Raw genomic sequence first — 72089 nt, 5'->3', positions numbered from 1 at the left:
ACTTGAGGTTTTAAAAAGAACACCTTTTATATTTTAGGGAAGGTATTCCTTGTATTTCAAATTAAATATGAGTGAAAGGAAAATGTTTTTTGATACTTATTGAATAGTTTTAACATTTGATCCATGGTGCCTCTGTGGACAATATTTGAAATGGACTTGGACTTGTACAAAATTGTTGAAGACTGCTCATGCCTTTGAATGTGGCCCAGAGTCAGAGGCTATTTTCTTTGAATAGGTGCTTAGTATCACACTGTGGGCTAACTTTATAATCAGCAGCAGAGGACTAGAGAATTGTACTGCCAAGTCCAAGTTGTTTTACGGAAACTTTAAAACATCTTTAAAAATCCATAAAATAATAATTTTAAATAATACATGATTCCCTAGATTTAAGAAAAATTGAATAAGAAGAACACGTGCATTAAGATTCTTAGATATAAACTGGTAAATTGCACAGACATGTGAAACTGTATATTTTGACACTGATGGTGATGGGAACTAGAGCTTGCACTGTACATTTTATCTGTGCTCAATGCACAACTACATTGATTTATATTGCTCTTTTTTTCTTAATACTTTTTACAATATTTTTGTGTGTGTTCCTAGCAATCACCTATGAATGCAGGCACCGGGAACACCTTATCAGCCACCCAAAATACAATAGCAACCATCTGGAACACATCAGCTAAAATATAAATTACCTTAGCCACTGCCTTGGCATTCCCCTGGGATGTCATAGTCACCACCAAGAAATACAGGTAAAATGTATAATACAGCCCACGTTTTAGAATGAACTTTCTTTTTGCTGGTAACCTGCTGTGTTTTTGGTGGCCACTCACCAAACACCAGACATCTTAGGAATGTTGTTTTTGGAGCCAAAGCTGGTCTGACATGGCATTCAAATAGCCCAACAAAGATGTCAAAATTTGATCCAGATTTGGCCCCAGACAGATATCTTTTTTCAGACGACTTACCACATTTTAACCAGTTTTAGATGTAAAGGGAACATCTTTTGTAGATTTCTTTTTTACCTTACATTTAAAACCAAATATAAATGTTGTTTAGACAGCTGGACAAATCATCTTTTCATTGTCTTTTCAATGGGTTTTTCTCATGTGGGCAGAACATGTAATGCAACGTAAGGTCCATTATACATAAATGTTGTTGCTGTCCAATTAAAAACCCGTATCTCCAAAAATAGTAACTTTACAGGAGAAGAAAATAACCTTATTAACATTTTTTAAATTGATGTCAATGTAAAAAGATTTTATTTCAGGTAATTTTGGAGCATTTCTATTGGTTCGTTCATCATAAAATGTTCACACAATGCAAATGAAAGCTGCTGCATTCCAATAATATAGTAAACACACACTTTTTCTGGACTCTAAATTCAGCATGTGTTAAAGTTAACAGAGTGCTGCAGTAAAGTGGTTGAATGGAAAAAAAAACTAAGGAGTGGTGACATGGTGGGGTAAAAACGGAACAAACCACTACTGGTTATCTGCTGGAGGCACCACCAAATTTTCTTTCTTTGACCCACTGAGACCTGGAAGCACAGTGAGTTGTTAATTTGGTCGCTATGCCTAGCTGACTCCGAGTGCCATGCTGATTTCCCTCCCATGTGTTTCGGAAGGTTATAAAAACAAATTCTTCAAATATTCCTTAAGCTATAATGTAAGAAAAAAAATAGACCATTCTTAAGATTTTTGAAGAATAAATATTTATCTTAATTTTTTATCTCATCTATAAAATTTAAAGAAAATTTATATTTTAAGACACTTTTGTAAATCTAGCTTTTGGCTCCAGTAAAATCCAAGTCTGTATTGAACTGAGTAGTGAAAGTTTCCTCACTTCATTGCTGCCATAGCAACAGCTGTCAATGCAAATAGATATTTGACTGATAGAATGCCCATTACTGTTAATATTAATACTACTACTACTAATAATTTATTTAAAAGACACCTTTCAAGACACCCAACCCTAACCTAAACCTTTCTTCATATCTCTATTGTACAATTGATTAAATGCTTTATATGAGATGCAATAGACTATTTTTGCAGTGATGAATAAAGAGGAAAGAGTGGTAGTGACTGATTCTTTTGCCCATGTAGTCTAATATATGTTTCTGTAGAACATTTGGAATGGTTACAAGCTGCAAGCTACAAGTTATATTCACTATGTCCTTCAACCTGCACTTAAAGGTGATGTTCAATACTTCAATCCAGTATCATTGGTTTGTATAAAATTCAGAGAATATTTCCTCATCATTTTCCAGCTCCTTGGTTTGCTTGTGCACTGGAAAAATGTCTGCTGTTTGTACTCAGCCTTGACTCGGTAAATGGGAACTGGCTTAGGAGCTCTCTCCCTCTGTTGCCTGCTAAGACACTGCAGAGAACTGGCATCTGAAGGTGTTTGGATGGTGGAGAGACCTCAGAACGTTAAAAAGCATAAAAACAGACTAGGATGTTGCTCTATTCCGGCACCACATTGACTCATTTTTGCTGCTAAAGGAGTAACTTTTAATGATTTACTGACCAAAAATACACACACAGAAACTGCTAAAAACACTACTAGGCCTTCTGTCTCTGCTCATGACAGAAAATGGCACTTTGGAGGTTTTTAGACAACAAAGAGACTTCCAAAAGTTGAAAAGCATGAACTTAGATGAAGATATTGCTCTATAAAAAGATTTGTGAAAAGAAGTGAAAATTAAAGTATCTGTGATTTGTTGATGCTTTTAAAACTTTGTGAAACTTGCAAATGTAAAAAGGAAAGATTAGTTAGATTTCATTTAACAACTTGATAGTATGTTGTAAATATACTATATAAATGTATATAAATGAATATAAATGTAATATTTGATGGCAGCAACACACACACAGACACAAAGTTGGGAGAGAGGCACGTTTACCCAGTTTGCTACTGTGTCAAATCACCTTAGGAGCTGATGATACAAGAAGTTGAAAGTTTGCACTTTTAACCCTTTCATTCTTTATACAAGACCTCAGTGGCTTAAAAACCTGTGGTGTTAGATATCTGATTCTTCATGATGCACCATCAGCAATAGATCTGAATTTGCAGACCGGTCACTCAAGCACATGCACACTTTGTCTACAAAACCAAACTTTGTTTTAGCAGAAGAAGAATGAGGCCTGTCATTTCCTTGCTGAAATAACCATGGACTTCCCAGGAAAATACATCACATTGATGATAGCATATTTGTTATGTGCATTGAGGAGGAGTTTTCAACAAAAAAAACACCAAAACTAACAGAAAATTAAATAACAGTCAAATCGAATTTGGGTCAAAAATGGCAGAAAAACATTAATAAAAAAGTGTTTTATTCAGATTCTTCTCGCTGCCAAAGTATTAAAGTCTTAGTAGCTATGAGTGAGCTGAGAGGATTTTTGCAAACATTGGTTTAAGAGTCGTATTGTAAATAGAGATGAGAATATGTAGGATTATAATAGTTGTATATAAATAGGAAATTTCAGGCAAACTTTTTTTTCCCCTTAGGTAATGTTTTGCTTAACAATGCTTTGCATGTTCATTGATGAGGGGTTCCCCTGCAATTTTAGCTCTTTCATGGAAACATCACATACTTGAAACATACTGAAACTTAAAAGTATATTTCATTTTCAGTACAACACAATGTGGAGCTACTGATAGATGGAAGCTGTAGACAGTTTTAAGTGTTTTATTAAAAACACTCACTTTGTTATTGGCACAGATGTATGTCTATGAAATATATAAGTACAGCTGGGACATAAACAATAAACAACAAGAAACAGTCTTTATCCTAGCACAGCTTCACTTATACAAGCTCTATTAATATGTTTCTGTTTTACTACAAGAGACATTTTATATATGTTATGTTTCTATATTGCTATGTGATTTAGAACTCATAACTATTTTGTAGAATACGTCAATGTTTAGCGCAACTGTTCATTTCTATATGCATTTAAGGCCAGACAGTAGCTAAAACACCTCATGTAGGTGTTTTCACAAGACTCTGTGCTGTCTTGCCTCTGTGATGTTTAGCCCTTTTGACAAGAGCACTTTAGTAATATCATCTCCTGCCTTGCTTCAGTAGAGCGAGATGCTTGGCTCACAGTCTGGCTGCCAAGGGCTAGCCCAGCTCCAACATGCACAATCCCTCTAGTGCTGTACCAGCAATTCAGCCACTGGCACCTGTCAGCTGATTGCGCCAGCCATGCCATGTATAGCAAACTAATAGGTCGTAACATATGACCTAGGGCCTGTGGAGCTACATGCCTTACATTAGTGTGAGGAACTACAGCTGCTATTGTATTAGCTACAAATATAAGGGAGAAATTATCTCTAAATTTTAGTAATTCTAGATATAGGTACTCTCATGCTTTATTACATACAATGCTTTATATGATCTGATAGGATTCACATTACATGGTTGTGCATGTTTTATTTTTCCTGGACTTCCTAAGTTGACAGTGTAATAAGTGTTGTTGTTGTTCTTGTTGTTGGTTAAAATAAATATCTGGGCCTTAATGTGATGTAATGCCCAGTATATTGACACAGTATTTAAACATGGCTGCCCCAAAAAGTGCACCCATTCTATGGAGCATAATATGGTTTATTTAGTGACTGACAATTCAGTTTAATCTGAGTTTGTTGCACTTTATCAAAAAAAAGCGCCTTTCAAGACACCCAACCCTAACCCTAACCTTTCTTTACATCTCTATTGTACAATTGATCAAATGCTTTATATGAGATGCAATAGACTATTTTTGCAGTGATGAATAAAGAGGAAAGAGTGGTAGTGACTGATTCTTTTGCCCTTGTATTCTAATATATGTTTCTGTAGAACATTTGGAATGGTTACAAGCTGCAGTACTACAGGTTATATTCACTATGTCCTTCAACCTGCACTTAAAGGTGATGTTCACTACTTCAATCCAATATCATTTGTTTGCGTAAAATTCAGAGAATATTTCCTCATCATTTTCCAGCTCCTTGGTTTGCTTGTGCACTGGAAAAATGTCTGCTGTTTGTACTCAGCCTTGACTCTGTAAATGGGAACTGGCTTAGGAGCTCTCTCCCTCTGTTGCCTGCTCAGACACTGCAGAGAACTGGCATCTGAAGGTGTTTGGATGGTGGAGAGACCTCAGAATGTTGAAAAGCATAAAAATAGACGAGGATGTTGCTCTATTCCGGCACCACATTGACTTGTTTTTGCTGCTACAATTGTACCACTTAAGAAGTAACTGTTAGTGATTTGGTGACCAAAAGTACAAAAACCCTTTTATAAATATTGTTTGGTGCTTTTGGTAGTAAAACATTGACTGATTCATAACAATTCAGTAGGGAAGTAAAACATATAATATTTTGGAGTTTATTTAAAGTTCTTTTCAAATGATTCACCTGAGAAGATTCTGGTGTCTCTGTTTTTAAATGAGCTGAATATAGAGTGGATTTTTTCCTATGTTGAGTTCATGGCTAACATTTCTACACCAACACCGTTTAATAAATACACTAAATACACTTTCTATTATTAATAAAGGAAATATAAAGGTAATATATTTAATTGTTCATATGTGATCGGAAACAAGGAGATTACATTTTTCCAACTTCCCGCTGGGAAATGCTCTAATAAGATCTAATGTTATATGGAACAGTAGTCCAACAGATAGTGCTTCTGTCACACAGTTCCAGTGTCAGATTCTGTGTGTGTTGCTCTCCTCAGATGTACATGGGTTACTTCCAGGTGCTCAGGTGTGTTCAACATTTTATTGAAATGTAGATTGACTGTTTGAAATTGTCCACAGATGTCTGTGTGATGTCTGTGTCCACAGAGGGCATGTGTGATGCCCTCTAAAGCTTAAGGTAAAAACTTCCTGCCTGACGCCCAGTGATTCTGGGTAGGTTCCGAACCCTGCGTGACTAAACTGGATAAGGGTTACAGACAATGGATGAATGAATGAAATTTAAGGAAAAAAAATACTACGTAGTTTTACTTTCAAGTTTTTGACATGTTACGGAGGCTGGCCAGTGCCACATTAGGAGATTTGGAATAGCGCAGCGCTGTGCTTAACCTGTCAGTCCATGTACATAGCATGAAGGTGAGGGTGATTTGTGTCAGACTATCAGCTAAATAGAACAAAATGTCCAAAAAATCCTTCACATGTGTTGTTTTCTGTCACAAGCAAAGAACAATGCTGGGATAGAAAAGCACAATAATATATTTGTTCAGCCAAACCCTTCTCTCTCAGTTCGAATTGGTGGAGTACACTGTGTGTGGGAGTCTTCTGAAGGACTGGAGGACTCTCATGCACAAATGGAGCTGCGGGCCAGCTAGAGGACTCTTTCAAAGTGAACAATCTGTCTCTCCACCAAAGGTCCCCCTTGCAGTAAACAGCGTGTGAGGCTGTAGTGAAGGACGGTCGTGAAGTGGCTAATCGGCTGGACGTAGAGAACCTCCCTGGCAGACAGAACAATGCAGGCAGGCTGCTTAAGAGCAGCAGGCTTGGGCAGGTCCTGAGGGGTGCCACTGAACTGTGACCTTGCTTCTAAAGACTGCTGCCTGCCACTACCTCTGTGGAGAAACTTATGATTCATATAGCCCTAGTACACAGGCACGCTCTATCCATTTCCCTCTATCCTTCCCTCTCAGATGCATTCTCTTCAGCATATTCTCTCTCTCTCTTTCTGTCTCTCTGTCTCTCTCTCTCTCTCTCTCACACACACACACACATACTCATTGCATGACCTTAACATCAGATTGCTGATGGTTAGGTTTTTTCCCCACTCCCTTTAAATGTCCTACATATCACAATAGCCTTGCCTTAAGTGGGAACAAAACTCTTTCTCTCTCTCTCTCTCTTTCTCTTTCTCTCTCTCTCTCTCTCTCCCACTCTCTCTCCCACACTCTCAAACCTGCTCACATTGTCTCCAACCTCTGGCACTGCCTTAATTAGAACACACTAAGGCTCCTCTTCCTGCTCTGTATTTCTTTTTACCAGCATAATTAGATTACTGTCTGAGACCTGGCGCAATCACTTCAAGGGAGGCTGAAGGAGTGAGAGCAAAGAAGGGAGACAGGTGGCCTCTCTCTCTTCCCTCTTTCTCTCTTTTCTGGCTCTTGGGTCCAACAATAAGTCATGATGAGACAAGGTGTGGTCCCCATTCTGCTTCCTTCAGCAGGTGTTCCTACAGTGCAGGTGTTTTGCCTTGGCAAATAAGTACATGGGGCTTTTGAGTGACCCTATTGACCAGACCAGTGTAAACTTAAGCCTGTCTCTACCTCAACACTCAGCACACGTGTCATGAGATAGGAGTGGAAGAAATGGTAAATAGTAGCCAAAAAATGTAACTCTCTGGGGTCTAAGGGCATTTTCTCATTTTTGCAAATCTTCAATCAAATTTTATGCACGTTTATGTGCATTTTTTTATACAATGCTTTAACTCAATTAAATCTTTTGGGTCTAAGGATATTTTTTCACTTGTTTCAAATTTTCTGAAATTCACCTTTAAAGTACATGGATTATAATGATATTGCCCACATGTTTTATATCAAAATGTTCCAAACAATCTCAGCTCACTCAATAAGAGATGCCCGTGTGACCTAGAGCATTGTATGAAGAGATAATCTGTCTCTAACACTGAAAAACTTAAATCCTATTTTAGTGGAAACATCCCTTTACTCATGTGGTTTAATTGTTATGTGATTGAAATGGTTTTATCAGTGTCTTAGGGTCAAAAAACAGGGGATTGTATGAATTAAATACTGTAGAAATGTGTAATAAACATCTAAAATTAATTTTAGTAAAATCGTTTATTTAGTAAATGTGCCATCTATCTCTCTACAGCACAAAATGTTCATTCAAATTTGACAAAATGAAACACTTATGTTACTGTGTAAAACGTCATTGTCTGTCCCTAAATATATGCTTCACTGTATAAAAGCTATAACCAGCTATAACTTGTTTTCCCTTTCGTCATGTGCATAAAACCCCTCGGTTTCTAAAGCTCCGTTCTCCTCGTCACTGTTTTTCAAATGTGCCGCACCAACTTCACCGCATGTAAACTTTTTCAACCCATTTCTCCGACGTCGACTGAATAAAATATGGAGGATAATTGAAGGGATGGGTAAGTCCTTAGCGATTTCTTGATAGTCCATGGGTCAGTTTCAAACACAAACACTGATGGACGCACGAATTTATCACTTACAAGAGAGATGTAGATGACGGACAAGTGAATCCACCATTTAGACACGGCCAGAAGCAGAGGAGGTCTGCCTCAAGCTTTTTCACAGGCTCGTAGCTCAGGATGGAAGTCCTGTAGAGTCTCGTAAAGGTGGTGATTTCCATGTTAGCAATAGTGAACTTGCAATTTAAAACTTTTAAAGTTAATTTTTAAATGAAATGACATCTGTCAATTTTAATACTATGCAATAGTAATCATAAAGAATTGGCAATTATTTCATATATGATGTGAAGAACAGCTACTGTGTTTAAGTGATGTGGTAAACTAAAAACTGACAAAGATAGAGATATTTTTATTCATTCATTATCTGTAAGCATTTATCCAGTTCAGGGTCTCGGTAAGTCTGGAGAATCACTGGGTGTAAGGTGGGAACACACACCGGAGGGGGTGTCAGTCCTTCACAGAGCAACACACACTCACACATTCACTCACACCCTCACACCAATGGACACCTTTGAGTCACCAATCCACCTACCAACGTGTGTTTTTGGACTGTGGGAGGAAACTGGAGCACCTGGAGGAAACCCAGATGGACAGTAGGAGAACACACCAAACTCCTCCCAGACAGTCACCCAGAACATGACTTGAACTAGTGAACTTGGATGTACAGGTAAACTTGCATGTGACAAATATGAGCTGTTTACATATAATGTTTGTTATTGTTGTAGCAATTCCTATCTAAATGCTATGATGTACAATTTCATGTACATTTACAGTGTAATTTACATTTGATGTAAATTTCAAAAGTAGGCAAAAGCTACACATAGCATTTGTTAAAAAGAGGGGAAATGGGTTGCAGATTGTCTAAGCATGGCTTTACCTAGCTGGAGAATTGAACACCAGTCTGCCACATGTTGAGCAACAGGGTTATGTTTTAATATTCCAACCAAGAAATAGCATTCATAAGCAGGTGACTGAAACTGAGTGAGATTAATACAAGTAAAGGCGCAGCTTGCTTCTTAGAAAAAGCATTTGACCTCACCATTATCTGAACATGCACGCTTCTAATGTAGAGCCAGATCCTCTAATAATATGAAACAAGGTCTCCCATAGTTAATATAAAGACCAGGAGATTTTTCATGCTTTTAATCACTGAACTTGACCAAACAAAATTCATAAACAAGAATTTTTATTCTGTTATTTCATTTATTAGCTTTTTTAAAGCAGGTTGTTTTTTTTATGATGGTATGCACTGAAACTAAGTTGTCCTTGTTTTGTGAAAAAAGATCTAGAAAATCAGATGAGATGTTATGTTTATGGTCTCAAACATTAATTTCAGTCAAACTTTGAAGATTTTCTTTTCCCGTTAGTGAATTTAACCTTGTAGATCCAGTGGCAAAATTAAATGACTATAATAATGTTTAAGATTTACACTGTTAAAAAATAATACACTGCATTCTCTTTGACGCCTTGTCTTTTCCGGTCAACACTTTGCAGAGTTAGTTTCTGTGGTGCTTAACACAACACTATGAATCACAACTCTTCCAGGAAGAAATATCAGTAATAACAGTCCTTGGGCAAGATTCCTAACATTACATTCACCCATATTTTGACATCATTAGAACTGGTACTCAGGAATGAATGCCTAACAAATATAAACATTAATAAATATTATGTTTACACAAGCGCCCTGTCACGCCTACATCCCAGGACTCCATTTCCCAGAACGCACCAAACAGTCACATGACTATCCACCGGTCTCACTCACCAGAATTCTAATCATGCACGCCTGTTTGTATCCCTATATATACTCCAATCCCTGTATTGTTCACTACTGAGTATTGCCGTGGTTTGTCCCAGCGTACAAAGCGGTCTCTTGAAACTAGTCTAACGATATCCTGTTGCCTACTCCTTGTATGTTATTTCGGTTTATGTCTCTTGCCTCGTCCCTATTGGTATTGTTTGCATTCATCAGTATTTGGACTCTGCCTGATTTTTGACTACGCCTATCGCTTCTTCCCTGAGGTACTGTTTGCTCCGTGTTTGAACTTTGTTTGTTTTTCGACTACTATTCAGGATAAACGTTAATGAACTGTTTACTGTGATCCGCAAGTGTCAGCTCTCTGTCTGGTCCTGACAGAATACTCGGCCACCATGCAGACAGCGGACACAGATGCCGTTAGAACGGCTATAACGGGTCAGGGCCAGATGCTAGGTCAACACCAGCAAATGTTAGCTAGTGTGACCCAATCGGTCGACTCTCGCTCAACAACAACAGAGCCAACAGCTTCAACCTAAACAAGTGTTGGAGAATAGTCTCAATCCAGAGATACTTACAGAACTGGCCTGTCGAGATGACGGATTATCCCTGGATCAGCTAATATCTTTATCAATCCGACTAGACCAACTCCTTCAGAAACGGCCCCGGACTCCGGGTCAGGGACAAAACATTGTGAAGCGTTAATCCGTTCCTGGTTTTTCTTTCCGCCCGGTACAAGGTTTCAGTCAAACTCCCTGTCCTAGTCTTCCTCCGGAGCCTATGCAGTGCGACACTATGCGGCTTTCACAAGAGGAACGCCTGCGTCGTCTCCTCGGTGGATTATGTCTATACTGCGGAGGATCTGATCATATTCATGTTAGCAAACTCCCTGTCAGTGTTTCAGTCATTTATGAATGACATATTCAGGGATATGTTGGGAAGTTTTGTAATAGCATATATTGATGATATCTTGATTTACTCCCCAGATGTCAATACACACAACTCAAGTCAGTCAGGTACTTCAACGTCTTAAAGAGAACAATATTTGTCAAGGGAGAAAAATGTGAATTTCACCAGCAAACCATTTCATTTCTAGGGTATGTCATCAGTGTCTGGTATAGTTATGGATGACCAGAAAGTGGAAGCGGTTGTGAACTGGCCCGTCCTGAAAAACGTTAAAGATCTTCAATGCTTTTTAGGATTTGCAAATTTTTATAGGAGATTTATTAGGAACTTTAGTTCTATTGCAGCACCACTTACTGCATTACTGAACGGTAGTCCCCAATGGTTGTGTTGGTCCTCTCAGGCACAGGATGCATTTGATCGTCTCAAGAGTGCTTTCACTACTGCTCCCATTTTAAAGCATCCAGATCCCGAACTTCCCTTCATTGTTGAGGTCGATGCATCGGAGACAGGTATAGGGGCAGTACTATCCCAGCGTAGTGGAGAATTTCCAAAGTTACACCCTATTGCTTTTTTTTTTCACACAAATTATCACCTGTGGAACGAACCTATGGCATAGGAGATAGAGAACTTCTAGCAGTAAAATTAGCTCTGGAGGGATGGAGGCACTGGCTAGAGGGTTCTTTACATCCCTTCACAGTTCTAACAGACCACAAGAATGTAGAATATCTCCGTACAGCAAAACGAATGAATTCTCGTCAAGCCAGGTGGTCACTGTTTTTCTCTAGGTTTCGGTTCTTCATTACGTTCCGTCCAGGTAGTCGTAACATTAAGGCGGATGTGCTCTCTCGTATAAATCAGAATGAACCAAGGGAGAGCGTTGAACAATCCACAGATTTTATTTTACCTCCTTCTGTCTGTGTCTGCCATTAGATGGGAACTAGATGAACAAATTGAACAAGAAAATAGGTCTAAAGGGGTGCCTGAAGAATGTCCTGAAGGCAAAACGTATGTACCACCTGAACTTAGAGACAGGTTGATTACCTGGGCCCATTCGTCCCTGTCATCTGGTCACCCAGGAGAGAGATGCAATACACAGCTTATGCTTGCATGTTATTGGTGGGAGACATTAAGTTTATTGCGTCGTGTTCAGTTTGTGCCCAGTCAGACACCTAAAACTCTTCCTGCGGGTAAATGAATGCCTCTACTGGTTCTGGAACGTCCCTGGTCACACCTAGCCCTTGACTTTGTCACAGATTTACCTCTATCTGAAGGTAGTACTACAGTACTCACTGTTATTGATCGGTTCTCTAGGGGGGTTATTTTCATACTGTTTCCACCACTACCCACTGCCCTAGATACAGCTACAAGTCTATTTACACACTTTTTTTGTCATTATGGAATTCCTGAAGATATCTGATCGAGGTCCTCAGTTTACATCACGTGTCTGGAAGGCATTCTTTGAACACTTAGGAGTGAATGTTAGTCTTACCTCTGGGTATCATCCCCAGAGCAATGGCCAGTGAGCTGGCCAGTCAAGAACTGGGAAAAATTTTACGTATGTATTGCCATCAGAATCCTCAGGACTGGTCTCAGTACTTGGTGTGGGCTGAAATAGCTCAAAACTCCCTGGTGAATTCAACTACAGGACTCACCCCATTTCAGTGTATTTTAGGTTATCGACCTCCGTTGGCACCCTGGACTGCAGTAATCTCTGGAATTCCATCAGTGGACAAGTGTGGGAAGAAACCAACCAACACATATCAGAGGCCCTTTCCCGATATAAGGAACAGGCTGATTAACACAGATCTAGTTCCATCATTCCATATTGGGGAACGGGTGTGGTTGGCTACTAAGGATATCAGGTTTGAGGGGAGGTGCAGGAAGCTCCTGCCCAAGTATATTGGTCCTTTTCGTGTTTCTGGTAAAATCAATGAAGTTACCTATAAGTTGGAGCTTCCTGCTCAATATCGTATTGCTAATTCTTTATGTCTTTCCTCAATCTTGTGGTTCCAGGTCCTTTGAATGAGGTGCTGCCCGACGATGTTCCGCCCATGGCTGTTGATATTGGGGACTTTTCAATATAGGCTGTGCGTGAGGTGCTGGATTCACGTAGACTTGGGGGGGGGGGGGGTGTTCTTCAGTATCTTATTGATTGGGAGGGGTATGGTCCAGAGGAGCGTTCATGGGTACCTGCAAAGGACGTCTATGACCCGGGTCTCGTGTTGGCATTCCACTCCCGCTGTGTTTGAACCTTTTGTTTTTTGACTACTCTTCTGGATAAACGTTAATAAACTGTTTACTGTGATCCGCAAGTGTCAGCTCTGTCTGGTCCTGACACGCACCCTCCATCCCTGCCTTGTGCCCAATTATTCCAGGTAGGCTCTGGGCCCACCGGGACCCTGAACTGGATAAGTGGTTACAAATGAATGAATGAATGAATGTTTACACAAGTGTAACATCAGAACACTGAGTGGATAACTAGCAAAATGTTTTAGAGGTATGAATTTGTGATCTCTGAATGATTGGGATTTTTCATTCTATTCATTCAGATTGTTCTTGTACACACTAGAATTGATGATGCTATTTCATCTACAAATCTCACCTGAACATCGATGGTCCCATTATAACAAACTAAATTGATTAATATGTTAAGTGTACAAATGTTTTAAAGCATTTTTGTTTGTAAAGTTTCATTGTAATAAAAAATGAAAACCTTTTTTGAACATTTAGCCTTTTTTTTTTTTTTTTTGATAAATTTTGCGTTGTCATGTTATTCAACGAAACAATAGCATAAAAATGAAATAATTTGAAAGTGGCAAATGTATTAATCACTGCATTTGTTATTAGTTCCATCAAAGGAAAGTGCTACACAAGCATGTGCATTGATTTGTTTTGTTCTTTGGGCTAATGTTGTGTTCAAAAGTATTTGTGAGTTTTGGTTTAGACGATTTAAATATTTTAATGTTAGTGATAGTAAATGTAATGTATTAACAGCCCGATTCCACGAAGCTAGAACACTGTGTAAAATGTAAATGTGAAAAAAAAGAAAGCAATAATTTTCAAATCTCATTGAGCCATATTTTGTACACAAGAACATAGAAAACATATCAGATGTTAAAAGTGAGATATTTTGCCATTTTAAAAAATATTAACTCATTTAGATTTTGAGGCTGGAAAAACATCTCAAAAACTTTGGACCGGGGAAACAAAAATCTAGAAAAAATAAGTGGTATTAATAAGAGCAGTGAAATGTATTAGAGACTCACAATAACAGTTTTCCATTAGATCCTATGACAAAAAATGCTAATATGGCTAGCAGATTTTAATAGTCATTTTCTTGTGATCTCTTGCCATGACACAGAGAGAAGGTGGGCTTCTGTGTGTTATAAAACTCTTTCCAGCACAGGGACAAGAGCCGTGTATGAGATAATTCTCCTCATTTGTTTACATTAGTACTGTCCCAAAAAAACATTAGGTCACTGCAACCCATGAATACATTTTAAAAAATAAAGCCAACAAACAAAAATGATATAAAATTATATGTACCTGATATAAAGTCTGTAATATGTCATTGAAATCTGAGATGCTTATACAAATCTCATTTTGCCTCCAGTTTACACTACTTATAATGAGATAGAACAGAGATAAGTACCCTCAATTTTCTAAAGGGTAGTGCTCTGTTGTTGATGATGGCTTTGACTGAAGAAATTCTTCATTAAGTCATACAGTCAGTTACAGTATACAATTCAAGTTTCTAATATATTGAATAGGCTATGGAAAAAATAAACCAATTTGCACATTTTCTTTTTACAAGCAATATTGTACTCATATAATTAGCAGATAAACCACTGAGCCTGAAGAATAGTAAAATAATCTTAGCAGATATTGTTACATGCATATACATTAGCGATGGCTTCCTTTCAACGTTTGCTAACACATAAACTGTTTAAACTAGTAAGTTGAATAAGAGTAATATAAGAGGAAATAACCAATGTTTAACTGAACATGTGTTGGAACTTGAGTATTTATAATCAGAAAAATTCACATAGACACGCTGTAGCCGACTGATCAGTGTATTCTAATAGTGTCATTGCGTATATCAATATAGAGTATTGCAAATAATATATGGTAGAAGTATAATTATATCTTACAAATCCTATGTATTAATGTTTCACATATATGAAAATGAACTTATAAATAATACACACAGCATGTAGTAGACAATGTAATTAGTTGTTCTTAGCTTGTGTCCAAAAAGTACAAGAGGAATTATCTTGAAAGGAGCCTAGTTTATATTTAGGATGTTAACAGACTTATCTGAGGTATGCAAAAGTGATGTAATAGCTGGACACAGGTGCTTCGAATACTATCATGAAACAAGTCCATATGGCTACGGCATGCTGGCAGCCTTTTAGCTGCTCATTAAGCAGCCCTTCCAAGCTAAATGCACAACTGATTTATAACCCTTCAACACTAATTTTGACCACTAATATTAACAATCTCTTAGAGACGATCATGACTTTTATTTTCAGGTTTGTTTGGCAACTAATTTGTAAAACTTTGAAATAATTTGCATCGTTACTTAATCTCAGCCTCAGTATCAGATAACAACTCCGAAATATGTGCCCCTATTCCTCTCTCTACTGTGATAAACACATCACTTTTTAAAGGCTTATGCTTGTCCTGCACTCGTCCAAATAGGCTCCTGGATAAAGCCAAGATATCAGCAATTGGGAATAATTTTTCCCCCCCTTTCCCTCCCTTTCTCCACCACCCTCAGTGTAGCGCACCGGGTTTGACTTTGAGGCACAGTCCTTGGTTCCAGCGCCATTATATCACATCTTCTTCTGTTGCCCGAGCCTGAGGCGCCTCAGGCGTCTAATGCCTTTTAAGAGCCATCACTGAAAAATGCAGGATCCATTGGTGTCCTTTGAGGCTAGCTGTTTTGGCATGGAGGTAGGGTGGTAACAGCTTGCTGGACTAAGGTGACATTTCTGGGTATGCAAAGTAATGGGAAGAGAAGGGAGGGTGAACGAGGGAATCCTTGCGGGAGATGGGGGTAGCTCCTCAAAGCCCTGCACCTTTTGACTTTGCTTGGAGTAAAACAGATGCTAACAGCCTTAGTTATGGTGTAGATGGCAGGGCACACTCCAAAACAGGCCTAATGAAGGGGATAGTGGGTAAAGAATGGGGCGGGGGGTGGGGGTGGGGGTGTTGGAGATAAAAAGGTGTTGTTTGGAAGGTGTGGTGTCCTTACTGAATGCTGTCAGGACAGGTTATTTTTAATGGCAGTTGACGTGGGGGGCAGGATCATGAGTGATGGCTAGACAGCTCTTGTTTGTGCCACTGAGGCAATGAGGAGGACCACTGAGGTGCAGATTAGTTTGTCAGGGAAAGAGGTGGAGGGAGAGAGCAGGCGAAGGAGACCTGGAAAGTTGCCCTGGGGAGTCTGGGCACAACTCAAGGTGAGACTAGAATAGTTAGGATAGATGGTGGGTTTTGTTTTTGCTTTGAGTAAGTCAAATTTGATTTTCCTCTCTAGTACAAACATACACGGGGATATGAGGAATAAAGGACAAACTAACAGTTCTGACCTGCCTGCATAGCAAAAGACAGAGTGATGCTAAATCCCTATGGAATGCTAAGAAGCAGGAAATCTGTACTTTCTTACCTGCTTGCTGTGGGTCTATAGATGTTACACAAATTTAATATATTTTTCCACTTGATTTCAGATACTTAATATATTATAACATATATTTTACAATGTATATTGTGATACTTCTTTGTAATAAGGAAAATAGCACTTCTATCCATGCTAATCTGGGCTCAGCACTGAAGGAATTGCACTATATAACTTTCGGTGGAGGGTAGAAAATGACCCCCTCTCTCTGCATTGATTCTAGGACAGTGCTACAAAAGTGAATTACACTCTGCAACTGTAGGAGCAGCCTTTGAGCCAAAATATGATATCTTAAAAGGAACCTAGGGTTTATTATTTCATTTATATAAATAATTTTATTTCAACAGCTGTCATCAAGTTTGAAAGTTAATATTTTAAAACTACAGCTTGGTTTCGTTAATTCTTCTCCATGAATCCATCTCCATGCAAGGCTTCTCTTTAAAACCAATGCCCAGGCATCTCAGCATGCAACCTAACATAAGGATTTGAGGTGCTTTATCTCCACATTCTGTGAAACCATTTCTCTGGCTGCAATGGCACAAAGCCTGTGCTTTCTTTTGTTTGTGTGTGTGGCAGATTAGAGTTCCTGTGAGGCTGGTTCCACTCTTCCACGCTCTGTTTTCAAGTGTACCCCCGAGAGAAACATGGTGAGTGCAGGTGGCAGAGGCCCCCTGGGGTCTCAAATGTTTCAGCCCACCATACCAAGCAGGTTAGGGCCCAGTGGAGCCGCCACCATGCTCTGGAATGGAGGACCCAAATCGAGAATGAGTCCAGGGGCACTGAGTGCTAAACATGCCAAAGGGAGGAGAGGCCTAAGAGCCATGGCATGCCAGAGGGCAATGGACACTGGAACATCTTTTTAGCAGCTTGGTCTAAAGCTTGGCTAACAATTAACTACACTATATGAAAAAAAAAAAAAAATCCTGGGACATAGCTTTTAATCATTGAATTCAAGCATTTCATTCAGGCCTAATGCCACATGTGAAAAAAATCCAGCATTTAGAGATGCAACCTGCCTTCACAAACATTTGTGAAAGATTGTGTCATTCTAAAGAGCTCACTGAATTTGAGAGTGGTAATAGGATGCCACAGTTGCAACAAAAAAAGCCTGTTAAATTTAATCTCTCTTAGGTAGTACATGAGCAACTGTGAATTGTATTATTGAAAAGTGAATTAGTGAAAAGTGCCTTTAGGAACCACAGCACCTCAGCCACAATAACTGCAGGGCTCCATACCTGCTGTTAAAGCTGCATAGAGTGGACAAACTCCATATTAATTCCTGTGGATTTATAAAGAGATGTCATAACAGCTCCTCTAGGTGTCATGTGCATGTGTCCCAATAGTTTTTTATTTATATAATATATAATACACAATGAAAAGGTTGTATACCTAATAAAAGTTGCTTCCTAGAATGTATGTCCAAGACAAGAAAAAAATGGACAATATTTATATTTTTCATGAATACTCAGACACATTCATGCCCTTCATCTCCAGTCGGTATGTGTGTGCATGTGTGTGTATGTGTGATATCTGTATAAGGGTTCTGACACCACCCTCCCCACTCTCTCTCCCTCTCTCACTCCCCTTGCTTTCTCCTCTGTTTGCAGTGTGTGGATGGCAACCCTGCACATTGAGATCACAGCCCCGGAGCTGGTGGGCCTGCGTCCCACTCCCGCTGTAAGAAAACCTGCTTCTGTGGCCCCTCACTACACTCGGCCGTGCTGAGGAAAAAAGGATCGGCTGAGGATAAACCAGAGCTGCTTAATTGGATTCCTGTCTGGGGACGGTCCAGTATGGAGGAGATGCCGTGGTTTAATCATGCTCTTTCGCAACACACAATCAGAAGCAGAGCTAATGTGTGACTGTGTGTGTGTTTGTGTATGTGTGTGTGTGTGTGTGTGTGTGTGTGTGTGTATTGGCTATCAGTATTTCCTTTCCAAGGCTACTTTTTTTTGGTAGTCCCTAACGCAGGGCTGAAACAAAAACACAAAGGTGCACAGCTTCTAGTCTGACCCAGAATCCAAAGCCAGCATGTTCAGTTTCTGCCTGTTGGTGTATCCTTACAGCCTCAAGATCAGGACAGACACCATCTTCTGAAGAGTTAAAAGATAAAACGTGAGTTTCTGTGATAATGCACGCTCATATACAAATAGCTACTGCAAATACAAAGAACAGAGGTGTTGATTTCCGCAATCTCCGTAACTTTGTGCTAGGGGTGAGAAATAACCCAGTCACTAATTCACAAGCTCATTGTATAAGCTATTGCTTGTTTTACACCTGAAGTTACTTCATGCAGAATGCCACCACAATACAGGATAATTACGAGATGCAATCAGGAGCACAGAGTGGGTTGTTTTTGACAAAGAGACAGAGAAATGTGGTGAAAATGCAGCAGATAAATTGTTGCTACTAAGACATTTCACCCCTCCATGTGCTTCCATTAGTGCTCCAGAAATTAACTGGGGCCAATAATTATACACAGCTTTTTCCTATCTAATTCTTTATTTAACCTCTTACCTAGCGCACATATTTTTTTGTGTTATTATATGGGTGCCAAAAGGATATCTTAAAAAATAAATAAATAATTTTTGAAAAAACATATTTTGGGAAAAAATGATAGGTTACTTTACATCCTAAGGCCTATGTCTGTTAATAAATAAAGTAGTTAGAGTTGGATCACAATATAATGTATAAGATGAGCGAATAGGATTTATTTTTGAGTTTGTTTATCATTTGCCAAGTTATTATTATGGTCAATATGACCAGTTCCCTTCAGGTTACATACAAAACTTGGAAACATATTTTTTTTGTTTTCTTATTTGCAACACTAGATCTATGAAATCTGTACCTACACTTCACACTCAATTGTAGAGCTGGTAGGTAATGGAAAACAGGACATAGCTGTCATTTTTTAATCATACAGATACAAGGACTGTTTGAAGCTTGTTCTGGATAGTGACCAAACATTACCACCAAACATGATCATCCCTTTAATCATTTCAGTCATGAGGTATTTCATTGAATTCCGTCACAGTATTTATACAGAGACAACTTAGACTTTAGTGTAATATAACTGCTGGTGCACTGTAGACCATCTCCTACAGCTTACATCTACCTTTTCTGTCCAGCACTTTTATACAGAAAATTCGAGCTCTGTAATTTCACTGTGGGTAAAGAATTATTTTTGATGCTCTTTTTAAAAAATCCACTACAATGTCGATAGAAAAGAAATAAATACATTAATAAATTAAATGAAATAAGAAAAAATTAAATTCAGTATTAATACTCTATATTCACAATCACTAACATTAAAATCACAGTCTTTTACTCATCTAAGCCAAAACTCATAACCAAAAGCAGAACACACTAATGCCTTGCTTTTGCAGTGCTTTTTCACTTGCAGTTTTCAATTCAATTAATTCAAATTCAATTTTGGGGTTTATTTTTGTGAATACAATGACACTTTTTATACTATGCAACACACCATACAATGACAAAAGAGCAGGAGAGTGTTTGAATTTTAAATTAAAATGAAAGGTTTCACAGAAATAATTGTTTTTTTTGTACACCTTGTTGTACACCTAACATATTTTTTTTTTTTTGTCACAGTCATTGATTGTTTCCTTGGAACTCCTTGGAAACTAGCATTTGATGTTTTGTGCCAAGACTTTTTTCAGGCAAAACTCTTTTCAACTTAAAACTCTTTTCAAACCTAAAATCTACACTGCCCACTTTTGCCAGCAGACAAAAGATCAGCTTGAAATCCTTGTAGATGTTTTTGCTTGGCAGGGGTTGACAGTGCAGTAGCGTCTCATTACCATGGTAATATGGGGTTTGAAGTAATTACCCAGTGCAGAAGAATAGTTGACATATCGAAGCACACTTTGCTGTGGCCTCTCCCTGACAAGGTGGAACACTCGCCTTGCGTCCCTTTTGTGATCAGCAGCTAACTGGCTATGAACACCTTAATGTGTGGGTTAGTATGAATCCTGTTATTTAAGAGTGAGAGATCCATTCTTTCAATCTAGTCAATTATCCCTCTTCATGAGTCCCTGTTGAGGAGCGGTGAGTGAGGTCTCTGGTTAACTCCACTCCTCCACCATTTATACGCTTGTTTTTTTTTTTTTTTTTAAGTACAGAAGATAGTGAGAGAAAGCATGCTGCTGGAAAACATTGTTTATAGTTTATAGTCTTTCTTGTGCTGATGCTTTAATTTATAGCTGTCATACTTGGAGCTGAAAAAAGGCATATTGAAACTTGGTCTCCATGTCCTTCCTTTTATGTGATTAAGAGTAAAATACATGTAAGCTTTGACATCAGCATAAAAGATCTAAAAGACCATGAATAGATTAATTGAGAGATATAAGACATTGATATCAGTCTAATCAAAATGCTTAGATTGCTAATTACACTGGAACAGTTTATGCACAGGTATTTAATCCCACATTTTACCTTTTCAACACCAATTTCAGCTAAATATGGGGCTTTTTTTCCATTTTGTGTAATTACATATTTAAATGTCTTTAAAAACAATTTGCAACAATTACCAATGGTCGATTTGCTCTGAGGATTTCAGGAAAAGGTGGTAGAGAAAGGTGCTGTGGATAGACAAGATAGTGATAGTGAAGGTACTCTTACAGTTGGAGAAAATAGTTTCTAAAGATGTCCAGATAATGGGAGTTTAGTACCCACCTCCTCTATCATCCATGCTCTTATGTGTAGGCTTTGCTAACAGCATTCAATTGGATGCTAATGGTATTGTAGACCCCACACAGTACGCTGTAGCTACTAATACTAATACCTTTAGGGAAAAAAAGCACACCAAATTGCCTAAAAACACATAGATTTGTGTGGGGAGAAAGAACCTTATTACATGTCATTTGTGCCTGAAAGTTCCTTACACAGATAACCCCAATTTGTCTGGACTGACCTTCTTTCTCCGTGCTGTCATGTTTTAGTTCTCTCTCTCTCTCTCTCTTCTCTCTCTCTCTCTTTCTCTCTCTCTCTCTCTCTCTCTCTCTCTCTCTCTCTCTCTCTCTCTCTCTCTCTCTGTGCATAGCCTCACAATTGAACTATCCTGAGAATGTGTTGACAGCTTTAATGATGTCCCATTTTGGAGTCCTTCACATCCATTAGTGCCAATTACCTTACCTGAGTTTGCATTAGTGTTAATACCACATTCTTGCAGACAGGAATAATGAAAATAATACAACAGTTATGACCCAAAACGTTGGCTCATTTTTCCTCATCCTGAAGAAAATGGACATCTCGCATGTTCTACACATCACCTTCCTCAACCTCCTATTATAATGGCCTGGTGCCTGAAGATTGAAGAGATAAACAAATAAAAGATAGTATGTATTCTCTCCTACTTTCAGTGATGTAATTTTGGACTGAACAGTTCTTTTTACTTACCAGGGATTTTTTGACTATAAAAAAGTGGAATGGCAAATCTGTCACACAGATGCGTACACTACCTTGTTAAAAGAAAAAGTGCTTAATAATGGTGAGACTTTTTTTGTCTCTTGATGCATAATGAATCTATATGTATCATGCATCAAATGGTTTAAAATCTGTTCATGAAATGACTCTTCATTAGTTTGCAAACACCTTAAAAGTCATTAATAATCATATATTATTAACCATTAATACTAAGATGGTCAGATAACTTATTAATAATGACAAGGTAAAGAATATATTAAGACTGTAGAATGTAAATTTAGACATTTCATATGTTAAGGTACACTACATTATCATTAATTTACATTACATTTTCAAAGAACTTACAGACAAGTCCAACTTAACCACATACAAACAACAGTTGTTGTACTCCTCAAACAAACATTCCACCTTAAAAGACATGGAGCTTCTGCACATGAATGAACTAGAGAGAACTAGTTCATTCATGCAGTTCACCACCATCCAGTTCAGGGTAACGGTGGGTACAGAGCTTACCCGGAATCACTGGGCTCAAGACGGGATAACACCCTGGAAGGGGCACCAGTCCTTCACAGGGCAATACACATTCACACACTCACACATATGGACACTTGTGAGTCACCAATCCACCTACCAATGTGTGTTTTTTGGACCGTTGTGTGACTGTGACACTACCTGCTGCACCACTGTGCCACCCTCATTGTAAACATACAAAAATAAAATAAAACAAACAAAAATAAGGGGCGGCACAGTGGTGCAGCAGGTAGTGTCACAGTCACACAGCTCCAGGGACCTGGAGGTTATGGGTCTGAGTCCTGCTTCAGGTGACTGTCTGTGAGGAGTTGGCGTGTTCTCCCCTTGTCCGCGTGGGTTTCCTCCGGGTGCTCTGGTTTCCTCCCACAGTCTAAAAACACATGTTGATAGGTGGATTGGCGACTCAAAAAAGTGTCCGTAGGTATGAGTGAATGTGTGAGTGTGTGCTGCCCTGTGTGCATATTGATTGGTGCCCCCTCCAGGGTATATTCCCGCCTTGTGCCCAATGATTCCAGGTAGGCTCTGGGCCCACTGCGACCTTCCAGAAACTTTTCTCTTTCAAGTATTCAAATATTAAAATATGAATATAAGAAAAAATATAAGAATCAAATGTTTCATATATATATATATATATATATATATATATATATATATATATATATATATATATATATATATATTCAAAGGATTCTTGGCATTACCAAGTGTGCCAAAGATGCCAAAGACCATGATGACACCAACCTTAATTTACGTTAATATCAGAATAGTAAGTTTGTTATATTTCAAATTTTAAGTATTTAATTGACAACATACATTATCATCATACATTAGACCAATAATATCCGTGTATTTTAAAATTTAAACATTGAAAAACTTAAATTATAATTGACTGTCATCAAATTGGCCTAGCTTTGAACACAGAAACCTGACTAATTCCCTTATTTCAGTTATGATACAGATTATCTAGCCATTATTCACAGTGTATTTACCTGTTGTTGGCAAGGTATGATGCTGTTTGTTGAGACACAGAATTGAAAAAATGGGAATGTGGAGAATTGTCGATACTATGGGATGGCATCTATGAAATCTTCAGGTGTGTAGGTTCCCAGAGAACAATTTATTGCTCAAGTGTTGCTCTTCAATTGCTCAGGAGGCTCAATGGCGATTCTTTTTAAATTCCTTTGGAGAAATAACACAACACAGGAGAGACAACATAGAGATGAGGTTGTATTCATCTTGGCAAATATGACTTTATTGACTTTTCTAAAAGTCAAAATGAGTTGCATCTAATGTGTGGCCCACACTACATGATTTTAAAAGTCCTAATTAATGAGACACCCCACACATAATGACATTTTTCACTGATTTTTCTGGGCTTGATAATTGTTAGTCACCATACCAAATGATCTTCACAGAATGAAACATCACACATTTTCAGATTACGCACATTTGACCTTGGCTGCAGTCCTCAAAACCTCGCATGAATTTTTGCAAACTGCTTCATTCAGCAACTGAGAATTTCTTGTAAACTAGAGGTAAACAAACATGGTGGGTGACGGTGAAACAGTTGCTATACTAGTGGTGAGTCACAAATTTCATTTTGCTAGGCTCCCATTGGCTTTATATTTAAGATTCACAATCGGGACCACCCTGACTGCACTGAGAAAAGATCGGAAGAGTACAGAATGGATTATGGACTTCCCACACTACAGGTTTAATAAAAATTATAGTTCACATTCACTCTGAAATCAAAAGATGTTTTGCGATTGTTGGGAGAAGCAAATCAAAAGTGGTTATCATATATTGTCTACCAGGCACCTGTGTACCTCTGTGTTTTTCTGGCTCTGTTTTTTCAGAGAAATATCTGAGCAGCAGGATATTTAAACCTATCAAGTCTTGGAGAATACCGATAATATCCGATATTATTCAGCTAAACAACATTTAAGTTTAACAACGACTAGCTGTAAAATAGCATTATCGGTTACCATAATACCATTTTAAAATCCTAATGCTTGTGACGCAGTGGTTTAGGCCTCAGCCACCCATGACCAGTAGTCCAAAAGAGCACAATAGACCTTGCTCTTTCTGGGTGGAAAAGACGGCCCTCCCTCTACCCCATCACTCAGCACGATGCCAGCCGGCACAGACATCTGGTAGCTGGCATAATAAATGGGCAGTTAGTGTTCTCCTCCAGCCATGGTGTTCAACAAAAACAGTTTGACAAGAAAGCTGCGTAAAAAGGTCTCAAAACATGTACATGCTTGCCCTTAGCCTCTGAGGTAGGTGTCATTATGTGATTGTATTGGTCATAAATAACAGGAGGGATAGGCAATAATGGAAAGAATATTGGTAAAAACAATCCTAAAATCAATAAAAATAAGTCCTCAGCAGCAAATACGATAGTCACCATTAAACTCTGTATTTTTTTACTAAATGTATTTCACTACATACTGATATGTATTATACCATGTAATAAAAAGCCCTTTCTCTGTATTTCCTTTCTGGCAGTTTCCAGACCTCTGATCATCATCCCATCATCCCAGCATAGACAATGGCACAGCTTTTATTAAGACCTAACCGAGAACCTATTGCCTTCATCTAAAAACCATATCACTGTTGTGCTTCTGCATTGTGTATTTAGTATCCCTTCAACTAATTAACAAATGAATCATCTATACTGAGCTGAATTACACTGTGCAGTGTGTTAGTAGTACCGGACATGTTATAATGAATAATATTTTATTAAATATGGACTTATTTGAGGTAAAAAGTGAACATTACTATTGAATTTAGTATGATTTTTCAACTCTTTTATTTAAATATAGATGCTTTTTTAGAAATGTGCCATTTGTTATTGGTAACTGCTTCTACTCAAAGTTTGTGTCTTCCAACAGCAGACAGGATTCAGTAATTTAGGCTACATTTCATAAAAAGTATTCATACAATCTTTAACTTTAGAGCTTTAGAGCTTCTTTCTATTCTATTTTTTTCATTATTACTTTTTTTTAGAATTTGTTAAAAGAACCTGTTAGTCTCTTACTCCATTATCAGCATTTTAATTAGTTTAATTTCTCAGGTTCACTGTAATGTGGAACAAGGAAGCCAAGTTTATTTGGTGCAATTAGGATGGACAGTTTTTGCTCAGCCAAACCTTGATATTGCAATGTTCCTCATTGCATTAAAAGATTAGATAATGAAATGTGCCATTACTTTGTGACAGTACAAATTTCGGCAAATATCATAATTAATTTGGGTTTTAAATAAGGTAGTTATTTCTAATTTGTCAGCACATATTCAAATGCTAATATATGTGTCAATCTGTAGTCATCTCAGCCAATCCTGATATTCCTGGGGTATTATAAACTAAAATATGAAAGATATAAAAGAAACAACCCTTTGTTTATAACATAAAATATTTCTGTTAAAACAGAGGAGCACATTCATTGCTCTCTTTAGGACGTGACGCTGAGGATAACATAACCCACATGGACAAATGGGCACAGTGGAGCGAGAGTAATCAAATAAAGGACAATTCAAAGAGTGCAACAGAAACAGGACCTTTTCATGAGGAGATGAACAAGGAACAACATGCACGCAGGGATAGCTCTGCATGTCCTCAGAGAGAGCCGCATGCCACACTGTTGTTTTGAAGTCATAGAAAACATAGAAGAATCTACTGAACAGTTAATAACCTTGGTTTCCAAGAAAAAAAAAAAAAAAAAACGTGTCATGCAGTGGGCTGGATAATTCTCGTCTCTATCAAGTGTTCAGGTGTCCATGGAACATGTCGAGCGGCTAAACGCCATCAGTAAACAAATTAACTGGCTGAGGTGACTGCAGACCTGGCTCTTCTCTTTACACCCTCCTCTGAGCATCTGAAATTCAGCTTTGTCCACACAGAAAGAAGGTGCATGCTGTTGTCATCTAAAGAAAAAAACATGTATCTTCACAAAAGTAACTTTAGAAGAGAAGGAAAAATCCTTCTTAAAATTCAATGGAAGTCAATGTAAAAAGAGCATTTCTATTGGGCCATTCATCGTGAAATTTCCATACAGTGTGAGAGCAGTTGCTGTTCAAATGATGCAGTAAATTAAATACATGTTATTGTTTGGACACTGTTCATATCCTAAATTAATGGTTGGGAGTTGTCTGATATCTATTGGAATAATTATCATGTAAACATGTTTTATATTTTCAGAAAAATTACATTTTCTATCTTTATACTTATTTTAATTTTATTTTTTACTGATAAATAATAAGCTCAGAATTACATGTTTAATTTGTCAGAATAAATAATTCAATAATTTCAAACGAAACACTCTGTATGTGTCAGGTTTGTGCGGAGTGTATGTATGTGCTCCCTCTGCTGTTGCCTGCCACCACTTTTCCAGTTTAGATTCTCTCTCTCTCTGTCACACACACACACACACACACACACACACACACACACACACAAACACATATTGTTCTTTTTAGCTGTGCCTTTGTCATATTTTTTTTTTTTGCATTTACAAACCTTGCAGATATTGTTAGAATTAATATAATGTTTATAGGAATGTAATATCTTGGAAAACACAGAAACACAGCTGGATTTACAGATTCTTTATGCACTCCAGCCAATTCTATCCATTCCAATACCTGGATGCATTACTACATTCAATAAAGGGTTAATCAGTCAGACTTGTTATTGGATTGTTAATTTAAAAACTGGGCTTCCACAAGTATAGCTTTGGAAACTATTATTAAACACTGATAGATTTAAAATCAATATGTATTGATTACTGATGTTAATTCAAACTTCATATATATATATATATATTTAATGGTTTCCAGATAAATAGCATTTTTATAGCAGATGTGTTAAAAACAGAAAAAACACAGAAAAAAAACATATAACATAAAATTATCTTTCATTTACCAAAAAAAAGGGAAAAATAACTAAACAAAAGAAACGAAAAAGGTTTTAGAGGTCAGTGATAAATGAAATTAAATGAAATATAATTCAGTGCTTTTGTAAATTAACATGAAAACTGAATGTAACCTCATATAAGAAATTAGTGTATTGTTTCTATTTTTATTTATTTTGTATCACCACACACATTAAATAATCTCTACAATTATTCCAACGTTTTGTATTGAAGTAAATATTTGCCTTCATCAGTTACTTACTTTGATATACACAAATGTTCACCACATTAATCCCTACCCCTAGAATGTCTGACATTTGCCCAAACGCTGCTTTCTTTGCGTACGTTAGCATTTGATTATCTGTGAAGTAAGCTTATCAGATTCCAGGTGAAGAGTGCATGCCACACTTAAATGACAAAGGCCAAAGATCAGTGCACTGACTTATATTATGTGATCTCTTCCACCTTTATTCTACTGGCGGATCAAAACATCCGCCACCTGGCTGGAAAACGTAGACAGCTCAACACTCTAATTAGAACAGTATAGCAAAAAATGCATTTGTCCAAATTTGAATATATAATATATTTTAGAATAAGGAATACTTAAAATGCATATAACTAATATAATTATTAATCAAGATGACATCATATTTTTAAAAACAATAGTGGCATGTGCATGTGTTTAAATAACAACAGGGAGGTTACCTATGTGTTTGTCAACAAAAGCAAAACAAATATGATTTTTTTTAAAACTCACTCCCGCAGTCAAAGGCAATCGAATTTGTCTCCAATTAAAGAGAAACATAAAAATGCAACCGCAACAAAAGGCACTTCCACATAGAATCAATAAACACTTTTTCTCCCCTCCCTACATAAATTTTGAACAAGACAGATCTGAATCTTGCATGATGAAGACATTATGTGTCATAATAATTAGGAGCACAGACAAAAGAACAACTAATCAGCATGCAAATGTATGCAGACTCCAGTGTTTCAGATGAGACAGATTTTCTACCTTTTTTTCTTTTCTTCTTTTTTTTTTTTTCCTCAATTCATCTTCATTGCTAATCATTTGAGGGCTGCCAAATGTTCACTGACACTAATGTATTACAGGTCAAGAGAGGCAGGTCTTCACCTATTACCCCCAAAACAATGTGTTTCCATCCCGTTCCCACTTCAGGCTTCGCAGCAATTACTGCCAGATGCAATCACGAGCCTTGAATAGGAGCAACTGGGGCTTGTTTGTGGCTTGGATTCATTAAAAAGGAGGGCGAAGAAAGGAATAAATTACTTAATTGTACCAGGGAAAAAAATGCAAGCCAAGAGATGGGCAGTATATGGCCCAGTGCGTGAATAGGAGGCTAGTGCACTCCTGGAATGGAATAGTGGGATAACTAAGTATGGCCCATACACAAGATTTTGGGTGTCCTCCAAAACAGATGGCTCCACATACCATCCGCTCTCATCTTTGTTAGACGCCTGGCCGCTTTTGTTCATCAGGGCTTTGATGCAAAGTTCACAAAGGGGACTAGTGTGGAAACGAAGAGGGAAAAAAGAATTTAGCTACGTTTCTTTCTTCTGTTTAGATCCTTGAATATCTATGATTTTACTTTCATCTCCACATTATTGACCACTGCATGCAGAGAAATAGGATGCTGTTAATCTATCGTGTCTGACAGTCTAGTAAACCTGAGACTAAAACTGAACTGAGCTTTCCGGTTCTGCTCATATATGGGCGGAGCCAGGGTGGTTTCACAGGGCTCCATGTTATCCATTCATAAGCCATGAGATCACACATTGTCCCAAAGCCTGCAGGTCCAGACTTTGAAATGATGCATGGTGGACAATATCCATTGTGCTGAAAAGCAAGAGTAGTATAGAACAGTAGCAAATGAGCACTAAAACCTAAAATTAATTTTGACTGGATTAATTTTTTATTAATATTTGCTTAGTCAAATCTGCATAACATGCATTGATATTAGTAAAATATATGTACAAATATATGGAGTAAGAAAGCATGTAGAGCAAAACGTTTCACAAAGTCTTGCATCTTAAACAATTTGATATTCGTGATATTTCAGTTTTTTTTTGTCTAGTTTATCATAGGTGTTCATACAGGTTGGTAAAAAATCACCATTTTTTTTAAACCTATATGTCAATTATGGTAAAATAGTTGCTCATTTATGTGTTAAAAATGTCTTGGAATTGCAGATGTAGTCCCGAACCCGAACACCATGTGAGAGATAATCAATTCAATCTATTAAGATCTCTGTCTGAAAATGAAAGCGCATAAACAGCACTCGAGGCCCATAATGATGGGTGAGGATGTGAGAAAGCTCTTGGAAAGGGAATAATGGGTGTAACAACAGAGTCCTCCACACAAGAAAGGAAATGAGGGGTATTATAAAATCAACAGAGCGCAGCTCACTAAGATAGGCTGCCCTGTGTACACAAAGTACCTGCATATGTGAAGTATGCATGCATCTACAGTACTTGGGCACTCGTTGTTAGATTTTTTTTTTTACTCTCTCCCATTCTCCTTTTAGCATTTTCTCCACAAAATCTCCCTCCACCCTCCCAACATCCCTCCCGCCCCTCAGAGGCACTTGTCTGCCACTCCTGGTAAACAGAAGAAAGCACTCAGATAAGCAAATGACAGGGATGGAGCAGAATGGTTCAGTCTTAGGAGGAAGCTTTCAGAGGGGAATGATGGGGTGGGGTGTCTGCCTTGGGCTGGATGCCACTGTGAGGTTAGATGGGAGAAGGCCTGGAAGGTGGAAAGGAAAAAAAATGTAGAAAAGAAGGAGGGGTGGCCTCAGAGTAAAGGGAGGTGAAGAAAGGGACGGGCATGGAAAGATGCTCTTGGCTGAGCTTCTCGAGGATTCCTCCTTCAGCGGCTGCCTTTCAAGGGCCACGGATCACTAATTTACATATGTTTGCAGCATCACTTGCACCTCGGCCTTTTGTGCTGTGGCGATTTGCAAGTATGTCTGGGACCAACTCAACAAGCTTTCACAATCACTTTGTAGGCGACAATGCGTCTGAAGATTGAAGCTGAATGCATGAAGAATGCCAACATGAAGCTGTGGGCTGCTTGAGAAATCCACTATTGTCTATGTAAATACAGAAACCAATTTCTTTGTGACAGCTTTAAAAAAAAAAAGACTCAAGAAAAAGCCATCGAGTGAATAGCCTGAAGTTGTCAATAGTTTACTTCACATTGTCATGGTGCATCCCAGAGGGGATAATTAATAATATAACAATCTTGTCAGAGTGAATGAAAGCTTTCAAGAAATAATTGGATTGTATTAATGAGACGAAGGGAAAAATAAAAATCTTGGAGCCTCTTCCACTTGGCGGCCACCGCGCAACAAATCTGACAAAAGGAAAAGAAGAGATGGTCCAGAGGCACATATGCTTTGAATGCGACCACACTGTCCATCTGTCCCTATGCATTCTTTCTGTTTACACATACAATGCATGCCTTTCTTGGCACAGTGGCACACAGGCAGGGGTCAGTGCAGAGATGAACAGTGGTGAATCACACCTGATGGGCAGACACTACTATGCCCTCCGAGACCAATTATTTCCTAGCTCTAAGTAATTTCCAAGCAAAAGAGGTACTCTGTTGTTGCATGGATAAAGATGACGGCTTGTCTCTTCGATAAGCATGTATTTTGTGAGTGAGGTGAAGGGACAATGGGGATTTGACAGCCAGTTCCACAAGGTTGGGGAGGAAGTTCTTGAATCATGCAGAGTATATTAGCAAAGCTGTCACTCCTGGATGTGGCCGGCAGGAGAGGATTGCTGACCCACTGCTGTAGCATTTGGAGCTTGTGTGAAGCCTGAGGCAGGGGCTTGAATGCATAGTCTCAGCATCAAGATATTTAGTGCTTTTCTAGCAACTGAAATACCAAATTCAGCAGACATGCTGAATGCAAGGTGGTGTCACTGCCACACAGCTCCAGGTCCCTGGGCTCTTAGGTTCGATCCACACATTCTGTAGTGGTCAAGTTACCTCACACATTTTGACTATGTGAAATTGTCCAGAAGTGGGAGTGAATGGGTGAATGTATGATTGTTGAGTGTTGTGTTCCTATGTATCAAATGATTGCAGGTATTTTCTGAACTCACTGAATCCCTGATTAGGAAAAAGTGTTTGCAGAAGATGAATGAATGAATGACTATAGATGAATTCATGAGTTAGTGGATGCAACCCCCTTTAAAAATGTTCTCTAGTTCATTAATATGGTTGTAATCTACAGTTGTTTCATTTCCCAAAAGCATTTATAATATTTATATAGGATTTTTTTCCTATAAGCCGCAGTGTGGTTGATGCAGACAACCACAAACATTTTCTTCAGTTGAATCTGATGACAACCTGCTACCTTCTTGTTCAGTCTTCAAGGCTGACTGGAATATTTCAATTGGTATTCTATTATTCACTCATTCATTAATTAATTAATTCATTCATTCATTATCTGTAACCGCTTATCCAATTCAGGGGCCTGGTGGGTCCAGAGCCTACCTGGAATCATTGGGCGCAAGGTGGGAATACACCCTGGGGGGGGCGCCAGTCCTTCACAGGACAACACAGACACACACACATTCAGACCTACGGACACTTTTGAGTCGCCAATCCACCTGCAATGTGTGTTTTTGGAATGTGGGAGGAAACCGGAGCACCCGGAGGAAACCGGAGCACCCGGAGGAAACCCACGCAGACACGGGGAGAACACACCAACTCCTCACAGACAGTCACCTGGAACGGGAATCGAACCCACGAGCTGTGTGACTTTGACATTACCTGCTGCGCCACCGTGCCGTCCCAGTATTCCATTATGTTGTCAACTAATAGTTTTACATATGTGCTACAAATATTGTATTAGTAAGAGAACAAGAGAACCACAAAGTCCTTTAAAAGTGGAGGATCGCTCTTTGTGCGTCATGCCTTTGTGAAAGAAGTAAGAATTCAGTTGTTGTGGAGGGCTCTAGTGCTCTTTAGTGCTTTACGAAGAACTTGCAATACTTGATTTGAGAGGCTGTATGCAGTACTTACTAAAATGTTCCTAGATGCTCCTGGTTAATGGTGGCATATTTAGAAATTGCTTTGCTTAAATCCTGGATTTTAATAATTAGAAGACATTTTTGTTGCATTAAAAGGAAGAACGCACTATGCCTTTTCTGCCACAAGTCACAAGGACACCACTTTTTAATTTGAGTCATTTTTCCCCCCCAGTATTTGTCTTTTTTTTTTTTTTTTTTTTTTTTTTTTAACTACCCTAGAATCTCCACCAATTACAGTAGCTTTGCAATTTCCAGTTGAATGGAAGGAGAAACAACAGACAAGGCAGAGCTTTAGCTGGGGCTGCACTTATGATGGAAGGAGCTTTTGTGAAGGCCATCTTTTGAATGCGCTGTCGAGGTCATTCATTAATTCAGAGTCTGGCATTTAATAAGTACATCACAAGAAACTGAAAGAATGCAAATAATAACATTTCATAATGCAGGTGCACAAAAGATGCAGAGTAACTTCATTAATTAAGCAAGCCCCCTTGTAAATATGGCTCATAATTATACATTGCTGCCCCTTAATTATCCCGCCTCTTGCGGATTTCATTGCATGTAAATGTAAATGACAATAAATGCAATGGCCATTAAGAGCTTGTAACGAAATGATAAAATCGACATAATGAGACCAATATGTAATTATTAGAACAATAAGGTAGCTCTGTTTTTCTTGGTCTGATGTACCACTGATTTATATTATCGACACACTGCTTTTCTGCCTTGCAAGAAACCTTGAGGCAGAAACAGACTTCTAATTGCAGTCTTAATACAGTCTTTTGTAATCTTTCTAAAAACAGTCTTGAGTTGAATGCCAGATCTGCAGGCCTAAAACCTTATTATATCGCAAATATTTGGATGATTACTTATTATTCTATACTGTAAGTGAATTAAGTACACTACAGAGGGATACACGTATACACTAATACTCATGTACAACATTTTAACTTGAAAATGTACATAGATTACTTTATATATTGCCTATATAGCACATTTATTTAGATTTTATTTTTTCAATATGTTATAATATACACAGTTTAAATTCTTCTAAATATATATATATATATATATATATATATATATATATATATATATATAGGAGCAATTGGTATTTCTACAATTACAGACTCTAGTCCATCTGTTAGTCGGCAAACATTGTTTACCCCATTTCACTCTGTTCTTCAATGGTCACAACCCTACAGGGCCACCGCAGAGCAGGTATGATTTATTTGTTGGCTCATTCTCAGCTTTGAGGTGACATTGATGTGGCAGTGGAGGTGTGTTACTGTGTGTTGTGCTCGTACTACTGGATCAGACACAGCAGTGCTGCTCGAGTTTTTAAACACTGTGTGCACTCGCTGTCCACTATGTTAGACACACTGACCTCGTTGGTCCACCTTGTAGATGTAAAGTTGGAGACAGTAGCTCATCTGTCGCTGCACAGTGTGTGTTGGTCATCCTCTAGTCTTTCATCAGTGGACATAGGGTGTTGTCGTCTGAATATTTTTCAGTTGGTGGGCTATTCTCGGTCTAGCAGTGACACTGAGGGGTCAGTGTCCACCACGTCAGTGTCACTGCAGCGTTGAGAATGATCCACCACCCACATCATACCTACTCTGTGGGTGTTTTGATCATTGAAGATCAGCGTGAAAGACTGCAATCTAAGTATGCAGAGCAACAAATGGAGTACAGTCTGTAATGTTTTGGACTACAGAGTGCTCCTGTACAGTCAGAAGAGCTGAGAGAATGGACAGTGAGTGCAGAAGTATGGATGTGGTCATAATGTTATAGTTGATAATGTATATTTATTTCTTTGACCTATTTACATTAAATAAATTAATAAAATAAAATAAATATTTCTTGCTGGAAGAAACCACCAAGGCATTTATTTCCCTTAAAGTATTGATAGATTTTCACAAAACCGCTACAATCCTCAACTGGGTTTAATGGCATGGGCAACACAGGCTTGTACACGAGTTAAGACTCGTTGGTCAAGCGTGCCGTCACAGCCAACTGTTAAATTCTCTGGTAGTCATTAACAGTCAGAGGCGGTGCAATTGCCTGCAGCAAGCTTTACAAGGTGAGGCAGGGATGAAGGTCGCTAGAAGCCCCCCACAGCCACTCGCACCAACCCGCCCACTACAGGAGGAGCAATGGAGAGTGGAGAGGCCCAACAAAATACATACTCTTACTATCACTCAATCAGTCTGATGAAGCGTTGATTTCACTCCCATAATTAACTACAAAATGAATGTAATGCAGTTATGTTATAACATATGTCAGTACACAGTGATGTATACTGATGCATGCACTGCTTTTACATACTGACTAATTCTTCATCTTGTTTTTTGATGACTGTTTTATATGGCAAATGATCACTGGATTAGGCACACTTTACTTGTATCTATACTTATATACTTATACTTATAACTTTACCAGTTAACCTTTTAGTTCTACAATTGCAGACTGCATACATACACACACACACACACACACACACACATATATATATATATATATATATATATATATATATATATATATATATATATATATATATATATATGAAAACACACATAATATAGTTGTAATATTAGCTGCATTTTACTCTTATGAAAAACAAAGTAATATAAATAATAAAGAATATAGTATATAGAATTATAATATAGCATTAGACTGAATCAGTTATTTTAACTAATATTACAAATTATTAAAACAATTTAAAATGTATATTAAGAAATAAATGTGTCCTTCCCTTGCAGACTATTTGAAACAAGCTGTGTTTGTGTGTATGTGTGTGTGTGTTCCATTCTAATACTAGAATCAATTATAACAAACCAGACCCTTACAAGAAGTGGAGAAGATGTTTAGTTCACAGACATGGAGTGTCCTTGTGTTTACATTACTATTTTGCCAAAGGGAGAAGGGCAACATGTTTATTGATTTTCTACCTGTAGCTAATGCCCAGTTCCAGTGTGAATAGGTTGACCTCAAGTTGTTTTGTGAATGAAAGGACCATAAACAGCAGTCCTATTGAATTTAACACAGGAGTGGCCGTTTGTATAAGAACGTGTACGAGAACTTGCAGTGTCAATTAATGAAGTCACTTCTGAATAAATTACCTTATGTTATATTCTGTGAGCCATTGAAATAAAAAATAAAACATTTAAATACTGTTTTTCAAGTTTGAGTATCCTAGTACTAAATAAATACAAAAATCTTTGTATCACTCTTCCATTATGTATGTTTCTTCCCAGGAAAGTCACTTCTTTTTTAGCACTTCACCCTTATCTCCCTGATGGCGAACACAATGAGATGCTTATCAAAGCCGTACAACATATTAATGAAATTATAAAACATGGCCACAGAACACAAAACCAAGTTCTTGGTTTTTTATGAGGATCTATCATATCTGTAACACAGCCTTTGTGTTTCATAATAACAGTCCCTTTTTTCCCCCCAACAGGCAAGAATATGTCCTTTTTGCCATCTCACCACTGGAGATGACATGAATAATTGTTCTTTAGGTGCCACTCGATGTTCTGGAATAAAACACACATATGTTTCCAAGTGTGAATGTTGACATTTGGATGGCGAGGAGCCACTCAGGGTCATTGTTTAGTAACAATATTCGAGTGCACCCTCAGGGTTTTTTTCTCTCTCTCTTTTGTGGCGAACAATTTTCCACGAAGGCCATTCGGCCACATAATGACACCTTCAATGCACTTTCTACCTCTAATAACTTTTTTTATGCACTTGAAGTCTCAGCTACACCCCCTTTTTGCATGTGAGAGCCAGATAATTTATGGAGAGAAAATGTGAGTGATGTTCAGTGATGATAGGACCACTGCTGCACACTGTCTGAGCCATTACTGATGCAAGGCTAATTTTAATGCTTCTGATAAATAAAAAAGTAGATATTGAGGGTACAAAGAGCACATGTATACTAGATAATCAGTTATTTGCCAGAAAAATGTATGTATTATCTACAAGTATTCGTAATATTGCATTTAACAATGTCATTTACTATGTGCATGGAATGCAGCAGGGTAAAAACCCAAGGTTTGTGCTTTATTAGTAGAATGTCTTACTTTCTAATCTTGTGACTTGTAATCCTACATGCACAGAACAACCATTTATATCTATCTGCTATGACAGGTGGTAGAAGGCCTTGACCACACACTGCAATGTCCACACAATGACTGGGCTATTTCGCTAATAGCTGGTGAGAGCCCTCTCTGCTCTGCAGATCCAGATGTCACTGGAGCTGTGTCTATGTGAAGCATGCTCAGTTGCCTAATATAATTGTGCTACATGCTATCATTGCCAGAACATGGAGTAGTTTTAATCATGATGGTTTAAAAAAAAAGTATATTCTTCATGTTTTTATGCATCCATCACCGCAGTCTCAAATGACCTTAGATTTTCATTCAAATATTCCAGGTTTACAAGACATCAGATTGCCATAGAAATATAAAACACACATCACCTCAACTAGTGCGGTGTTGTTCTTCTAATGCTGGCACGAAGGATAACATAGTGAGATTTGTAAACGTGCTGTTAGGATTCAGTTGCTGGTGAAAAATAAATAAATAAGTAAATAAATAATTTAAAAAAAAATGTCCGTATTCATGTGTTGTTTTGGAAAAGCTGTCAGGGAGCATCAACAGGAGGGGCATTGTGGAGAGAAGTGCAAATAGTCAAGCAAAGTGAACAATGGCAGCAATGAGGGCTCTTCAGAAATATGGCGAGAAAGAGTTGGCTGCACTGGCGAGTGTGAGTGGACAGATGTGCTCTAATGTGTTTTGGCTGCTGCTCAACACCACGGCAACACCCAGAGAGGAGCTCAAACAAAGATAAAGATGTGGTAATTCTTTTGCAAGCATCATTCTGTGACTCTAATAACTCCGGCTGCAAAAGAATGACTTGAGTACGTTATGATCTTTTGGACGACACAGTTAGCATGGAGTACACAGTTAGCATAGATGTTTTTGTTAGGTCAGTGTATAAGGGCACTAGCCCTGTGTATGATTCCTTTTATGTTCACGTAAGTGCATATACCTTTGTGCATTTGTGTTCACTCAGTTATTTGTGTCTTTTTGTGAGATAAATAGATGAAATTTCTTGTTTAGATTTCATATTTCCAAGTGCACATCTTTCACCTCCATCTATTCCTGAACTCCTAGTCAAAAAAGCAGAGAACTCTTTAGGCTTCCGAAAACAACAACAGCACTCGCCCCACAAAAGGAACACAATTATTTACAATTATAGTGTCTTTCTCATTAGCTTCAGTGTATTCCATTCCGTGTAATTGATGTTGTAGGCTGACACATCGGACATGAATATCCTCCACAGTCTCTTTTGCCCCTTTTGTTAGGGAGCGGGGCATGATTTGCATTCTGTACGCTTTTTGGGTGATGACGACTTCACTCTTTTAGTCCATTAGAATAAAGAGAGAGGGAGAGCGGGAGTGAGTGATTGAGACAGAGAGAACGAGAAAGTGAGAGAGAGAGAAAGAGAGAGAGAGAGAGAGAGAGAGAGAGAGAGAGAGAGAGAGAGAGAGAGAGAGAGAGAGAAAGGAGCACTACAATCTACAACTCAGAGCTTGTTTGAGACTCTGACCCCCTCAGAAATGCCACTTTGCTTCACACATTAGCTGCTTACAAAGAAAGAAAGCTAATGTATCATCTAATTGGGTGAGCCACTGCATCTGATTCCTCTCAATCAGACTATTAGTTCGGTAATTACCCATCTGCCTCGGGTGGAAAATGGCAAGGCGAACACCAAGCTAATAACATTCTCAAGGGCTCTCCAGAGCCGACAAGATGAGGCTGATGTTGGGCGATGCAGTCTCAAACTATTTCAGCACCAGGGTGAAAACATTAACCAGACCCCGTTTGCCAACTTTCCCCAAATTGAGTTTATTCAATTATTTACTTAAACACAGATTGTTCTATTTTTCCACTCATTCTTTTTTCCTTTTTGTCTTTTTTTCTCTGCCATAAAACACATGTCTGCGATAACAAGCACATTACATAGAAAAGAATGTGCTTTTGGGAAAGAGGACATGGCTCTTTAGAGTTTTGAGACTCTCTTTGCTGTTGCCAAAAGGAATTTTCTGATACAGATGCTAGAACAACGTAAAGAAAAGCATTTTATATCGTTGTGCTAAGAAAAAGAAAGTATCTCCAAACTAGTGAAAAGGAAAAAAACCTTAAATTTAAATGGAATTCAGTGTAAAAAGATTTTATGCTGGTCCATTCATCATGAAATTTTCAAACAATGTGAAGGATACATGCTGTGTTCAAATGATGTAGTAATCTAAAACTCAACAAAATTGAGGATACTTTTTTTTTTGACAGTGGTGATGTATTTAACAGCAAACTGTCCTCAATTAATATTCATTGTTGCACAATTGCAAATTATGCATACTGATATCTAACTTATAAATGTTTATATATAACAAACTTAAACATGTATTTAATTTTTTTCAATGAAAATAACTGTTCATTAACAGATAATCTGGTATTTCCTACATTGTATTATTATTATTACTTACTTACTTACTTGGATATGTTAAGAAAATGTATGGATGGTATATATATATATATATATATTATATAAAATTATAAATATAAATTTACATATATTATTAGTCATATTTAATTTACACTTATCAAAATAATCATAAATTGCAGCTCTAATGTGCTAAGATTATTTAAATCAATACAATTCAGAAATTGTTCAGATTAAATTACTGGATTATACGGTATCTACAGTATATTCAAACAAAATTGATCTGTGTGTGTGTGTCTGGACCAGCGGGACCGAGGTCTTTGACCTGTTGCTTCCTTACCAAAGTTCTCCTCTGACTTTGGTTTTGGAGAAGAGAGTGATTTTACTGAATTTAAAGGCTGCTGGAGTCCTGTGCCCTAAGAAATCACCAGTAAGGGTCAGGTGTCCTTAATTCAGAGCTAACTGACTCTGCTTGGGGTGACAGATGAAACAACTCTGAGCTATCAGATTTGAAGATGCTGATTGGCTAAATTTATGCTGCTATGTGCATATTTTTTCCTCATCAATGGTTTCTGATTGGCTATGCTTCTGCAATCAGCGGGCACTAGAATGGTTGCCCAGTGCAACAAAGCAGCCAATAGAAACATTGGCTAGTAGGAATATGAATGAAAAATAAACTCACATTGTCAATTCATTTTTATATAGTACATATTATTTTACGTTTATAACATATTTGTGTCTCAAATAAGTACCTAACGATGATATGATTTTTTTTTTTATAAAGAAATGAATCATCGCTGTCCAATTAGCAGTGCTGAGCCCTGAGTAGAAAAGTTGAATTTGTGTATGAATTACACCTAAAATAAATTTCAGTGGCATTTGGAAGCATAAAACAGCACAAACATTTTAGATTACCACAGTTCTCTATATCTATAAAAAAGAAACATTGAGAGGAATCAAGACTCAGATGGAGAACCCATCTTCCTCTGGTTGACAGTGGTGGAACAAATCAAACAGAGCTGTGTATAAACAAAAGAATTATATGGTTTTAAAATAAGTGTGCAGCTGTCTATACAACAATGTTTTGAGTGTTATACACTGCTGTGTTTATAAAGTCTTATCAGTTAGTTAGTAGCATGAAGGTACACAGTATGCTCTACAGGAGATGAGCAAGAGTCTGCAAATCTTGAAGAATGTTCTCAGGGAAGTGTAGGTCCTCTATCACGGTTGAAGCTGGCTGGACATCAGGCAGGTGGGGACAACCCAGTTCAGGCAATGTATCTCCAGTTTGATTTCAGGTGACTGAACATTATTATAATAATTAGTGTGAATTATAGCTTTGGCAGACCTCAGAAAAGCATCATTAAAATGTAGAATCAGAAAGGTAGCATAGACATGAGATATCAGTGCTCCTCTGCTCCACTGTCAACGAACTTTAATGATCACATGAGGGCTGTCAGGCTCACGGAGCAGACTGACGGAGGCGGACGCACTTGCTAAAACCCAGTTAAACTTTATTACAAAAAGGAATCACGAAACAGAGACTGGGACTGGGGCAAAAACCAAAACGAGGGAAAGCAGAAACAGACAGACTTGAGACTAAATGACGACAGGGAAACAAAACAATGACAGGAAATGAAGCGAGGCACGGACGAGACAAAACGAGAAACAGACAAACTGACGGGAGCGATACTACTTATGAAACAACTCGACACGAAACACAACAAAGGTGAAATGTTCGACAAACAGGAGAGACACAAGGGAACTTAAATACAAGACACAGACAAGATACACCTGGACAGATAACGAGGACAGTGGACAAATGAGACAAAGACGAGGAGGCGGAACAAAGGCGGGACTAGGGTAACAACAAACAGAGCCATGTGCTGAGAGCGAGCACATGGCCGGGGAAAAAGACATGACAGGACGAGGGTGTGACAAGGGCACAGACATCTCAGATCACCACAATCCCCTCTGCCCATGAATCTTTTAACCTAACAGGAATCAAATTATACAATGCTTGACAAAATTAATAGGTTCTGAGCCTAGACTTAAAAACTCTTTGACTCTAAGTCAAAATGGCAACTTTTTTAAGCGTTTGATCGCGCGATGGTTGATAATAGAAATAATTTCACTCTAGTACTGAGGAGTAGGGGTTTGTATGTCAACATTTAGGTGTTTTTATGTCAACAGCAGAACTTTGTAATCCCTTATAAATTTGACTGGCAGCCAATATTGCTCTCAAAGTATCTAATATGATCAAATTTCCTATGGCTTGTAGGAACTCGGACCAAGTTTGCACGCTGGACCAACTTTAGAATATTTAGGCTTGTAATGGAACATCTAGAAAGTAGGGCATTGCAATAATCCAACCTACCTACCTTCCCCCAAAATTTACATAGTGTAAATTTACATAGTGCTGAGCCCAGTGTAGCGATGACAGAGGCTTTATTCTTCCTGTTACAGGTCAATGAAACAACACAATGATTTTGCAGCTGTAATTTTAAGGAAAATATATTACATAGTGTTCCTTTAAAATCACCAGAAGAAGAAAATAGCATCAAATAAAAAAGTGTTCAAAATAAGAACTAAGGAGGCCAAGGACAAGTGTAGGATTAAGCTAAATAACAATTTGGAGCAAAAGAATTTGGCACATGATCTTTGCAATGATCTAAAGGACATCACAGACTTTAGCCAACACAGCTCTTGAACAACAGTGTGGAGTTAAACCAGTTTTATACTGTTTGACAACGGCTCTCCTGCTGCCCCATTATCCCTCTACTCTGTTTCCAGCAAACTCCCATTTTAACACCACTGCATAACAACAGCCACCGTTCCCAGCTCCACTCTGAACATTCACACCTCCCCTGCTTTAAAAGGGAAGTTTACGATTGCAGGGATGGTCTCTCTTGTTTGTTTATGTTCAGAAGCTCTGCCTATTTTAAGGTGGAAGGGTATGTTTGAGGGGTAAAACTGACTGTTGTTTGTACATGGCGGAAATTAAAATATTCTGTAAGGTTTTATTCACTGTTTGAATTACCACAGAAACCCATTTGTAACTCCAGTTGTTTACTACTTTAGCTGTCCAAATTTGGAGAAATTCCACCTTAGGTAATTAGAAACAGGAAAAATAAGTCAGTATTACCCACATAAAGAGTAGGAATAGAGCAATAACCTTATCTCAGTTTGTGCTTTTTACCGTTTGGAGTCACCCTCTGAAGGACTCTGGGGTGTGTTCTCCATTTCTAAAAGTGAGTCTCTCCATTTTCTAAAAACCTCAGATGCCTTTGCTCTGCGGTGAGCAGTGAGAGAGAAAGCCTAGCATACTGGGATGATACAGTGTTTTTTTGTTTTTTTACCCATTTATAGAAACTGGAGCTTTGCAAACACATTAGACTAGTTTTGAGCCTGCAAACAGACTGCAGGGCTAGCAAATGGTAAGAAAACATCCTCAAAATTTAATAAAAAGTGTTTTTTTCTGTAATTAAAATAGGCAACCTCATCTTTCAATTATTCACTCCACCCTTCTCACCAAAGCAGGTCCAGTCCAGAAGAACTGCACCTGCATTCATTGATGATGTCAGTGTATACCTAAGCTTCAGCAAAGAAAAAGCCCCAGTGATGTGGAAAACTGATTCTGTAGTTCATGTCCTCAAGAAGAAGGATACATTGGCACTAATCATGACTTTTCACTGTACGGCACTTACTAGGCTCTGCTTTTTTGCTTTTCCACTAAGCAAAATAGATACCTGGTCTTTTTTAATCCCTGCTTGTGCCTAGTTCCAATGACACATTTCCACTGTATGGAACCTACACAACACTATTTAGCTTGGATATTTAACTATTCCACTGGCCAAATCTGGTACCTGCTGGCTTAAGGTTCCAACTGAGCAGGTACCAAATTGTGACATGTAAACCCTGCAAAGCCCTGATTGGCCAGAGAGACCTGTCAATCAAAACAAAATGCACCTCAACGCAATTAGGGTGTGGCAATCAACGCAAAAATAACTCAAGCACAGACTAGCTGCTTGTAAAATCTCTGAAGTTACATTTTTAATATTTCCTTTGACTTATAAAGGCAGTGTGGTAGTGAAAAAATACGAGTCGAGATGAGCCATGTCAAGTCGAGTCAAACCTATGCAGTGGAAAACACCTCAGGTGTGGTGAGTTGGGACTATGCATGATGTGTAACCATTACAAAGTGCTGACTGGCCACAGAGAATTGTGAATCATTTCAAAATTCAGATTCTCTGAAACTTTTAATGATGTACATCTTTAATTCTGAAAGACTCTCTGAGACTCTCTTTTTAAATTTCAGTTATGTCACTGACCTAGTGACAATTAAACTTATTTATGTTTTGTAGTATTACACAAGTTTATCAGTCTTTTGTCCCTAATTTGATGGAATGTGTTACTGACAGCTAATTGGCAAATATTTCCCAGTGTTTGATATAATCTTAGTAATGTTTTACAGTTAAATGTGTAATTCTCTAGTTTACACTTCTTAATGTGGAGGGTAAGATTTTCTTTAGACTGATAACATGGAGACTTGCTGCTTATTTGAAAGCAAACAAATAAAAGCAGTACAAAAGGCAGGGGCTTCTTGTTTTGCAGGACATTTGAAACATAACAGCATGATCTGGTATCAGATTCAGACAGCAAAGAAAGAGCATAGGGATTTACATGTTGTTTTCGTAATGCATGTTAATGAATTTGCATACTTTCAGGATATTCAGTTTTGCTTTAGTACAGGGGAAATTGTTACATCATGGCAGAGATTATATACCTGATTACCATCCGGGTATAATAATGATCATTTCACCATTAGCATTTACAATGGTAATGGAGGTAGTAATTAGGGCCTCTAAGTGGGTTGTAGGTGGGGAGAGGTTGCATACTTGGCTCCCTCAATTAGGGCTTACATGGAGGACATGATGACACTAACGACAACTGTGCCATGCCAATGGTGGTTGCTGGAGAAGTTAAATGGTAATCTAAGGTTGGCTAGGCTGAAAGTTAAACCAAGCAAGTCTAGAAGTCTGTGGATTGTCAAAGGAAAACTTGTGCAAAAAAATGTTTAATGGAAGGAGAAATGATCCCTACAGTACCAGAGAGACCAGTGAAGAGTTTAGTTAGATGGTATAGTGTAGCGCTAAACAATACTGAACAAGTTGTGGGACTTAAAGCTGAACTGGTGAAGGCTGTAAATAGCATTGGTAGATCGCGTTTGCCAGGGAAGTTAAAATTGTGGTGTCTGCAGTTTGGCTTACTGCCTCGTATTAGGTGGCCACTGACAGTTTATCATGTTTCTATCACAAAGTAGAGAGGATTTATGTAGTGTGGCATGTTATAGGAGAAGGATACTGGAGCTACCATTCAAGTTTACTTGAGGAACTTAAATGTGCAAAGGTGAGTCGTGAGATGATTTTGTCAGGATTGAAAGATGCAGTGGTAAAAGCAGCAGTGCTTGTCACAAAAGCAGGAAGGAAGTGGAATCTGACAGTGGCCATGCATGTAGCCAGGAGCTCAGTAGACCTAAGGGATGTGATTGGCCAAGCAAAATGCAGAAGAGCAGGACTTGAGTCAGGTGATTCGTGGAAAGCTTTTACTAAGGCCACGTCACCAAAGAGAAGGCAAATTATTTGCGAGCAGGAAGAGGAGGCACGGTGTGCAAAAGCAACATCACAGGTAAAACAAGGCCAGTGAATCTAGAGAAGTGGAAGATTTCCTGCCAAGTGTTATAGGCAATGGAGGCAAGTCGTATTACGTTTTTGCTGGGAGCAACTTATGACATTGTAAAGTTAGTTTGTCACAGGGTCAGTATACATGGAGAAACAATCAGGTGCTAAGGGTTTTAGCAGGTATGTTGGACAGCAAACGACTGGAGGTAAATGCATTGATGAATGCCTGTAGTAATAAAATTGTTAGGTTTGTGGAAGAGGGAGAATGTTTATGAGAATGTGTGCAGGCTACAAATATTGGTAGATGGGGTGGATGTAAGAAAAAAGCTGCAGGTCCCAGAGTGTATTGTGTTAACTACACTGAGACCAGACATGGTGCTCTACTCCGAAAATAAATGGATAATTTAGTTCATAGAGTGGACTTTGTGGATGAAGTGAAGGAACGCGAGTGGCATACACATGTAAGACCTGCGGAGACAAGTGTTAGGGAATTTGTAGCCAAATCAGCCACATCCCTGCTTGTGCAGTTTGGCATCAGGGGCTGGAAACAGGGCAGGAAAAAAGGGCAGCTGTGAAGGAGTTATTAGAAATAGCTGACAAGTCTAGTCAGTGGTTGTGGAGAGCACAGACTATTTGGGGATATGCATTGTAGAGATGCTATTGTGATTGTTGGTGATGTAGCACGTAAAGTTCAAATGAAACTGGTGGCTCGGAGCATGCATTAACGGTGCCAGTAGGACTAGGTACAGCCTTATAGCTGTAGAGTTACGGTTGTTGATGGTAAAGTGTAAGGTAGGACTTTACAGCTGGCTTGGAGGGGGTTGGGTCTCGGACAACAGACTTCACTGCTTTCTGGAGGTGTTGTGGGCTTAATTCAGTGAAACACCAATGAGAGTAGGTGCCTACCTGATGACCCCTGTGAAGAGCTAGTGATGCAGTGGGTGGTTTGTGTACTCATGGGTGGGGCTCAATGAGTAACCGTGGCTGTTAAAGATAGCTGGTTGCTGATCAGATCAGAAATGGTCACAGCAACCTTAGTGTTGAGGTGTAGGATTCAACAGGAATTCTGTGGCTCTAGGTAGGAAGAGAGTGTGGTGGGCCCTATGTGAAGCTCTTATGGATTGGCATAGGATATTTTATATCTTATCTTGTGTATTATTATAATTATATGCCATGAAATTATTGTACATTTCTACACTTCATCTTCATTATATTCTCTTAGCTCCACTGACTATACAAATGCACTTTGTTGTTCTAAAATTACCAAATTTATTCCACCGGTTGTGCTACATATATTTTTGCTTCTTTCACCCTATTCTTCAATGTTTTGGACTCACACAAGACCACCGCAGAGCAGGTATGATTTGGGTGTAGCTCATTCTCAATGCTGCAGTGGCACTGACACAATGATTGTGTGGTAGTGTGTGTTGCATTGGTACCACAGTGCCGCTGGAGATTTTAAAAACTGTGTCTACACACTGTGCATTCTGTTAGACACACACATTCGGTTGGTCCACCTTGTTGATGGAAAGTCAGAGACGGTACATCAGCTGTTGCTGTACAGTTTGTGTTGGTCTTCCTGTAGTTCTTCATCAGTGGCTCACTATTACTTCTTCATCTCGAATGATGTCACCACAGATTTTCTCAACAACCAGAAGGCCACTGAAATGTACCATGAACACGACTGAATCTTTAAAAAACACTGAAATGTTTTTTTAGTTTTTGTTGTACTTCATGATAGAACTTTAAAAGCAAAAAGAACAGAGTTCTCATTGGTTGGAGAACAGAGTAAACAGTACATGGGATAGGTGAAAAACAAGACAAATATAAATTTTAAGGATCGGATGGTTTGCTTTATATTAAATTGCTCATACAAGGACCAAAAACTGCATCTATTACCTTAAAGCATACCAGTGATGTTTTGTACTACTTGTCCATCATTAACAATTAGGAATCTCAAACGATTAGATCATTTTAGATGAAATCTCTTATCAGGGGACACACAATGTCATTTGCTTGTCATTGAAGATCTTATCTATTTTCCTTCCTTTTGAAAAAAAATATATAGATTTTCTTAAGAATGTGCCTGTGATTGTAAAGGTGAAGTTGAAATAAAGTCCCAGTGTTTGAGATTCCCCTAGATTTACTATATGTGTTGGATTAAAAATAGTGGAGGAATAATTTTCAAAAGGCAGTATTCAGATATGCTCAGTGCATTCTGATGGAAGTCTGGTAAAAATGTTTAAAGTGCTCTTTTATTGTAAACTGATTTTAATGGAAGGAAAATAATTTGGTACCAACAAAGAGTTGATCATATATATATATATAGAATGAACACTGATATATATAGAATGAATACTGATATATATAGAATGAACTTTGATATATAGAGAATGAACACTGATATATATAGAATGAACGCTGATATATATAGAATGAACGCTGATATATATAAAATGAATGCTGATATATATAGAATGAACTTTGATATATATAGAATGAACGCTGATATATATAGAATGAACACTGATATATATAGAATGAACTTTGATATATATAGAATGAACGCTGATATATATAGAATGAATGCTGATATATAGAGAATGAACGCTGATATATATAGAATGAATGCTGATATATATATAGAATGAACTTTGATATATATAGAATGAACGCTGATATATATAGAATGAATGCTGATATATATATAGAATGAACTTTGATATATATAGAATGAACGCTGATATATATATAGAATGAACTTTGATATATATAGAATGAACGCTGATATATATAGAATGAACGCTGATATATATATAGAATGAACTTTGATATATATAGAATGAACGCTGATATATATAGAATGAACGCTGATATATATAGAATGAATGCTGATATATAGAGAATGAACGCTGATATATATAGAATGAACGCTGATATATATAGAATGAACGCTGATATATAGAGAATGAACGCTGATATATATAGAATGAATGCTGATATATAAATAGAATGAACTTTGATATTTATAGAATGAACGCTGATATATATAGAATGAACGCTGATATATATAGAATGAATGCTGATATATAGAGAATGAACGCTGATATATATAGAATGAATGCTGATATATATAGAATGAACGCTGATATATATAGAATGAACACTGATATATATAGAATGAACGCTGATATATATAGAATGAATGCTGACATATATAGAATGAACGCTGATATATATAGAATGAACTTTGATATATATAGAATGAACACTGATATATATAGAATGAACTTTGATATATATAGAATGTATGCTGATATATATAGAATGAACGCTGATATATATAGAACGAACTTTGATATATATAGAATGAACGCTGATATATATAGAATAAATGCTGATATATATAGAATGAACTTTGATATATATAGAATGAACGCTGATATATATAGAATGAACGCTGATATATATAGAATTAACTTTGATATATATAGAATGAACGCTGATATATATAGAATGAACGCTGATATATATAGAATTAACTTTGATATATATAGAATGAACACTGATATATATAGAATGAACTTTGATATATATAGAATGAACGCTGATATATATAGAATGAACGCTGATATATATAGAATGAACTTTGATATATAGAGAATGAATGCTGATATATATAGAATGAACGCTGATATATATAAAATGAATGCTGATATATAGAGAATGAACTTTGATATATATAGAATGAACACTGATATATATAGAATGAACTTTGATATATATAGAATGAACGCTGATATATATAGAATGAATGCTGATATATATAGAATGAACGCTGATATATATAGAATGAATGCTGATATATATAGAATGAACGCTGATATATATAGAATGAACTTTGATATATATAGAATGAATGCTGATATATATAGAATGAACGCTGATATATATAAAATGAATGCTGATATATAGAGAATGAACTTTGATATATATAGAATGAACACTGATATATATAGAATGAACTTTGATATATATAGAATGAACGCTGATATATATAGAATGAATGCTGATATATAGAGAATGAACGCTGATATATATATAGAATGAACGCTGATATATATAGAATGAACGCTGATATATATAGAATGAACTTTGATATATATAGAATGAACGCTGATATATATAGAATGAATGCTGATATATATAGAATGAACGCTGATATATATAGAATGAACTTTGATATATATAGAATGAACGCTGATATATGTAGAATGAACGCTGATATATATAGAATGAATGCTGATATATAGAGAATGAACGCTGATATATATAGAATGAACGCTGATATATATAGAATGAATGCTGATATATATAGAATGAACGCTGATATATATAGAATGAACGCTGATACATATAAAATGAATGCTGATATATAGAGAATGAACTTTGATATATATAGAATGAACACTGATATATATAGAATGAACGCTGATATATATAGAATGAATGCTGATATATAGAGAATGAACGCTGATATATATAGAATGAACGCTGATACATATAAAATGAATGCTGATATATAGAGAATGAACTTTGATATATATAGAATGAACGCTGATATATATAGAATGAACACTGATATATATAGAATGAACGCTGATATATATATATATTTATATAAATATAGAATGAACACTGATATATATAGAATGAACGCTGATATATATAGAATAAACACTGATATATATAGAATGAATGCTGATATATGTAGAATGAACTTTGATATATATATATATAGAATAAACGCTGATATATATAGAATGAACGCTGATATATATAGAATGAACGCTGATATATATAGAATGAACTTTGATAACTATAGAATGAACTTTTATATATATATACAAACAAATAAATCAACAAACACATTTATTTAGTTTCTGTAAATGGTTTATTTTTTGCACATATAGTTTACAGTACAGTTCTGTATTGGTTTGGTTTTACTGAAATTTTTTTTTTCTTTTTTATGTGCAAGAGAAAAGCACTGTCAAGCTAAATTATAACTGCCAGTGCTTACAGAGTGTTACAAGCCAAAGTATATTGTAAAGTTAAATCTTTTTAGCATGAAAAATGACTGTTGTCATTTTGTTAAAATTAAATAAATAAAAATTAAGTATTAAATCGCACCCTGCAAAGGACTGGCACCCCTCCACAGTGTGTTCCCGCCTTGCACTCAGTGATTCCGGGTTGGCTCCGGATCCAACGTGAACATGAACTAGGCAAGCGGTTTCAGATAATGAATGAATATGTATTAAACCGCACCCTGCAAAGGACTGGCGCCTCCTCCAGGGTGTGTTCCCGCCTTGCGCTCAGTGATTCCAGGTAGGCTCAGGACCCACAACAACCCTGAATTGGATAAGCAGTTTCAGAAAATGAATGAATGAATGAATAAATATTAACTACAATCTTTAAATGGTCTAAACCAAAACTCACATGTATTTTAATACAATTTTATCTCCAAGAACAGAACAAATGTACATAATTTTGCAGTGCCTTTTCCTTTCGGAACTACTAACAAATTCAGTGAAAAATAAAATTGCTGTTGTCAAAGGTTCAAATGATGTTTGAATTTTGATTTACAAGTATACATTGCACAAAAATGCTTAAAAACGTACTTGTACATGTAATATTTAAATGCTTTTACGATCTTTTTTGGGAATTACCTTAAATCAAGCAGAACATAAACAATTGAGTTATAGAACAAATAGATTTTTTCTATTTCATCCGAGATATATAATTTTATATTCTGACATATTTTGAATTTACATTGTAAAAAGCATATTAATGACTTTGGTGTCCCTGTAATTCCTTTTCACTCAAGCTCTGCCGTATCCTTGAAAATGAAAAGAGGTCAAAAAGCCTTATATATCTTAGGCATCCATTCAAAATGGCTAATTGGCTTATTTGGGCCAGCAATGTCAAATGGAGTTTTAAGTATTATGGACACAAATCATCTCACCAATCATTTTTTTCAAAGAATAAATATTTGCATCAATATTTGCCCTAAATAATAATCTTTTTGTTTACCAGACTGACCTTTAGGTCAGCTAATATGTTTTATATATTACATATATGTTTGCCTCTTTTTACTAATATGTAGGCCATTGTGTAAAACATAGTATAGATGATAGCTGTTTATAGTGGCAGCATTAAAAGACGCAAGAACAATAACAAACGTTCCTTTAAATAGCCATCCTGCACTTTACTGGAAGTGGTATTGTTTTTTAGGCACTAAATAAAGAGTGCCATTGCACTGCTATGCGGAATCTACTGGACGGAAAATGTAAAAAAAAAAAAATCCTACTAATAATTATTTTAGCTTATGCATACCAACTAATGCTCATGAGGTGAAGACCTCAAAGCAATGAGCTCTGAAGGGCAAAAGAACAAGCCAAACTTGTAATTCCTACAAAGAGTGTGCTGAGAACAATTGAGGAATGAGAGAAGACTTATGAGATTACAGTTTGGATTAGTAAATGACACTTGATTCACATAAGGATCTTATTCAGTGGCCTCGAGCTAAGCTCTCTGTTGCTTAAGCCTTTCTAGTAACAAGCCCCTTCGAGATGGTAAATCATGAGACTTTTAATGTCATTAGGGAGATGCTAAGAACAGAAAATTACTTGCAGAAAGCATTTGAAGCATTTGAATGGTACAAAGCATCTTGCCCAGTAATGGGGACGGGATTCTCCTCTGTATGTCTTAGAGATGCTTACTCAAGTAGCTACTGTAATTAACTCAAATGGCCATCAGGGATATGTTACGCTGAAGAGAGAGAGAGAGAGAGAGAGAGAGAGAGAGAGAGAGAGAGAGAGAATCCAGAAAACAAAGTATTAAAAAATGGTCGGTTCCATTTTGTAACTGCTTAATTTTATATGATAAATACTGAATGATTTCCATTGATTCGTACTAAACAAAAATGCCTTGAATATATAAGGTTAACCATTCAATCCTTCCCAAAAAACCCATACAAAAATACCATTTACAGTAGTTCAAAGTTAACTTTTAGAGATGAAACAATAGCCTACTGTTTTACTGAAGGCCATAAAAGCTGTTTATGGAAACTTTGTATGATTAGGCTTGGACTGAGGTAACAGAGTGGCATATACGTGGCATTCTGTGATTATGCTTAGAAGGAAATGAGTTTGTTAATTTGTAAAGGACCAGAGTAATAAAGTCTGTAGCAATTGTTCAACTGGAGTTAACATGGGGGCTAAGGAAACGCACTTGTCACGCTTAATGCCCTCATAGTGCAGATCTGCGATGATAAAGCACAATGCTGGATGATTTCTAAGAATGTTTTTTAACTTAAAACACTTTAAACACACCTAATGTGTAAAGAGCATGGCCACAGTCACGCAATTTTGTTCAGCTCCCTCCATAGTATTACAGGACACGTTTAAAAGCAGGTTGCTACGAAATTCGTTTCTCGAGACATAGACCGTGGTTGGTAAAGTACAAAAACACAGACCGATAGTGCTACAAAAGTAAACATCTCAACTTAAAAATGAGTGTCTGTGGTAATTAAAACAATAAATAAAAACTTACAGACAAGTTAACCTTCAGCCATGTGCAAACAACAGTTATTTACCTCCTCAGTTATACTGTTCCAACTTAATAGATGCATTATAAAACAATCAGTCCCCCAAAATCGTAGACGTTGCCTGTAACAGAATGCCATTAATTAGTCTGACACTGATGTCCACACACAGCCATAACTAAGTGGCTGTGAAATAACATTTGGTGAACAAAAAAATAAAAATAAAAATAAAAATTGGGTACTACTAAAATCTGTCCTGGTGTGTGTGTGTGAGTGAATGAGTGTGTACATACACACATGAATGAATGTGTGCATGCCCCCATATGGACTGGCATTATATCCTGGGTAAATCCCTAGTGCCAGATGAAGTCTGCTGTTGTTAGCATTTGGCTGCAGCTTCTCACTAACATGTGTCTGTATTGATGTTGACTAGAATGTTGCTAAAAGCAGTGTAGATTGTAAAGCATCCTTTAGTATCTAGAAAGGTGCTCTCTCTCTCTCTCTATATATATATATATATATATATATATATTTTTTTTTTTTTTTTTCTGTGAGGACTGACCGTGAACTAGATAAGCGGTTAAAGATAATGAATGAATGAAAAAAAAAAAAAAAATCCACCCTAGTCCCACCTTAGTCCTGTCTCTGTATCGTTATTGTCTCCAGGTGTTCCTCAATTGTCTTGTCCTGATATATCCCTGTAGTTTGAGTGCTCCTTTGTCTGGTGTAGATGTGTGTTTTTGTGTTTATGCATTTACATGTATCTACCCCAGTTCACGGTTGTTTTCTTGTCTATCTTTGTTTAGTTCGGTTGAGTTTAATCCTGTCTATTACGTGTTTTCTAGCCATGTTTATTTTGAATCTGTCTTTGTTTAAATAAATTTCCTTGCATTACGCAAATGGTGAGGAAACATCCTCAGAATATTATAAACCTTACTTCATTACTGTCCACCACATATAGGTGAAACAATGTCATGTTTGATATCATAAAATGACATGAAAACTCTGAAAAATAAACCAGACGAGAGGTTGTCTTTGTAGCGGTTATTACAAATGTCTGGAAAATCATGGGCATGCACAAGTTAAATAAAAGGCACATCTGAAGTCAAGGTGCTTTTGTTTGGTGATGCAGATGCTAGCGTTGACTCCTATGGGGTCTCTGGCTCTTATGCCCCCCTAACAGTCATGGCCTTTGTAGAGTGGCATTCATCCTATCTTTTATTTACTTGTTGTTCTGTGAAGACCTCCTCCAGGCATTCACTACCCTCAGGCAAGCCGCAGGCTTCTAATCCAGGCTGGAGCCATATGATCACACCTTCGGACTGATACGCTGCTCTACCTTTCTTTACTCATTCAACATCAGTCACAGTTGAGGTCTCATGACAATAATACTTTTATCAAAACACACGTCATTGTCAATTATGATCACACATTCCAGGCATGTACCTCTGTGACAAATACAATCTCAACCAAGTGTTTTCTTACCCTGTTACATGATTCATCCCCAGGTCAGTGTCTTCCTACTGAACTAAATCAGTTATGATGTGAGGGATTGTTGATCTTGACTACTGTCTGTTTGTTCTGAGCTCGCCAGACATCTGGTTCAGTGTTCTTTGGTGAAGACTCTAATTCCTTTTTTTAACAGCTGCATCCTTTCTTAAGATATGGGTACTGTAGCATTTTGTGGAATATCTGGCCCCTAACAATGAGAAAAGTTGCCTGCTGCATTGAAAATGGAGATGTTACATTTTGGTTTACTGCCAACATATGGTTCCTGTCCAAGCGTTGAAAACTATTTCCCTGCAAAAGTCTAGCCATCAAAAGTAGCTGTTGCTTTGGATAAGTCAAAAAAATATTTCCTATTTCATATACTACTTGTACCACAGTAACCACTACTTTGCTGGGTCTGAAGCCTACCTGGAATCACTGGGCATAAGGCAGGAACATACCCTGGAGGGGGCACTATTCCATCAAAGGGTGACACACACTCACACAATCACTCTCACCTATGGACACTTCAGAAGCCAATCCACCTACCCATGTGTTTTTTTTGGACTGTTAGAGGAAATCAGATCACCTAAAGAAAATCCATGTGGACATGGGTAGCCCACACCAAACCCCTCAAAGACAGTCACCCAGAGCGGGCCTTGAACCCACAACCCCCTTGAGTTGTGTTAATTTTATTCTTATTACAATTATTTAACAAACACACAAACAAGCTACATGCAGAAAACAATGTGAAACAGATCATTGCTGTGCTATTTGTTTATAGATTGGATTACTATACATATAAAAATATATGTGATGTGAATGTGAACTGCTCTGTTGCACAAAATGACAGCTGTAGACTACATAAAAAATCCAAAAAATTCTGCTTTGGAATAAATGAATATTCACTTCATACTTACTCAGTGTTTCTTTTAAAATCTAAAACCGTTTTATAGGTCACCAATCACCTGTCCTTGAAGCCACTTCCACAGGATCCCCACAGAACCCCCTGCTCTGTTATAATCCAGACCATTAAAGAACAGGGTGAAAAAGTATGCAGCAACCGAGAGACTACATTTCTTAATCGTATAACTTCAATGCTTCTATTTGAGATATGGGGCTAATAAAATGGACAGTGAATATATAGAAACAAGTATACTCATTAATTTATTCATTGTCTGTAACCCTTATCCAGTTCAGGGTTGCTGTGGGTCCGGAGCCTACCCAGAATCACTGGGCGCAAGGCAGGAACACACTCTGGAGGGGGCGCTAGTCCTTCACAGGGTAACACACACTCACTCATTTACTCACACCCATGGACACTTTTGGGTTGCCAATCCTACTATCAATGTGTGTTTTTGGACCTGGGAGGAAACTGGAGCACCAAGACGAAACCCATGCAGAATCATGGGGAGAACACACAAAACTTCTCACAGACAGGTCCAGGAGATGTTCTTATTGGACAACTCACACTCTGGACTTAAGTTGCTAGTTCTGAAACCTTATGTTGTGCAGTAAACCTATTAAAAATTAACATGTTTTTAATGAATGCTACCATTTCTAAGCATTCCCACAGAAGACACAGAGGCAGGAAACAGATTTTCCATTGGAATGGCTTTTTAATGGTGTAACCAGCCTTACAGCACTGACAAGCTCTACGTTGGCATTGACCCAGAACTTGCTCCCAATTTCACACTAGAGGGGGAATCTAACACAACATGATATGGATTAATACAAAAGGAGGAACCAGGCATAAACACAACACACAACTAGTAGACGAGAATTACAACACAGTGTATCCAAACGACCATAAATAATTTTGAACACATTTAAAATCCCTGAATAACTGAGAGAATGAAAACACAGATGCATGAAAGGCAAAATGCCACTGGCAGCTCTCTCCTCTAATTATTTATTTATTTATTTATTTTTTGCAAACACAAACTTCTCAGAGTTTGCTACTTGACATCCATGGCGTGGGAGGCCACAATAGTGTTAGTAATATTCATTAATTTAATTAATCATATGTAAAAAGATGGGCGGCACGGTGGCGCAGCAGGTAGTGTCACACAGCTCCAGGGGCCTGGAGGTTGTGGGTTCTTTTCCCGCTCCGGGTGACTGTCTGTGAGGAGTTGGTGTGTTCTCCCCGTGGGTTTCCTCCCACAGTCCAAAAACACACGTTGCAGGTGGATTGGCGACTCGAAAGTGTCCGTAGGTGTGCGTGTGTGAGTGAATGTGTGTGTGTCTGTGTTGCCCTGTAAAGGACTGGCGTCCCCTCCAGGGTGTATTCCCGCCTTGCGCCCGATGATTCCAGGTAGGCTCTGGACCCCCTGCGACCCTAAAATTGGATAAGCGGTTACAGATAATGGATGGATGGATGTAAAAAGATGAGGAACAATTTTTGCATCCTTTTTTATATTTTACTCATAATTTTTATTATAATTCTTATAATTCTTCAAAATCAACTTGACCTCTCATTTTAGTGGATATACAAATAAGTTTTAACGTGTTTTGTGTAATGTATAATTGTAATTTTATATTCAAATATTTGCCCTTTTTTGTCATTGTATAGCAACTGTTGCATAGCATACATAGTTGTTGCATAGCATACAAATCTACAGTTGTTTTATTTTTAAAAAATGAATTAAGTATTAATACACTCCATTCATTAAAATTTATACACACAATTTTGTGTTCAATATTATTCTTTATAATAGTACAATTTGATATTTGTCTCTTTTTAGGTTTTATTGAATAAAATGGCAATTCATTCATTCATTCATTGTATGTAAATGCCAGTTCAGGGTCGCGGAGTCATTGGGCGCAAGGCAGGAATACACCCTGGAGGGGGCGCCAGTCCTTCACAGGACAACACACACACAAACATTCACTCATAAAATGGCATGGTCATTATTCATACTACACAAGAGTTACAATGACAATGACAAAAGAAAATATAAAATTAAAATTATACTTTACATACATTGAACACTTTAAATTGTATTTGTACTTCTAAGTGTCAAAAAATATAATAAATTATTTTGCTTAAAATCTACCTGAAATTGAGCTTCTGTATTTCAGTGAGTTGATCAAAGTAAGTTGAGGCTTGCTTAGCTCACTTCTCTTCTGAGTGAACCTCTAACCTTTCCCATCAAGAGGGATCCAGCTCAGCAAAATTAATCTGCCCTGAAGTCTTTTCATACCCCCACACTTTTCTTTAAAATAATGTTCTTTAACCCACACACAAGTGCAGAATGTAAATGGACAAATAAGTTCTCTCCATATCCCTGATTTTGTACATGCCCTGGCATAAAAATGATGGATGATCTCAGCAATAGATGTGACCTTGTCAAAGGCAACACCTAAAAATGTTGATGAATGGAAGGAGTAGGGGATAAGGTAAAGAATGCAGGTGATGTGAGGGTGACAGTGATGAAGCGGGCTCTTGCTCATGCCGCTGTCTGGGGTGACAGGTGTTGTGAGAGATCCCTTTGAAGCAGGTGCCAGCTTGGAGTGGAGCTACTGGAGTTATACACAGGGGAAGAAGTCACTGTCCAGACACCGGAGGAAAGGGAGGAAGAAAAGAAGGTTACTAACTCTCTGTCTTTTGAGGTTTGTACAGATTTTATCATTTTCAAATTAGATGGTGATAGCAGAAAACTGACTACTGGTCAATAGCAAGTTGAATTTTGCATAAACTCACTTTGAATTAAGTTCTCTTAATTCCAAGTTTATCTTTTTGTACTGAATGAAGGTATCATTGCTTAAACGCTGTAAGTGTTAGACTTGTGCAGTTTCTTTTGTAGCTGTTTATCTCGTAAAAAAAAAAAAAAAAAAAAAAACATAGTCTAGACTTGACATAAGACTTGGCATGCTCCCTCAGACCAAACTGCAGCCAAAGCAAGGACTCCAGGAATATCCGTCACACATAACGTGCAGTCTGGCATGCGACGGAAATAAATCACTTAGCTTGTATAAACTATCAGCAGGTCGGGAAGTTTATGAACTTTGAGTTACACTGGGCCATAAATCACAGCTATGGAGCTGTGAGACTTGAGAGGATATTCCACACCCCCACGCCGCTTTTTTTTCTTTCTCCTCCTCAGTCTTTTCAATGTTATACTTCCTGTGTCGCCTGGACAACTGATTTTAAAATATGATGTCAAAAGGTGGTAATTCAGAGAGGGAATGGGGTTGCAAACGATGAATTGACCAGATTTCTGCAGGTTGGGTGTCAGCCTATAGGCTATCTCTTCTTCTTTAGCCTTTCTCCTCTTGTAACTGAGTGGATTCAGGGTAAAAGGGTCAGTTTTCATAAATAAAAGACAATGACAAGCTGAGGAACCATAGTCCCAGTGTCTCTGGGCATGATTTAGTGCTGCCTCCCCCGGGGCAAGCCTGACAGCAGACCTATTTAGTTTGGTGCTGTGTGAATCAGGAAAATGGGATATGCGTAAATCTACCAAATGCTTTCATATACAATACATAGATACATAGTCATAATGGTTATAAGATGAAACATATTAAATGTAATTGATGGGATTTATTTGACGATTCAGTTTCTGACTGCATAACTGTAGCAATTCTTTAACGGAAATTTTATTCACATTGTACAATTTTTACACGTCTTTCTTGTTTGTTTGTTTGTATGTTTATTTGTTTTTGTGGCGTCACAGGTAGAGCCGCTGTCACCCAGTTCCCGAGGCCTGGGGTTGTGGGTTTGAGCCTTGCTCTGAATGACTGTGAGGAGCTTGGTGTGTTGTCCATGTGGGTTTCCTCCCAGAGTCCAAGAACACATGTTGGTAGGTGGACTGGCTACTCAAATGTGTCACCTTGCCTTAGCCAAAAACACTTGTATTTACCATTTGCAATTGGTCACAAAATTGACATCTTTATTTACATTATTTTAAGTTTTTAATGAAAATGAACCTGGAGTTGTGGGTTCAAGTCCCACTCCAGGTGACTTTCTGTGAGGAGCTTGATGTGTTCTCCCTGTGTCCGCGTGGTAGGTGGATTGGCGACCCAAGAATGTCCATAGGTATGAGCAAATGTGTGAGTGTGTGTCGTCCTGTGAAGGACTGGCACCCCCTCCAGAGTGTGTACCTGCCTTGCGCCCAGTGATTCTGGGTAGGTTCTGGACCCACCGTGACCCTGAACTAGATAAGTGCTTACAGACAATGAATGAATGAATGTACAGATATTTACATCTGTCAAACATACTTACATTTTAAATTTGTTTTAAGTTATTCAAACCTAATGCCTCATACTTAAATGACTACAAATTCAGTTAACCCTTATATTCATTCATTTATCTTCTGTAACCACTTTAGCCTATTCAAGTGCACAGTGGGTCTGGAGCATACCTGGAATAATTGGGTGCAAGGCCAATTGGCAGGGTGCCAGGCCATCACACATCTACCCAGTCACACACAAACACACACACTCACACGTTTGCACAACCAAACAACCTATTAACATGTCTTTTTGGATTGTTGGATGAAACTGTAGTGCCTGCAGGAAACCCCTGTAGACACAGGGAGAACACACAAAGCTCCTCAAGTGAGGAGTTGACCCCAAAACATCAGGGTCCTATGTGGCAGAAACATTTAACTGTAGCCCCACCATGCTGTTGATATGGCTTTTATATATGGTTATATGAAAAATGGGTTTTTATGGTGGTGTAACAGATAGAGTCGCTGTCATGGATTCAAACCCAGCCTTGAGTGACTGTCTGTGAAAAGTCTGGAGAGTTCTCTATGTGGCTGCATTAGTGTTTTCTTCAGGTCTTTTAGTGTCCATTTACAGTGCAAAACACAAGCTGGTTAGTGGACTGGCTATTCTAGAGAGTCTGTAGATGCAATGGACTGGTGCCCCATGCAGGCTGTTTCCCTGTCATGAGCCTGGTGGTTCTGGATAGGATCCGGACGCACTGTGGCCCTGGACAGGAGAAAGCAGTTACATTTGATTAATGGCAGCCTCACAACTGTTGAAAAATAGAAAAAAAATATCTAGCTATTTCTGAATGGCACTTTTGGGATTTTAACTCACAATTTCCTGATAACAGAGGCAGTCTAACAGAACTGAAACATTTGTATAACTGAACATCTGCGTAGATTTGTTGTTAAAGCTGGATGAGTTATTTTGTTTTTACAAACCAGCAAATATAAGGTAGTTTTGGAAATAAATCTCACTCCCTTACCCTCAGTCAGGGCCATCACTAGAGATTAATGATTAGGGGGGCTAAGCTTTATCCAAGGGGGTCTGAATTAATTTCCTCATAGCACCAAATTTCTTTGATGAGGTACAGATGAATTAAAGCCACAATTAGTGGCTGTCTTTACAAAATAAAAAATGTAAAATATCCATCTATAGGTAGAAAAACAAAACTGAGTTGTGAACAAATATTAACTCCTTATATACCAATATTTAATTTAAAATATACAGCCATAACGTCAGGAAAGAACATAAACATCATTGCAGCCTGTCCTAAATACTGCAGTGTTTAATGCATGAACATTTTAACTGTCTTTTTCAGCAGCTTACTTTACCTTAATCAGTAATCAGGTTTCCTCTGCTAGCATAATGCTATTTCAACTAGTGCATCAGTGGCTCTTCAATTTGGTTAATTAAAGATTGTAACAGGCATTCTTCAATCAATGTTTTTATTTATTTATTTTTCTTGAAATGACACCGATTGCCAGGAAACTCAATACACCTTCTTTCTGAAGTCAAAATAAGGAACACAGAGGCTGGAGGATGCACTTATAAAGGCTTTTTGACTGTAGTAAATCAGATGAAATATTTTTGTTGTCAGACTTTTATTAAACCAACTGTCATCAGAACTCTCAGTACCTGTCAGTAGCCTTTTTGAACAATGGCAAAGCATAATCTCTCCATGTCTTTTTTCAAATACTGTATTACCAGTTTAAAAATAACTATTATTTTAAATTGTTCATTAATTACAATAAAAAATTATTGGTCCAAGAGTCTAAAAGATAGTCTCCTCCTCATTACATTATCAGATATCCAGTCAAAATGTCATAGAATTAATTGTTTATTTGGGACTCATATTTGTCCTTAACTCTAAATAATGTTAATCTATATCAAAAGATCTAATGTAATTTTAATGTATGAAGAATTACTTTGATTCAAAAATGTATCTGTGGTGTGTAGTGGGAGAATTAAATGTAGTTTCTCCATAGACTTTCTATCTAAAACAGAGATGTAGTTCCCAGTTTTTGAGCACTGACCTGCTTCTCTTGGCCCGGCTGCAAACCAATCCCTTGCAGGCGGGACTGTGACTTCATTGGCTGCAGAACTGAATGATGGCTGATAACACTGGCTGCTGATTGGATAAGTAAAGGTCACGACCAATGAAAAGCGCATCCTCTGTTTAGGAGCAATGGAGAATCTGCCCCTCGCTCTGACTGAGTGAGAGCTGTATGTTTCACTACGTGTGTATATTCTGCCAAGAAAGCAAAACAGACCGATTGATAATGGCTATTTGGAGACTGAGAAATGTTGAAATAATCAGTGGGGGCAGGTCTAACGACATCCATGCCTTCAGTCATACTTTAAAACTAACCTTCCAACATTCATGAATGTGCCCTACCTGAATGTAGCTGGAGGAGTCACTGTTGGAGAGCTGTAGGGCACAGTGAACATATGTTCAGAGAATAACCGATTAAAGTAAAGAAAAGGCGGAGTTTATCTTTAGAAGCACAGCTTTTCGTTGGTGCTTTACACATGCTGCACTGCATGAAGGGTAATGTTGTTGTTGTTTTTTTAAATAAATTATACATTTACATGGTGCTAGTTTTTCAGAAAACTGTCTGGAAAAAAAAGGTGGCTTCTAAAACAACATCTGGTATGTGGCACAGTATTTGAAAATCTCAGCCCAATGCGTGCTAACCACTGACGTTCATGCATGTTGGCTAATAACCAGTTATATTCGTTCTTCCTTGGTACCTTACAAAACATTTTGAATTGTGATTTTCCAAGAGCTGCAGAAGGTGTGCATGTGATTGGCTTGTGAGGTAGGTAGGCCCCATTGAACCCTACTGAGAATGTTCAGGTTTCCCTTCGGCTTCTTCTACTTATATTTTCCGTCTAAACAGAAGAGACCATAACGGGAGATATATATATATATATATATATATATATATATATATATATATATATATATAGATATATATAGATATATATATATATATATATATATATATATATATATATATATATATATAGGTAAACCTAACCCTAACAGTTACTAAAGACATACACTATATGGATAAATGTATTGGGGCAGACCACCTAATCACTGCATTCAGATGTCTCATTAAGTCCTTTTACCAGAGCACATATTTATGCAGTATGCCTTTCATTTTTAAAAGAAATAGCCATCCCAAAGACCTTACTGAATTCAAATGTGTTACTGTAAGAGGATGACATCACTGCAACAAGTTAGTTTGTGAAATTTCTTCTCTTTTAAATAGTCCAAGATCAACTGTGAGTATTGTTATTGAAATAGGAACCACAGCAACTCAGCCAGAAAGTGGCAGACCATGTAAAGTTACTTAACAGGTGTCACAGAATGTTGAGGTGCACAATGCAGTGTGTAAAAATCACATATGCTCTGCTGACCCAATAACTAAAGTTTCAAACATGCTGTTATAGCTGCAAAGGAGGAACTAGCTCCATATGAATGCATGTGGATTGAGAACAGGATGTCAAAAAAGCTTCTGTAGATGTCCCAGTACTTTTGTCCATGTAGTGCAATAAATGCAAAAATGAAAATGTATATTAATACGTATACAAGCATTTCTTGCACACAGTATCATGTTTTCCTTTCATTGTGTGTTGATTTTTTTTCACCAATGAAGAGTAAAATAGAGAAGAGCTACACACATACAAAACACCATCATACATTGGGGAGAAAGGGAAAGCTTTAATTAAATATGCTCCATAGTCAGAGTTCAAAGAACCTTGGCTCCTTGGTGAAGGCGGTCCATCTGTCCAGCAATCTCTCCAATTCCCACTCACTAACTTTAATTAGCCGAGGATGCCCGCGCCCCTCGTAGCTGATCTCCCACATGCGTAAAGAAAAGTGAGACAGTGAAAGAATCCATCTGTCTCCTGCCTATGGTGAAGGATTGCAGATTAACACACTTCTATCCGTTGAATGCAGGGAATTCTTGTCCTCTATGTGGATCTGCAGCTGTTTCAGCTATTAATAAATAAGTGTGTGTGTGTGGGCAGTGTGACAGTTACTATGTGGTGTGGGATGGAGGATCTAAGCAGGAGTCACACACTGATGTCAGTGACTTAAGAAATTGACCAGAGAAGACAAGAGTGTAAACTGCTCTGAGAGCTATAATCCTTCCTCTTGGCTCAGCCTGTGATCTCTCATAATTACTCCTTCTGTTCACTTTCTATATCCACCCTCACCCAGCCCATGAACTTGATCACGATGCTCCAAATCTCCATAAGAAATGAGCGTGTGTTTGCAAGTGTTTGCACTCACAGCCTTCCCTACACTCAGATTTGGCATACTGTTCTTATAGAAATTTCCCATTCAGAAATGCACGAAAATTGCAGCAGTATGTGGAAATTATATAAAAATAAAAAGGACACATTTATACAAGTATAAATGGTCTATATGTAGACATGTTCACTTAAGAAAGAAAGGGACAAAATCAGAAATTAAACAAATTTGTTAGTAGCATTTGTTGAAATTGCCTGAAACTAAAAAATTACATGATGTCCATCAAGTTTTTTTTTCCTCATTTAAAAAAACCCACTATGCACTTGATGTAATTTAATTCTGGTATTCTAAATAGTAAAATAAATTAAAGTGGCATGGACAAAAATGATGGGACCTAATACTTTATTGCACAACTTTTTGAGGCCTACTCTTCCTATGCAAACTGCTAGCTATCTCATGTTAGAGATGTCTTCTCTAGTCTGCATTATATTCTGCAGGATATTCAGTTAGGATTCCAATAATGGCTAATGGAAGGTCATTTCAGAATAATGTGATCTTTTGTTCTAAGCCATTCTTGGGTGGTTTTGCTGTTTTTGCTCAATATCCTGTTAGAGGAACGATGATCTGCAACAAAGATAGAACTGCTTTCTAAAATAGGGCTGTATAGTTTGCTACAGAATGACTTGTTAGTTTTGAGCTTTAAATGAGCATTACACAGATTCAAGATCACACATGGGAATACAACACAGCAGCCCCAAACCATAACAGAGGCTCCTTCTTGTGTCATTGAAATTTGACAGTCTATAGGAATGAATGATTCTTACAAAATAAGTGGGAGCCAGTTGTCTTAGTTTTAAGTAATGATAATTTTACTTAGCAATTATTATTGATGGGTGGAATGGTGGTGCAGCAGGTAGTGTTGCAATCACACAGCTCCAGGGATCTGGAGGTTGGAGCTATGAGTCCCGCTCCGGGTGACTGTCTATGAGAAGTTGTGTTCTTTCTGTGTCTACGTGGATTCCCGACACAGAGAGAACACACCAAACTTCCTCCCACAAGTCCAAAAACACACGTTGTTAGGTGGATTGGCGACTCAACAGTGTCTGTAGGAGTGTGTGTGTCGCCCTGTAAAGGACTGGCGCCCCCTCAAGGGTGTTCCTGCCTTGCACACAATGATTCCAGGTATTCTCTGGACCCACCAGGACCCTGAAGCAGTTACAGATAATTAATGATCATTTTTAAGATCTGTATTTTAAACAGGTGTTGCCCAGCTCCAGGGTCTAAGCACTACGTGCTCCCTGTGTCTGTATGGGTTTCCTCCAGAATCTGTTTTTCTACCACAATCCAAAATTACAAATTGGTAGGTCAACTGGTTAAAGTGGTATCAAGTGTCCTTAAGTACAGTGGTGTTTCTGTGGACAGTGAAGCTGAAAGAATGGGCAGTGAGTGTAGAAACAAGGAGCTGGCCATAATGTTATGGCTGATCAGTGCATATTGTCGACGTTCAAAGAAAAATATTTACCTCAATTTTTAGCTGCTTCATCATTGGAGCTGTCCTTATATTGTGTGAAAAATCATGTCGAGAGGACCAACGGAAAGGCTCCAAAATGACTTGGAATAAGAAATAAATAATAACAATAAAGCCCCATGCCATTGCCCATGTCGCCTACGCCTAAATCTGCCACTGCTTGACACCCAAGTCTGAGTGACAGTGTGAGTGTGTAATGCTCTGTGGTGGACTGGCATGTAGGCTCTGGACCATTCATGACCCTGAACAGGACAATGCGGTTACAGAAAATGAAGAAATGAATGAATGTAATTCATTAATTCAAATACTGAATGAGCTTGCAAATTAATGATTATTATTAGAGAATGATGTGAGAATGCTAGCATGGATGTATGGAAGTATTTCCTCTCAGAGTGCTGCCAAGATAAATAAATAAAAGTCCTAAAAATGTTTAGAAGGTATATATGTTTTAAAAACTGTTCGTTTTATCACTACTCTAGTTAAGGTTAGATTGTTATTTGTGGATATTAAAAACACAGGTCACTGGATAATATCAATAATAATTTAAGCATTTTTAGTTGATGAAACAGGATTTTTATTATTACTATTATTTAAACATTAAATATTTCCACTTGCTCAAGTGAAGAATAGAAGTATAAACTATGTAAAGTACAGTTTACATATCTACAAGGTTCTAAATAATATTAAACATAATAATATTGATGTTTTCAGTATCTTATCAGAGTGGTATGTTTCCAAAGTAGATATACTTTGCTGATACAAACACTGATACAAACATGTGATTGTGTCTGAATAAATAGATAAATAGTTTGTGTTGTCAAGTTTTAAGTACACAATAAATAGAACCCGTTTTTGACTAAGTGGTTACTTGAGGGTGGCTTGGATAATATTTAAAATGAATGTGATTAAATTGTGATGAATGAATTAAAATGTGATTAAGTGATTTTATTGCTCTGAGGCACACTGAAGCCTGGTATTAACCAAAAGCATTTAATTTTTAATATTGCCCTTATTGAATCGGTTCTGTCTAATCCCATTCCTTTACAGTGTGTGTAGTAGGTTAGACAACATTTATTTTTTTGGCTTTAAAGGAACACCAGGTAAGATTTGGTACTTTTGCTCCTGTGCTCCCCCCACCCTTGCAGAGTATGATTCATTTTTACTGCAATGTCCCAAAATCATGGGGAAGGGGTTGTTTTTCAAACCCTCCTCAAAAAGTTACATAGTGCAGTTTCTGCAGAGCTGAGCCCAGAGTAGCTGCACAGAGGACATATTTTTCCTATTGTAGGTCAATGAAACATCACAATGGTTTTGAAGCTGTAATTATTTTAAGGTAAAAATACTATCCAAGTTCTGAATATGCAACTTAACAATTAAAATAACACTAAATTATGATAATGTGTCCTTAAGAGAGTGTTTCATCAGTTTTAATATATTTTAAATTGAACAGTTATTTTATCAGTTATTGGAGCAGTGATGTTGCATTTTTTGCTGCTCTTTCAGTAAGAGGAACTACCATTGAGCAAGCATACTGAGACTCTAAATAGAATGCCATAATGATCTTGAAATAGAATAGAATTAGACAACATTACAAGGTGGCTTTTGCAGCAGGAAAAAAAAGAGGCTCCTATGCCAGCTGAATGCAAAACTAGGGACAGAATATGCTCTTAAGCCCATCATATATCCCATTCTTTATCAGAGAAAGGTTGCCCATTTCACACACCTTCAAAATGCTCTTATTTTTACCAGTGAGGGTAAGGCAGAGGGCTCCTTGCTCAGGAAATTTTAAGCAACCATTGTACCAAAATAAGAAAGAAGCCATTGAATTAATGCATATTCCTTTCAAAGCAAAAGAAGGTGTCTTCAGATTTTTGCTACTGCCACCTTGTCTTCTGTACAATTCCCTTTTCTCCTTCAAGTACCCAAGTATCCCATTGTGGGGGCCGCTCATTCTCTTATCATCAGAACACATACGGAAACACACACACATACACAGCACAAGGGCTCTCTCTCTCTCTCTCTCACTCAAACACACACACACACACACACACACACACACACAGAGCATTGCTTAAACTCTCTTATTCATGTGGACTCACATGCACTCTCTCTCTCTCTCTCTCTCTCTCTCTCTCTCTTACATTTTTTTAATGCTCTCTCATGCACACACTCATAGCCAAACACTTTTCCTGGCAGTCAGCTGGGACACATGCGGCTGGGTGTAAAATTTACATACACGCTAAACTCTTGACTAAATGCTAAACTCAAATTCAGTTTGCTAATACTGAGTCAATGAGATAAAGCACAAGGTATAACTGGCATGAGAAGCCTCTCTCTATGAATCCGAGTCAAACTCCAGCCCTCATCTTCTCAATCCGTTTGCCTGGCGCGATTAGCCATACATGTTTGCTTTAGCATCTCCCCCTTAATCTCTCTCTTTGTCGCTCTCTCTCTCTCTCTCTCTCTCTCTCTCTCTCTCTCTCTGTCTCTCTCTCTCTGTCTCTGTCTCTCTCTCTCTCTCTCTCTGTCTCTCTCTCTCTCTGTCTCTCTCTCTGTGTGTCTCTGTCTCTCTCTCTCTGTCTCTCTCTCCTTAGAAACAGATGCAACCTATTGATTAATGGGCCCAACTGTGCTTAAAAAGTCGAAAATGTCAGCAAGTGTCTTCTCCAGCAGTGACACTCTCCTCTCTAGCAGAACAATGCCTCTAACTGAGGAGCAGGGCCGTGTGCCAAGTATGCCTCACAATGAGAGGTCATGTGCCTGCTCCCTTATTGCAAGTGGGCAGATTATGTATGCATCTACACCGGGTCACACCAGGGGAGTATGTGAGTGGGGAGGTATTGCAGTGGTTTACAGTCGGGGGGTTGCTGAGTGTGTGTTGCGGGAGACTACCCAGTGCAGGCTAATAATAGGACCATCACGTGGGACAACACACTGGACAAGTCCTTGCAGCCAGAGGTTAATCAAAGAGCTTAGAATTTAGAACTTTTTTCAATGTAGTCCGACGCCTGTTCACTGACACTTCCAGAACAAGGCTCGGGGGCAATGCACATTGTGATGGGAATGGGATCGACTGTCTGGACACTGATGCCCCTGAAATAACCTTCAACTTTCAATATCATTGATCATAGGGAGGAGTGAGTGCCTTGTACCCCCGAACCTCACCCTGGCCTAATTAGGTGTAGAGGCTAATCGCATGCATGATGCACACAGTTTCTATACGAGGCCCAAATCCACCCTCCCACCATGTTGTTACTCCTCTATTGCTCCCAGACGGATACACAATGTGGTTAAAAAAAAAAGAAAGAAAGAAAAATAAACCACAGTTTTTCCACACCAAGGCCATTGCAGGGAGAAAGATGCTAACCATCAATTTTAATTGCATATTATATTAGTCTTCATGGCTTGAGAAACAAGCACAGAACAGGAGAAGTAGATGATCAGTGGCAATGTAGTATGTCTGCACATACTATGATTACACTCTTAGAAATAATAGCACTTAAACACTTAATGACATGGTTGTACTTTTTTAGGAAAAGCTAAATTACATTATGTGACCACAATGATCGTAACAGTACATTTTCATCTTTGTTCATGAACATTACATATATAAGCAAATATATTTAATACATATTTAAGTGGAATATGAATATCCATTAACTCACTGCTGCTATGTCCACCCACCCCCATCAGCTCTACCCATAAATTTGACTGGTTCTGTAAGTTTGTTATGTATGAAACCCTGGCCAACTGAATCTGTGGTTTTGAGGCCACATTTTCTTCAAAGAGATTCACTGATTGCTTATTTCATTCATGCTATATCTTCTTTCCTGGCTGGTTTTCCTATACAGGGATTAAGCTTAGTCTTGAAATACAGTACCAGTCAAATGTTTGGACATTCTCATTAGTCATATGTGGAATAGGGCTAGTCACTGTTTAGAACTGTGTACCAGCCCCTACCTCTGAACAACCCCAGTTATGGTCTCATAAGAGACTTAAGGTGGCGAGCAGTTCTACAAATTAACCCTTGACGAGGCCACAGCTGTTCACTGAAAACCATTCCAGGTGACGACCTCATGAAGCTGATTGAGAGAACGCAGAGGGTGTGCAAAGCTGTCATCAAAGCAAAAGGGGGCTACTTTGAAGAATCTAAAGTATAAAACATATTCTGGCTTGTTTAACACTTTTGTTTACTACATAATTCCATGTGTTCCTTCATAATTTTTTAATGTCTTCCATCATCATTTACAATCTAGAAAATTTAAAAAATAATAAATTAAGAAAAAAAAACAAAAAACAAAGAACAACCATTAAATGAGAAGATGTCCAAACTTTTGACTAGTGCTGTACATTCACAATATGTGGAAAATGACCAAAAACAAAGGAAACCCTCCCTGAGTGGGCATGTCCAAACATTTGACAAGACATATTTCACACAGTTTTCAGATTCGTCACCTGGGTATGCACTTACCTGGAGGTAATTTTACAAATAGAAAACACAGTGAGAGGTTATAAAATGGATGAAGGTGTCAAAATAGTGCCAGGAATTCCTTCATTGCATGAACCAGAGGTGCTCCATAACAAAAGAGCAGACGTTAGGAGGCGTGTCCCTGGTTAGTTCACTGAAAAATGAGTTTCCCACCTTAAGGCACCACATGAACATCCTCTGAAGTCAGAAGCTGATGTCGGTTACATTGAAATTTTCAATGCAGCTTCAGCAATGACAGTATATATAAACACAACCCAGTGGTGACCAGAGGTCACTTGTGTCACTTCCTGGTTTTCTCATGCAATAAATACCAAAGTGAGAAACTGTGCAAGGGACCTTATGACACGAATTTAAGAAAAGGTACTAGCCTTTAAAAAAATAAAGAAGAAGATACTGTATTTAATTGTAATACCACACAGTCAACAAAAAGTACGTTTCCAAGCAGCTGGTGTTGTATATTTCAGTATATGTAGGTTAGTACACTCTCCGAACAAAAGGTATAGTAGTGGTGCATTATTGTCACTAAAGGTACAACAGTGATGTTACAGTCCAGTTGGGTTCCCTAAAGATACATTACATTCTCTTCACCAAAAGGAGAGGTGAATACTAAATAAAACTTTTAAAATAAAACAACTTAATATAAGTTATGGAGATGAAATGTGGTGTATGAAATCAAAACAAAATATATAATCAAAAAATATATATAAAACATATAATAAGGTACAAGGTAATTAGTTTCATAATTAAAATTACCGGGCTTGTACCCTTGAGGGTACCACCACAATCACACTTTTTCTGACACCACAAGAAAGCATTTCTGATCAAAAATGATCACAACCATACACCACTAAGCTCCACTCCAGCTATTCACATCATATCCACATTAAATCTACACTCATTGGCAATTTTATCTGGTACAATTATTATATAGGTACACTTTAGAGACATTCATTCATTCATTATCTGTAACCGCTTAGCCAGTTCAGGGTCGCGGTGGGTCCAGAGCCTACCTGGAATCATTGGGCACAAGGCAGGAATACACCTTGGAGGGGGTGCCAGTCCTTCACAGGGCAACACAGACACACACATTCACTCACACCTACGGACACTTTTGAGTCGCCAATCCACCTACCAACATGTGATTTTGGACTGTGGTAGGAAACCCACATAAACACAGGGAGAACACACCAACTCCTCACAGACAGTCACCCGGAGCGGGAATCGAACCCACAACCTCCAGATCTCTGGAGCTGTGTGACTGCAACACTACCTGCCGCGCCACTGCCCCTGTGTAAGAACAGCATAAGGTTACTGGCAAATTATTTTAACTAGTTCAAGTTGATCAGACACAGCAGTGATCAACAGAGTTCATAAACACAGTGTATTCATACTGTCTGTTGTGTTAAAAACACAACCTGGCAGCAATAGTGACATTTCTGTGAATGCACTGTGCTGATGTAGACTAAAATCCAAAGAGTAATCCTATGTCTTGGTAACATAAGTGAGTTTAGGGGTAATATATTTTGAGGCAAAAACAAAAGGCTTCAGAATAATACCCTAAACCTGCTGTGTTTCATGATGTTAAGCTTCATGATTACATAGCTCTATATTGTTCCTTATGTATAAAGGGGTGAGGAGTTGATGTGTGTGTGTGTGTGTGTGTTTGAGAGAGAGAGAGTGTGTGTGTGTGTGTGTGTTTTCAGAATTAGTGAGCGAGCATGTGTGTCATTTGACCTTGGTCATTGCTGGAGAGTCCTAGTTTCTTGCCAAAGCAATCAATAAGCCAAACAGGCAGAAGATGAGTATTTAGAGCATGGGAAGCTAAAGTCAAACACAGATAGGTTATCTACCCTGCCCAGAGCGCACTTCTGTGCAAATATTTTATTAACAAATTTTTTTCATGGCAACTTGCTTATAAAATACTGCACACCCCCTCTCTCACTTTATCCCTACCTTCCCCTACAACACACCCCTCCTGGGTACGGTTAGTCTGCTGGTGGTCACGTGGCTTTGTGGCCATGTATCACAATGTAAGCATAGGTCAACAAACTGTCTCTTGGGATGAGTTGGGACAGACAGAGTGAGGGTCAGACACAGAAAAGGACACATGCCCTCCACATTCAGTCCAATCCTGTACAATCTGATCCACAGCTAGTCATACACTGGGGGAGATAAAGTAAATACTGATAAGTTACAAAAAAACATTCATATGGATATCATTTAAAATCTCATATACTATATTGAGACTGTCCTGTGAATCTTTTTAAATCGACTTTTAAGTATTTTACTCATTTTACCAGCAGAAGGGATGCTGCATAAGATGCTGCCTCTTCAGTCTTTCAGATGCTCATCTCATAGTATCATTGTTCTCAGAAGATAATCTCAACGATGTTCAAACTGGCAGGTTATATGAGAATAGGAAGTTGTGTATGCAAGAGGGAAAGCAAAAGAGTTTATTTTCCAGTGAGATTCTAGGAACTAACCAATGGACATATGTCTTAACAGGCCCGGTGATATTAATAGCTACTGCCCATTTGCTGTCTTGTTTATTTTAATGTTCTCCTTCTTTATGCAGTTAATAATGAGGGAAGGATTTTTTGTTGATGGTGGACAAGAGCCAATGGGCCAGTGCTTTCTTTTCAGCCATTTTGCCTAAGGCTACTAATGTCTTTAACGCAGCAGTTTTAAAGATGTCAGGAATATTGCTGTTTAAAATGGCTTTCTCTGCAGAGAAAACAAAAACAAAGCATGACCTATTACTGTCTTGGAAGATTAAACAACTGTTTGTCAGTTTTTCCAGCACAGAAAACTGCACTCTTTGCAAATGTCT

This window comes from Hoplias malabaricus, chromosome 1 (assembly GCF_029633855.1).
Source record: "Hoplias malabaricus isolate fHopMal1 chromosome 1, fHopMal1.hap1, whole genome shotgun sequence".
Classification (NCBI taxonomy): Eukaryota; Metazoa; Chordata; class Actinopteri; order Characiformes; family Erythrinidae; genus Hoplias; species Hoplias malabaricus.
This window is presented reverse-complemented; position numbering follows the sequence as displayed.